This window comes from Dipodomys spectabilis, unplaced genomic scaffold, assembly GCF_019054845.1.
Source record: "Dipodomys spectabilis isolate Male_0828 unplaced genomic scaffold, ASM1905484v1 ptg000307l, whole genome shotgun sequence".
In the NCBI taxonomy this organism is placed as follows: Eukaryota; Metazoa; Chordata; class Mammalia; order Rodentia; family Heteromyidae; genus Dipodomys; species Dipodomys spectabilis.
This window is the reverse complement of record NW_024870984.1, coordinates 4,330,735-4,402,823: the sequence shown is the minus strand read 5'-3', so window position 1 is coordinate 4,402,823 and position 72,089 is coordinate 4,330,735. Positions and strand designations below refer to the sequence as shown.

Genomic DNA, 72,089 nt, shown 5'->3' with positions numbered 1-72,089 from the left:
GGTAATGGAAGAGAATGCCAAAAGAAAATACCAAAAAAAGCAGGAACCTGAGTACGTTTCGTTCATGGCCTGTCTAATATGCAACAGGCTCAAACTTAATTTTGGAAGCCATAAACATCAATTCCTGGTTGCATTTGCAAGAATTCTGTCCCGGCAAACTGAGGATGACATTTTTGTTGAAAGTGACATTCCTTCAGAAGAATAAACAGATGTTATAGACTATTAAGAATGCTAACAGAAACACATGCATGAAAGAAACAAAAACATTAAAATACATATTTGAGGTTTTGTTTTCCTAACATCACATTATCTGACTTTTTCCGCTTGACTCATACCTATACTAGATATTGCAAATAAGGGAAACCATGGGACCTATGTTTCTTTGGGCCTGGCTTACTTCACTTAATATAATTTTTTGCAAGCCTTTCCATTTCCTAACAAATGGGGAAATGTCATTCTTTCTGATGGAGGCATAGAATTCCATTGTGTATATATACCACATCTTCTTGATCCATTCATCTACTGAGGGGCATCTGGGTTGGTTCCATGTCTTAGCTATGGTAAATAATGCTGCAATAAACATAGTTGTGCTGGTAGCTTTAGTGTGGCCTTGTTTGTGATCAGTTGCTTTGTATGTCCCTCCCCCACAGTGTAACCCCCGCTTTCACTATATTTGATGTCAGTATAACATGTGGAGGAGATGGGGACAAACAAGTCGTTTAAGGATTCAGGTGGACCTGTTGCAACAATGAGAAGTACAAAATGTCATGTCAAAACCAGCTTTACAATGTCGGGGGGGGGGTATGATTGGGTGGGAGGGAGGGGGGAGGCTGGGAAGGGAGGTGAAGGGTAAACAAAGGAGGAGGCTGCAATGCTTGGTAAGAAATGTATGCATTATCCTGCCCATGTAATTGTAACCCCTCTGTACAGTATGTTCTCAAGTAAAATAAAATAAAATTTAAAAAAAAAAAAAAAAAAGAAAGCTTTCAAAAAAGGAAGTAAGGAGTTTCTTCCTGCTTGACTTGACTAAAAAAAAAAAAAGGAAGTAAATTTAAATTTTTGCTATTAAAAGAAAAAAAAGAATGCTAACAGATGTTATAGATGTTAAGGATTAAGAAGACAATGATCTCGTTTTCTTATTGTGAAAATACTGTACAGAGGGGTTACAATTACATGGGCAAGATAATGAGTACATTTCTTACTAAGCATTGTAGCCTGCTCCTTTGTTTCCCCTTCCTATCCCTTCACATCCTCCCCCCCTCCGCCACCTCCACCGAATTCACCGCTCCCTATACCCCCATCACCAAAGTTGTAAAGTTAATTTTTCGATAAAATGACTTGTACAGCTCATTGTTGCAATAGGTCAAACTGTATCTCTATTTAAACGATTTGTTTGTTCCCTTCACCTCCACAAATTATACCAACATCAAATACAGTGAAAGCAGGGGTTATAGCATGGGGGAGGGACATACAAAGCAACAAAGAAATCATCTTATAAATATGTTAGAAACAATCACATGAAAGAAAAAATTGAATATATATCTTAGGGTTCATTTCCCTAACATCAACATAACTGAGCTTTTATGCTTCACTCAGACATATACTAGTTTTTGCAAATAAGGGAAACTATGGGAACTATGTTTCTTTGTGCCTGGATTACTTCACTAAATGTAATTTTTTCTAAGTCCTTCCATTTCCTAACAAATGAGGCAATGTCATTCTTTCTGATGGAGGCAGAGAATTCAATTGTGTATATATACGACATTTTCTTGATCCATTCATCTACTGAGGGGCATCTGGGTTGGTTCCATATCTTAGCAATGGTAAATAATGCTGAAATAAACATATTTGTGCTGATAGCTTTAGTGTGGTCTTGTTGGTGATCATTTGAGTAAATGCCCAAAAGTGGGACTGCTGGGTCATAGGGGAGCTCTATGTGGAGTCTTTTGAGGAACCTCCATACTGCTTTCCAAAGTGGTTGAACAAGTTTACACTCCAACCAACAATGCAGTAAGGTTCCCATCTGTCCACATCCCCTCCAGCATCTGTTGTTATTAGAGTTCTTGGTTATAGCCATTCTAACTGGGGTGAGGTGATATCTCAATGTTGTTTTGATTTGCATTTCTTTTATGGCTAGAGAGGTTGAGCTTTTCTTCCTGTGTCTATTGGAAATCCTTCTTTCCTCTTCAGAGCAGTTTCTCTTTAAGTCTTTAGGCCACTTTTTTATTGGGCAGTTGTTTCTTTGAAGATTTGTTGTTGGGGGATTTAATTTTTTGATTTCCAACTATATGTTAGATATGAGACCCTTGTCCATTGTGTGGCTAGTGAAGGACTTCTCCCAAACCGGGGGTTTCTATTGATCTTGCTAGCTATGTCCTTTGCCATACAGAAGCTCTGCAATTTCATGCAACCCCATTTGTCCAATCTTTCTTTTATTTGTTGAGTTTCTGGATCTCTATTAAGAAAATTTCTGCCTGTGCCAAGGAGACTTAGGGTTTGTCCTCTATTCCATCCAGTAATGTTTTCAGAGTGTCTGCTTTGACTCTGACGTCTTTGATCCATTTGGAATTGATTCTCGGGCCAGGTGATATATAAGTATCTAGCTTTAGTTTTCTACAAGTAGTTAACCATTTTTTTCCCAGCACCATTTACTGAAGAGGCTGTCTTTCTTCCATTCTATTGTTTTAGCTCCCTTATCGATGATTAGATGGCTATAGGTCTGTACGTTCATTTCTGGGTTTTCAATTCTATTCCATTGGTCCTGAGGTTTGTTCTTGTGCTAATACCAAGCTGTTTTTACTACTATGGCTTTGTAGTAGAGTTTGAAAATTGGTATTGATATTCCTCCAGCAGTGTTCTTTCCGTTGAGGAGCGTTTTTGCTATTCGCGGTCTTTTATTGTTCCATATGTATTTTTGGATTGCCTCTTCTATTTCCTTGAAGAGTGAGGTTGGAATTTTGATAGGTATCGCATTGAATTTGTAGATAGCCTTGGGAAGTATTGCAATTTTCACGATGTTGATCTTTCCAATCCAGGAGCATGGGAGTTTTTACCACTTTCTAGCTTCTATTTTGATTTCCTTTTTCAGGTTTTTAAAGTTCTCATCATAGAGGTCCTTCATTTCTTTGGTTAAGTTAATTCCTAGGTAATTTATTTTTTGTGGGGCTATTACTAATGGAGTTGCTTTCCTAATTTCAGCCACACATTTCTCATTTTGGCATACAGAAAAGCCATTGATTTTTGCGGTTAATTTTTTACCCTGCTACTTTGCCAAACTTTTGATTCAGTTTGAGTAATTTGGGAGTGGAATCTGTGTGATTCTTTAAATACAAGATCATGTCATCTGCAAAAAGGGAGAGTTTAACTTATTCTTTCCCTATTTATATCCCATTTATATTTGCATCTTGACTTATTGCTGTATCTAGGCATTCTAATAGTAGTTTGAAGGGAAGTACAGCGAGTGGAATTCCTTGTTTTGCTCCAGAGTTAAGACGAAATGGTTTTCGTTTCTCACCATTAAGTATAATGCTGGCTGTAGGTTTGTCATATATAGCCTTTATTGTATTGAGGAATGTTCCATGGATTCCTAATTTTTCCAGAACCTTCATCATAAAGGGGTGTTGGCTCTTGTCAAATGGTTTTTCTGCATCTGTTGAGATAACGTTGTGGTTGTTATGCTTTCTCTTGTTTATGTGATGAATTATATTAATTGATTTGCCTATTTTGAACCAGCTTTGCATCCCTGAAATGAATCCTGTTTCATCGTATGATTTTTTGGATGAATTGTTGAAGTCGATTGGCCAAAATATTGTTGATAAGTTTTGCATCAATGTTCATCAAAGAAAAGTGCCTATAGTTTTCTTTTTTTAATGAGTCCCTGCCTGGTATGGGGATGAGGGTATGATGGCATCATAGAATGAGTTCGGTAGTGAACTTTCTTTTTCAATTTCATTGAAGAGTTGGGGGAGTATTGGTGTGAACTCTGCTTTGAAGTCCTTTTAGAATTCTGGTCCTGGGCTTTTCTTAGATGGGAAGTTTCTTATTGCTGTTTCTATTACAATGCTTGATATGGGCCTGTTAAGATGGTTTAACTCATCTTGGTTTACTTTTGGCATGTCAATATTCGCTAGAAAAAGGTCCATTTCTGCCAAGTTGTCACACTTATTAGCATAAAGTTTTGAGAAGTATTACCTTATAATATTCTGAATCTTGGTTGTTTCTGTGGTGATGTTTCTGGGTGTGTTCTCTTCTTTTTCTGATAATATTTGATAAGGATATGTCAATTTTGTTAATTTTTTCGAAGAACCACCTCTTTGTTATGTTGATCCTGTATATGTTTTTTTCTAATTCTAGTTCATTTAATTCTGATTTAATTTTAATTATTTCTTTCCATCTACTGGATTGGGGTTTATCTTGCTGCTAATTTTCAAGGAGGTCCAGATGTGCCATTAAACTGTTAGTTTCAGATCTCTCCAATTTGTTGATGTAGGAACTCAGAGCTATAAACTGGCCTCTGAGTACTGCCTTTGCTGTGTCCCATAGGTGCTGTTAATTTTTGTGTTCATGTTTGTTGAATATCTTGAACATTTGAATTTCCTTTCAAATCTCTTCCATGACCCACTCGTGATTCAGCAGTGTGTTGTTCTGCCTCCATGTGTTACAGGACTTTGGTGGTTTTTGGTGTTGAGTTCTAATTTTATTCCCTTGTGGTCTGAGAGAATCCAAGGTATAACTTCAATGTTTCTGAATTTGGACAAGTTTTCTTTCTGACCCAAAAAGTGGTCTATTTTAGAAAATATTCCATGTGCTGCTGAGAGAAACGTGTATTTGGATGCTGCCTGAATGAAATATAAGGTAGATGTCTGTTAAATCTAGTTGATCTATGCAGTTGTTTAGATTTGTGGTTTCTCTGTTGAGTTTTTGCCGAGTTAATCTATCTAGTGGGGAGAGTGGTGTGTTAAAATCCCCAATTAATGTCTTTGGATCTATGTGAGATTTGAGGCAAAGTACTTGCTAAATATTGGTGCTCTGTTGTTTGGCGAATAGAGATTTAGAATTGTAATATCCTCCTGAAGGAGTCATCCCTTAATTTGTATGTAGTGACATATTTTATCCCTTGTCAATAATTTTAATTTGAAGTCTATTTTATCTGATATTAGGATTACAACTCCCGCCTGTTTATGGGGGCCGTTTCCTTGGTAGATTTTGTTCCAGCCTTTCACCTTGAAAATGTGTTTGTTTTTATGGGCAAGGTGTGACTCCTGAAGGCAGCTGATAGAAGGATCTTGATTTTTAATCCAACTAGACAATGTAGGTCGCTTAATTGGAGAGTTAAGTCCTTTAACGTTGAGAGATAGGAATAAGAGGTATTTGGGAGTTCCTGCCATGTTATCCACCTTCTTGTGTGCTGCAGCAACTGGGTTCTTCCTATGGTTCTTGGATTCTCAGTTAAGGGGCAATTTCTTGGCCTTTATTGTGGAGTTGCTGGTTTTCTATGTGTAGGACATCTTTAAGAATTTTTGTAGGACTGGTTTGGTGGAGATATATTGTTTCAATTTTTTTTTTTGCTATGGAAGGTTTTTATTTGACCTTTGGTTATGAAGGATAGTTTAGCTGGATACAGAATTCTTGGTTGATAGTTGTTTGTCTTTAGGCCATGGCATACATCATTCCAGGCTCTTTTTGCTTTAATTGTGTCTGCTGAGAAATCTCAGGTGATTCTGACTGATTTCCCTTTATATATGATTAATGTTTTCTCCTTGGCAGCTTTAAGGATCTTTTCCTTGGTCTGAATTGATCCTGTGTGGATTATACTGTGACGGTGGGATGTCCTATTCTCGTCTTGTCTATTTGGAGTTCTAAAAGCTTCTTGTACCTGAATAGGCCTATTTTTTGCATTTTTGGGAAGTTCTCTGCTAAGATCCTGTTAAAAAATTTCCTAGACCATTAACTTCTGTCTCTAAGTGCTCCTCTACACCCATTATTCTCAGATTAGGCCTTCTGATGGTGTCTTCCAAGTGTTGGATAGATCTATATATTTCATAGATTTGTCTTGTACGGTTGTATGTTCTTTCTCTATAATATCTAAGCTGTTTTCAATCCCCGAGATTCGATCTTCTGCATGGTCTAGCCTACTATCAAGACTTTCAACTTTGTTTTTATATTTCTTTTCCTTCTTGTTGGTCGGCTTTGATGGCTTCAAATTCTTTGTTGGGGCTTTGTTTTACATCTTATATGAACTTTACTTCCTTAATTTGGTGTTCAGTGTTTATTCTCAAATCACTTAGATGATTGGTTATGGTTTCTTTGACTCCCATTCCTTCTGTTGTTTTCCATTCAGCATTCCCTTTGTGGACTCCCTGACTTCTTTCAGCTATCCATTCGTGGATTCCATGAATGCCTTTAGTGATCTTTGTGTATTCTCATCCTGCTCTCTCTATTCCTTTATTACACTTTGATTAGCTTCCTCAGTTCATGCAATTCCTGTAGTTCTCTTTCAGTGTTCTGAGCATGCTCACAGCATTCCTGACTTTCTCTTTGTCTGTCCTCAGCCAGCTGATGCAATTCCTGTCTCTTTGACTGATCTCAGCCTGCTCACGCCATTCCTTTATTTCTCTTTGAGTGTTCTCAAGCTGCTCATTCAATTCCTGTATCAATCTTTGAGTAGCTTCCTCAAGCTCATGATATTCCAGTATTTACCTTTGGTTTGCCTCCTCTCTCCTTATCATGCTCACACTGAGTCTTTTGCAGGTTTTAATCTTTTCATTTACCATGTTTACCAGTAGTGTATGTAGAGCTTTATGGGAGCTCTCCTCTGGATTATTCTTTGTCTGTTCTGTCCCCTGATTTTCATGAGTGGGAATTGAGATACCCGGACTTGCCATTTTTCTTTTGTTTTTTTCCGGCTTGTTCTGCCCATTTGGGATGAAAGTAACACCAGTTTTGTGCTAGAATACTATCTTAATGCAAGCATCAACCAAAGTCTGTAGTTGAACAGTCAAAACTCTGCAGATACAATCTAGTTCAACAGATATATTTATTCAACATCAAACAACTGTGTATTAATGGACTACGAACAGCAAAGAAGAATTTGGCAAACCAGAAATTATTAGGTTTAGGGTAAGATGTGGGTAAAAATAGGAATAGTGGGCTGTGGAAAGATAAAGAGAGTGTTGAATTAACTAAGTCCTACTCTCAAAGAGGGAAATAGATTGGGTAGAATAATAGTAGAGAGAGAGAAAAAAGAAGAAAAAGAAAAAAGAGAGAAGAAAAAATAGAAAAACAAGAATTATAATTAAAAAGTGAAACACTTTAAAATTATGCAAAATTTGAAATGTAATATACTGAGAAGAACGGGGATAGGATGAGAAAGGGGGAGGGATAGGAAGAAGACCTGAAAACCTAAAAAATACTTAAAATATTATATAGGTATAAAGAGGTAGTACTGCTATTAAGGAATTTAAGTCTAATCGACCAACGGTATATTTGGGGGTGAGCAGAACAGCAATTAAGTCACGCAAAAAAGAACAAAAGAGAAGAGAATGTGAAAAGAATGAGAAAGAAAGAAAATAAAGGATCAAAACGTCAGTAAACCTTTATGAACAAAAACACACACACACATATACCCCTAAAATAAAAATTATGATGAAGAAAAAAAAAGTTTAATAGAAAACAATTTTTTTAAGTTAAAAATTAATAAAAGTTAAAAAAAAAGGTTTTTTAAAAAAAGGTACAAAAAAAGAGTTCTTTGATATTTTTGTGGGGCATGGGAAGATCCTGTATGTCCCTTTTGTCCATAAACAGTCTCTTGTTGGAGTCTCTGGTCTGATTATGGTGTTTGATTTTCCTGTGGGTTGATTGGTTTCTTATGTCAGTTTGTTTGGGCAAGCAGAAAATTGCTCTGCTTTATCCAGGATTTTGTGATCCTCCTCCTAGGGTAGTTCTCTGGGAGGAGATCTGCTTTGAGTATCACAAAAGAGGGAGATGGCTGTTTCCTCAATTTTGGAGATGCTTTGATGAGGCTAGGTTCTGGGTAGAGTTGAGGCCTTTCAGCAAACAGTAGCTTTTCCCTGAGGGGCTAGCTTCTGAGACACTCACAGAACCCAGCCTGGAGCCATTCTCATGCTTTATGTTTACTGAATTTCCATTGATTGTCAAGGCTGCTATAGGAAGGGGTTGCCTCTGGTTCTGTTTACCCAGTGAACAAAACCACTCCTGTATGGGTGGAGCTTTTTCTGCCTGGGCTGGGTGACTTTTCCCTGGGTGTTGCTGAGCCTGCCAAGTCAGGTTAGGTTCCTGTGACCTGCTAAATCAATCTTTTGTTTTCTTCCAAGTCCTGAGTTGGAGCTAGCTGCTCAGCCAGCCCTTTGTCAGTGTCAAAGATGGAGATCTCTGGTAGTGGGGATGGGGAGGCGTGGCCTTCTCTCCTCTGCTCCCTGAGAAGGAGTGAGGACATCATGCTTCTTCTCACGCAAGAGTCTTGGTTCCAGGGTTGTCTCTCTTCTGCGATCTGCAGGATGAAGATGTCTGCTCCTTGTCAGTTCTTGCTGGTGTTGAGTAAATCTGCATGCCCACTGCGTCTGGCACCTGTGTCCCACACTCGCTGTGTTGCAAGTATGGTGGCTATGGACGCTGCCACCTCTGCCGTCACTGCAGCTGCGGCTTCTGGCATTTGCTCAGATCTGTTTCCTTCCTTGGATTTTCCCTCTCTGGCCAAAGTCTCTGTACTGTAGTGGCACACTTGGTGTGATTCCCTGGCATAAGACTGTTCACTGGAACACTAAACCTGCTTTATATGTGAGAGCTTGTTTAGCCTCCAGCTTCTCCTCTGCCATCTACCCGGAACCACTGAAGACAATGATCTCTGTTGACATATTATTGGGAAAAATAAATGTAATCTTCAAATTCAATTTCTAGAATACCTGAAATGTCAAATGCACAGAACTTCAGACTGCAGTTATATAACAGAATTCTTTCAAAAAAAAAAAGTGACTAGCTATGAAAAAATAATTTTTAAATTAAAATTAATTAATTAAAATATGCATATTTAGTCCTGTAATCATTGTCTTTATTGTCTCAGGAGATACATTGCCCATTAGCATATCTCAGTGACGTCTGTCTTAAGTAGTGTCCTGATCAGATTTATTTACCAAGAGGTATGTATTGCAAATACAATTATTTCATTACGAAAATGATTATGTGAATGAACAGTACACAAACACACAACCTCCTCTATTTTAAACAGCAAATAACCAAATCAACTTATATCAGTCATGACAAATGTGAAGTGTCATGATTCCTTTTCAATATGCAAATGAAAGATACTAGAATTCTAAAAAGTTCATAAAATCCTGAACAAAGAAAGCATCTTAAAATAAACATAGTGTGTTTCAATTTTCATAGGATGGATTTTTTTCTCCTTTAGTAAAAAAAATAACAAGAAGCTTTAAATTTCTGATTACTAATTTTGACAGGATTTTTAAATGCCAAGTATGTGCTAAATAATTCAAAAATTCACTAAGGTCCCTTTGTGCATCTTATGAAAATCTTATGAATCTTTTGAAAGTTTGGAAACAAATATTTTTCTGAGCATCTAACCATTGATTACAGATTTGAGTATTTCTTTCTTTCTTTATTTAATTTTTTAATTTTTATTTTTGTCGGTCGGGGCTTGAATTCTGGGCTTGGGATGCTGTCCCTCAGCTCTTCAGCTCAAGGAGAGTGCTCTACCACTTGAGCCACAGCGCCACTTCCAGTTTTCTAGTGGTTAATTGGAGATGAGTCTCATAGACTTTCCTGCCTGGGCTGGCTTTGAACCGTGATCCTCAGATCTCAGCCAGCTCATTTGCTATGATTACAGGAGTGAGCCACTGGCGCCCAGCATATTTGAGTATTTCTATACAACATTGCAATTATAATTTAACATAACTGATTCTTTTAATACATCAAATCTTTGCACAGCAAAGGTCCCACAGATTCAATGACTTACAAAATGTGTTACTAAGTATACAGTTAAATTTATTAAAAAATATCGGCACCATGTGTTAACATTTTATGATTTTACACCAGACTAAGACCAGAGCTACTACTATAAGACTTACTCTCTTCATCATGTTTGGACTTATTTTGTCATCTTCCAAGGTTTGTGATAGTCTCACCACATCAGTCAAGGATACCAGTTTGTGGCAGATTGTTAATTGTTTAAACCAAATGACTTAATTTCTTCCTTAAACTTGGATTCAACTCTAAACTTTAGCAATCCATATTTTAAAATGTTTTTCTTCTATGTAACGTGATGGAGCAACTTACCAAAAAGTGAAACTTTTAAGAAATATTATAACATTTTCCAGACAAAAGTATAGCGAAGTATAACATTTCTAACACCCATTCACTACCTCAAAACTCCATCAACATTTTTCCAAAATTATTTTATTTCTTCCTACTCTCTTTCTCCTTGAATATTTTAAAGCAATAGCAAAATCATGTTATTCCATGTTTTAACATTTCAAGATGTCTCTGACAATTAAAGGAGTATTATCACAGCTACCCAAATTAGTGAGTCTTTGTTATATTTCAATTAGGAGCCCATTTCCAAATTATCATTACCATTGTTTTATTTCATTTTGTTTTGGGAAATAAGCATAAAAATCAATCTGCTGATATTTATTGGTCTTACTTTTTTGTTTGTTTGCTTATACTGGGATTTGAGTCCAGGGTTTTATAGTTGCTCGGCAGGTGATCTCCTACTTGAGACATGTCCCAAGCCCTTCTTTTGCCTTCGTTATTTTTTGGAGAGAGTCACCCATTTCCATTTTCTCTCGGGGCCTGCCTTGGACCATCATTTTCCTATCTATGTTTCTTGTATATCTGAGTTTATCTTGTATTGCTTCTTATCTTGTATTGCTCCTATTTGTTGGTCTATTAAGTTGTTTAAAATCTCATGCTCTTTCACTCTCTCCCTTTATGTTTTTAGCTTATTATAGAAATTAGTCAATTATTTTCTTGAATATCTGCAAATGTACGTGGTTATTTCTTCCTATGGCAATTGACTTGTACTAAAGTATTTCCCATTGATTGGAAATGAGCACTAAATACTGAAGTGAATCAGATTCATTATTTGAAGGAGAAAGTGCTCTTAAGGATAAATAATAGGAGGTGCTATTGCTTTAGTAATATATTATGCCAGAAGTTACTGGTGCTGAGACCATCAGTGAATTCAAGGATTTGCTAACTTGATTCCTTTCATTGTAAAGCTCTACATCAAGATTTTAGCTAAAAGTTCTGGCATATATTGATCATCATTACTTAGTGTTTAAATATGACATTTTTTCCCCTTCACAATTAACTAACTGGAATCTTTCTGTATTCCTTTATAATTTATTTCTTTATAGTTATCCGAAATAACATTTGTAAGTAAATATAGGATAATTGCTTAACTTTTTTTAAAGTTACTAATAGTTAAAATAATGAGTTGATGTTTTAACAATGACATACATATTTCAATGAGTTTGGTATGTGATTTTCATTTTTGTTCCTCTACCTCCTTTTAAGTACCAACAGAAGCAACTTATGTTACATTGCAATTTTATTCTTGTTAGTTTTACTTTATTTTCCATTTGTGCACTTTTATTATTATTATAAAGTGATATATGGAGATGTTACAGTTACATAAGTCAGCTAAACATGTTTTGAACAATATCATTAACTTCTGGTTTTCTGGTGGTTGGCCAGAGATCAGAGTCCTGCCCTGGCAGACTTCAAACCTGAGATCTCAACCTCCTGAATAGCTAGGATTATAGGCATGAGCCACTGGCACCTAGATTTTTGCATCCTATTTTTGACATAACCCCATTAGTTTTTGTTTCTTGCTTTCTGATACAAAAATACATCAGATGTTCATACTGAAAGAATACTTCCTGTCCTACACAAAGAACCAACCATTTTCCCAAGGAGCTCTGGGTCCATTTAGGAGCACATTTTTATATGACAATTTGGAATTCTTCATGTTCATTGCATCTGATTTGTCATACTCCCATGCCTTAAAAACACCTGCATTTTTCCTTAGAGGGGAAAATAGCAATCATGAATTCTGCCTAATATTTCTAACTTAAGTTTAAAGACACAAGGTTTTTACTTCAACATCTTTGAATTTCTCTCCTCAGCTTTCTCCTCTTCTTTCATCTCTGACTCTGAAAATATTTATTACTAATAATATTAAACCATTCATTTGCCTTTTATGTATCCAGGATAACATCACAAATATTACAAACATGACTACAAAAGTGACCACAATTCAAAATATCTTCGTGGTTCAGGGTCTACAACTAAAATGATGCATTCTACAGTCAGTTACACTAATCATTTTATCTGCATTGTTATGTTGTAAGTTGTACTTTTAAATTATGACAAGGTTAACCATAATCCATTGTGCATCTTAAGATATCGACCTGTATTGTTAATATTGTTACACTTCTATGTGTTTATTATTATTTTTTAATATTATTAAGATCTTCTAGAGTTGTCTCCAAGGTGGTAGAGAAAAACTAAGTTATCATCATTAATCCCTTCTTGGGTCATTTGACTCCTTTTTCATCCTGAACACAACCTGGCGTCCTTCGTTATGATGTGCAATTGCTGATGCTCAATTCTCCTGAACTGTTGTGACCACCTGGTGTAAACACTAGGCTTTGGTGTAATTTTGGTTTAAGTGCTATTTTTACTGAGACCATCTTAGTATTTTCATATCTTTGGATAAAAATAAGTACCCATATATACTTCCTAAATGGGCAGCATTATACTGAAATCTATTAATATTCTACAATAATTTTTTCCTTCTTTCTACTCTATCTTATTCTTCTATCCCCCTCCTTGGACATGAACTCCTTCTCAGTCCTAGTTCTGAAAGAGCAGAGATAAAGGATAGAAGATAGAGGATAGAAGATAAAGGATAGAGGTCAAAACAAGCAGAAATCCAGTTGCTACTATAGTGACAGAGATGAAAATATAATGTTTTTCACTGATTAATACTGATTTCATTTCCCAGGTTAAAATTTTTCATGGCAAGCCTTGCCTTTGTTATAAACCATTGTTACTTTGACAAGATTTTCTCCTACATTGACAAAAGTTGTTAATGAATACCTTATGGTGACAAGGTAACAATACTGACAGAGGCTATATCTTTGATCAAAAGGACTGAATTTTTCTAAGAATACCTTTCCTCTCATCTAACAATTATTAGACACTTACATGTCAAGCACTGGGCTTAGAGCTAAGAGTATGAAAGTAAGAAAGCTGACGGTAAATAATTTAGATATTTTCCTGTCAGAAATTTGGACAATTGAAAAGGGCATGTTCTGATATTTATAATTCTATAAAGGTCATATTTTCATAAAAGAAGGGATCTTGGGTATTGAAAATTGATTCTTATTCAGGACAGGGAAATGAATGTATCTTTGCAATGGTTAGGAACATTCTTACTTTTCCTCATCTTTTTATAAACCTTATTAACTCTAGAAGAAATATAATGCTACCTGACAAACTAAATTCCCAATCAAAAAAGCAATATATGACTCCAATTAGCATTTTAAATATAAAATTCTTTCAAAAGTTTTCTCTCTACTTGAGAATTTTGTGAGTGGTTTTCAGAAATTGATGAGAAATATGTTTGAGAGTGTGTGATTTGCAGGACCACTGTACGCTCAACAATTGGACGTTTTAGAATATATTTGTGTGGATTAATTTCACTTATTTCTCCTCACTTGTTTGTAATCAGTATGGAAATTTCCAGGAACTTAGAACTTCAAAAGCCATAAACATTCACTTTCCCACTCTAGATTTCTACTAGACATTGCTGATTTAATGTCTAGTAGAAATGATTACCACTGCCACCTGCTAAATGCAGACAAAGTTTTTGGGCTTTTAGTTCATATTGGCTTACCAATAGCATGATCCTTTGGAGATAATATAAACAGATTACAGAATAATTTGCTCCATTTTCCCTCCTGGTAATAGACATATCCAACCCAAAATTTCTTCATATTCCCTTGTTTTTCTTTTGTAGCAAAAACTCTTACTATGAAATATAAACATCTTAAATTTTGGCATATGCAATATTGAATTGTTAACTACAAGCACCATATTGTAAACCAATCTCCAGAACATACTTATCCAACATAAAGCTTTTTTCTTACTGGGCACCAGTGGCTCATGCCTGTAATATTTGCTACTCAGGAGGCTGAGATCTACAGATCCTGGTACGAAGTGAGCCCTGGCAAGAAAGCCCATAAAACTCATCTCTAATTAAGTACTAAGAAATTTGTAATTGGAGATGTGACTCAAATGGTAGAGCATTAGTCTTGAGCAAAATAGCATCCAGGCCTTGAGTTAAAGTCCCAGGATAGTCACAAGAAAAAAAAATCCCAATCATTATTCTCATCAAGCAACTTTCCACTTTCCCCTTCCCCTCAGTTGTTGGAAACCACCACTATGTTCCCTGTCTCTGTAGGTTTGATCATTATAGCTACCTCATAGAAGCCAAATCTGGTAGGCATTCTTCTGTGACTGGCCTATTTCACTTAACATAAAGTCCTCCAGTTCACACCTTTTGGGGAATGTAGCAGAACTTATTTTTTTTATTGTAAAGATACTCTACAGAGGGGCTATGGTTACATGAATAAGGTAATGAATACATTCCCTATCGAGCATTGTTACTTATTCCTTTGTTTTTCCCCTACTATTCCTTCCTTCCCCATCTCCCGAACTCCTCCCTCTCCCCGACACCGAAGTTGTACAGAGTTGTAAAGTTCATTTTCCACAAAGTGTCTTGTACATCTCATTGTTACAATGGGTGAAACTGTATCCTTGTTTCAGCACTTTGTTATTTCCCTTCCGCTCCTCACATTAGAAGATGCAGAGCACTGAAATCAAATAGAGTGACAACAGGGGTTATACCATGATGGAAAGAACATACAAAAAAATTCACCTAGTAAATTAAAAACAACAGCAAGAAAGGAAAAAACTCTTTTGTCCCCATCTTGGGGTTAATTTCGCTTAGGGTCATCTTCTATAACCACATGTGCACAGCTTTGACCTTTTCTGTAGCAGAATTTTTTAAGGCTCACTTATATCCCTTTGTATGTACATGCTGTATTTTCTGCATTCATCTATTGGGGAATGCTTGGTTTGGTCCATTATATTGGCTATTGTGAATAATTTTGCAAAGAACATGAAATATTGATGGGTATTTGGGATCCTGATTTTGTTTTATTTATTTTTTATTTTTATTGTGAAAATACTGTACAGAGGGTTACAATTACATGGGAAAGATAATGAGTACATTTCTTTTCTTTTCTTTTTTTTGGGGGGAGTCCGGTCATGGAGGGCCTGGACACTGTCCCTCAGCTCTTCAGCTCAAGGCTAGCACCCTACCACTTGAACCACAGCGCCACTTCCGGTTTTTTCTTTTTGCTTATGTGGTGTTGAGGAATCGAACCCAGAGCCTCATGCTTGGAAGGTAAGCGCTCTACCACTGAGCCACCTTCCCAGCCCATGAGTACATTTCTTATCAAACATTGTAGCCTCTTGTAGCCTACTCCTTTGTTTCCCCTTCTCATCCCTTCCCATCCTATCCCCTCCCTCCCACCCAACCTCCCCCTCACTCCCCCCCCCCCCCCGCACCAAGTTTGTAAAGTTTGTTTTAGACATAACGATTTGTACATCTCATTGCTGCAATGGGTCCACCTGTATCCCTATTTAAACAATTTGTTTTCCCCTTCCCCTAGACAAATTATACCGATGTCAAGTACAGTGAAAGCAGGGGTTATACTGTAGCGGAGGGACATACATAGCAACAAAGAAATAATCTTATAAATGTGTTAGAAACAATCTCATGAAAGAAAAAAAAAACATTTGAATACAAACTTAGGGTTCATTTCCCTAACATCACCTTATCTGAACTTTTCTGCTTGACTCAGACATATACTAGATATTGCAAATAAGGGAAACCATGGGAACTATGTTTCTTTGGGCCTGCCTTAATTCTCTTAATATAATTTGTTCCAATCTTTCCATTTCCTAACAAATGGGGCAATGTCATTCTTTCTGATAGAGGCAGAGAATTCCATTGTGTATATATACCACATTTTCTTGAACCATTCATCTACTGAGGGGCATCTGGGTTGGTTCCATATCTTAGCTATAGTAAATAATGCTGCAATAAACATAGTCGTGCTGGTAGCTTTAGTGTGGTGTTGTTCATAAACATTTGGGTAAATGCCCAAAAGTGGGATTGCTGGGTCATAGGGGAGTTCTATGTGGAGTCTTTTGAGGAATCTCCATACTGCTTTCCAAAGTGGTTGAACAAATTTACACTCCCACCAACAATGAATTAAGGTTCCCTTGTGTCTACATCCCCTCCAGCATCTGTTATTATTAGACTTCTTGATTTTAGCCATTCTAACTCTAGTGTGGTGGTATCTCAATGTTGTTTCGATTTGCATTTCTTTTTTGGGGTGGTGGTCTGGTCGTGGGGCCTGAACTCTGGGCCTGGGCACTGTCCCTCAGCTCTTCAGCTCAAGGCTTGCGTTCTACCACTTGAGCCACAGCACCACCTCCGGCATTTTTTTCTTTTTGCTTATGTGGTGATGAGGAATCGAACTCAGGGCTTCATACATGCAAGGCAAGCGCTCTACCACTGAGCAACCTTCCCAGCTCCTGCATTTCTTTATGGCTAGGGAGGTTAAGCATTTCTTCATGTGTCTATTGGCCATCCTTCTTTCCTCTTCAGAGAAGTTTCTCTTTAAGTCTTTAGCCCACTTGTTTCTTTGAAGATTTGTTGTTGGGGGATATAATTTTTTTGAGTTCAAGGTATGTTTTAAATATGAGACCCTTGTCCGATGTATGGCTAGTGAAGATTTCTCCCAATCTGTCGGTATTCTATTGATCTTGCTAGCTATGTCCTTTGCCATGGAGAAGCTCTGCAATTTCATGCAATCCCATTTGTCCAACCTTTCTTTGATTTGTTGTGTTTCTGGGTCTCTATTAAAAAAATTTCGGCCTGTGCCACTGAGACCTAGGGTTTATTTCTACTCCATCCTGTAATGTTTTCAGAGTGTCTGCTTTGACTCCAAGGTCTTTGATGGGATCTTGATTTTAATCTATTAGATATATATCCAAATGTAGAATTACTAATCATATAGAAGTTTTATTTTTAGTTTTATGAGGCATCTTCATACTGGTTTCCATAGTTATTGCACCATTTTGAATTACCATCCAGAGAGCACAAAGGTTCTGAAATCTAGGTTCTGAATTCTCTATCTGATTGACAATAGTTGTTTTTACTCCTCTTATCTCTTTTCTTATCTTTTTTATAATAGCCATCTTAACAGCAATAATATCTTAAGATAATTTTACTTGCCTTTCCCTGATAATGATGGCGAACATACTCTCAAAGACTAATGATGATGATTTGTATGACTTCTTTGGATAAACATCTGTTTAAACTGACATTAAAAACAGTTCACACATATAGATTGCTTCTTTTTATTTCTCATACAGGGAATATTTAAAGCAGAATAATTTGAGACTCAGGAGAGTCATAAAAGTTTACATTGCCTTCCTGGACTCTGAAATTGGGGAAATACTACCAATTTTGCATAAAAATCCCTTGAGTTTTTCTTTGTCCCCAAAATAGTAAGTGAAAAGAATTTCAACAGCATGTTGGTAAGAGCTATGAGTCAATTATGAATGGTATACATAATGGATAATAGCTTTTCCTGAAAACCCATGTAATGGTCATGGACAATATTAGAGCAAAGCAAGTGAAAACCTTTGGATACTGTAAATCATTCGGAGCAAAGCCTGAGTGATGTTCTCATTTATTTATTTTATTTTTCTTAGGTTTCTATGGGAAACTTTACCAAAAGAGAATATTTTGTTTTATTTTAAAATAGAATGTTAACCATTTGTTTATCTATGCAAACCAAAAATGTTTGATAGATTTCTGAACCCTGAATAAAATATAATTTTATCATTATTCATCTCCTTAAAAAGTCAAAATCACTAGAGACAACATTCCAAAAGCTTTTGCAAATGTGCATTTGAGAAGAAAATTATTTCTCATCTCTCAAACAAAAAGGCTTAAATTATTTATTTTAGAAGTGAAATCCCAGGCAATACCCATCTTAAGGCATTTAATATTTCAGAATGTCTGGCTAAAATTTTAATTCAACTAAGTTTTATTTTAATATGTTTCATGGTTTTTCTTAAAACAGAATATTTAAAAACATACAAAACACAAAAACATGCATAGACTTATCAGGTAGCCACTGACTCATGTCTCATGCCTGTAATTGTAACTATTCAAGAGGCTGAGATCTGAGGATCACAATTTGAAGACAGCCAGGACAGAGAAGACTTTATCCCCAGCTAACTAGGAGAAGTTATATTTGGAACTTCTAGAGCACCAGCCTTGAGCAATAAGCTTATGGGGTAGAACCCTGGGCTTGAGTTCAAGTCCCAGTGCCCAGTGACAACAGCGCGTGCACACACACACACACACTCACAGAGATCATCTGTGAATCAGCCACCTATAAAAAAATTAATTTTCCAGAAAACAGCTTTTATTTCTATTTCATTTATGCAAATCTTTGTTGCTCATTCCTATTCCTATGATAATTTGTTTTCCATATATCCCATATTCCTCTTCAGAGAACTACAATGAACTACAGTTACTCTTTATGGCTATATACACTTGTTTATTTCAACTTATTAAATATATATGCAACAATAGTGGCTGCCTTTAGTTAAGTATTTTATCCTCACTGTTAACCCTACCATCTTGCTCCATGAGGCCCATCTGTCTTTCTTTCATCATTTTCTTTGATAGGAAATGGCTTTATGGAAACAGCCACTTTTTCACTCATTTGTTTTTATCATATCATGTCATTTTAGTTTGCTTTCTTGGCAGGCGCGTCTTGTCTGGACCAATTCTGTAGTCAGACTTCCAGCTACCATGGCAGTGCTTCATGAGCTGTACCTCTGAATAATGTAAATTGTCACCATCTTTTGTAACCTCACAGCATATAATAACAAAGAATCAAAATACAATATAACCTCCTCCTCTATGTTCTGCAATATATAGCCTCGAAATTGTTTCTAATTCTTTCTTTTCATAAAATTTAAAGACAACATGTCATCAGGCAGAGCTAACTATTGTTCCCATAGCTAAAAATATGTTCTTCAAATTAGATTGAAAATTGAGAAAATGGATTTCATTTTTCACTTGGATAGTTGACTTTTCTAATACATAACTAGTTCTAAAAGTTGTAGGCTTAAAACCTAAAATGGGAGATTCAAATTCTTTATACAATCATTTTATTATGAGCACCCAACAGCCCAATAGCTTACCTTGGAGTATATGAAAAAGCTGAACCTTCAAAATAAATTATTGTTTTGTAATACCACGCTTTCATCATTTGAAATTCTTTACTTCAAAAAGGTTCTAGAAAACCAGTTGCCTGTAAATTTAAGATATTCCTGTATACACATCCGCCACTCTAACAAGGATGATAAAGGATGACAAATTTTAAGCTTATTTTATTTGGAAGCATTGTTAATAGAAGGCACTGAGAAACAATGACAATTACCAAGCAACAAATTAGCATAACTCTTTTAGATCTAGACGTTATTTTATAAAGCGAAGGTCAGACATTTGTTCAAAAGCTGAAAAGAACCAATCATTTTTTTCTCTTTTCTTCCTTTTCCTTTGCTTGAGACATTTAAAACTACAGGGCTATCAAATGAAAATCTAGCTTCTGGCTTCTCCTCAGGAAAACAAAACCAAACGAAACAAAAGAACAAAACGCAGAAGATCTAGCAGGTCATATTTCCACGGGCAACAAGCAGCTTGGGATTGAGTAGCTGAGTCTTTCGGGTAAATTATGATTTGTGCCGTACTGCACAACAACCCAAACAAATCCAATCCCTGAAATTACTTTATCATTGGGTTTAGGGTCTGCTCTAAATTCACATGTTGTCTCACTAAGATCCTTTATTGACTACATTTCCAAGAGCTTATGTTTAAATGAGATCATACTCCCAGGTACACAAAGATAATAGAAGGGTCAGACTTTGTACCTATTTTTGAAGGTCACAATTTAAACCATTAAATATTTATTTATCTTTTTTACGGATGTAAGTAAATCTGTGTCTTATTTTTGTTTTAACTATTTAAGCTTATTTTCTAATTTAAAAGCAAGTACTGAATAAACTCGGGCTGTAACTGTGAAGTTTTACTTTGATTCTGAATCTAGGATCAGTGCTTGATTATCAACAGTTGAAGCCAATAAGCCACCTGTTAACCATAGAGTAAACTGCACTGAAGGAAGTCTTACCATCTAAGCCACATATTTTAGTTCTGAAATGACAGAGTAACTGTTATTTTTCTATCTTGGCCAATGTTTTTGAAGAGGAGTTTCATAGTATAATAGTCAGCTGGAAGGCTAATGCATCTTTGACTTTACAAAAATCCGTGACAAAGTACTTAGAAATTTAAAATGGCTTAACTTTTGAATAGCTTAAAATAGCCCATTATGGGAGTACTTACAGCACAAAATTTGGCAAATGCTGCAAATCAAGGTCCTTCCTCCCCAGAGTCACTACTAACTTCAGGTTATCAAATAATCTGTTGGTAGTTTGGAAATTTCAGAGAAAAGATAATTAAAAACTTAATTTTTCTCAGGTACATTTCATTAATGTAAAATGCAAGAGCACTTATTTTAGTCCCCAAACTAGTACTTCCTATTATTATTCCTTAAGTGATGCTTAAGATCACTGAAGATAGGTACAAACTTAAAAAGATGAATTGATCTCAGAGCATAAATTTTTAAATCATTTGCCGGAGACTGGACTTGTTATCACACTGTTATTGACTACAGAAATAATGACCCAATTTCAGAAATTATTCATACTTTTCTGATGAACATGGCAATAGAAATATCACTATTCATCAGACATATAAACAATATTCCAGTGTAAATTTTGAAATTCAATGTGCATAGGTTTATTTGCAAGCAAAAATAAAACAAACAGAATTAGATTTCCAATGCCTGTAATTCTAGCTACTCAGGAGGATGAGATCTGAGGATCATGGTTTGAAGCCAGCCTGAACAAGAAAGTTGGTGTGATTGTTATTTCCAATTAGTCACCAAAACCCTGGAGTGGAGCTATCAAGTGATATAGCAGTAGCCTTGAGCACAAAAGTTCAGGGATAGTTCAGTCCCTGTGTTCAAGCCCAGAACCAATACACACACACACACACACACACACACACACACACACAAACACACACACACACACACAACCCATAGTCTGGGAATGTGGCTTAGTGGTAGAGTGCTTGCATGAAGTTCTTGGTTCAATTCCTCATTGAAAGCCAGAAGTGTTGCTGTGGCTCAAGTGGTAGAGTGCTATCCTTGAGCAATAGAAGCTCAGGGACATTGCACAGGACTTGAGTTCAAGAGTTAGGACTTGCAAAAAATAATCCACAATTAGAAATATTTACAAAATAGATTGTTGAGCAAGAAATATAGAAAAATCTATCCCTGAGAGTTCAGGGAAGATGGCGGAGGAGAAGCTGGAATTTGAACAAGCTCTCTCATAGAAAGCAGTTTTAGAGTTCCAGTGAACAGTCCTAAGCCAGAGAATCACACCAAGTGTGCCATCACAGGACAGAGAGTTAGGCAAGAAAGGGGAAGCCAAGGCAAGGAGACATATCTGAGCGCTTGCCAGCAGCAGGGTTGCAGCGGCGACCCCAGGGCACCCATACCTGAGCCACAGAGAGTCCGGGACGAAGGAGCCAGACCCAGCGGGCGAGCGGATTCTACTCAACACCAGCAAGAACCGACAAGGAGTGAACATCTTCATCCTGCAGTATGCAGACCAGAGACGACCCAGGAACCAAAACTTGGCGTGAGTAGAAGCCTGACGTCCTCACTCCTTCTCAGGGAGCAGAGGAAGGAAGGCCACCCCTCCCCCCCAGCACCGGTGATCTCCATCTTGGATACCGACAAAGCTCGGAGTTGCTGCTAGCTCCAGCTCAGGCCTTGGAATAAAACGAGTCATTTAGCAGATCACAAGAACTTAACAGCGAAGTGACCTGCCAGACTCAGCTCCATCCAGGGAAGTCACCAGCTCAGGCGCCAGCCATAGGAGAGGCTTTCCTCACTGGGTAACCAGAGCCAGAGGCTGCTCCTCCCTCTAGCAGCCTCCACAATCAATTGAAAAACAGAAACCCTGAGAATGGCTCCAGGCTGGGCTCTGTGAGTTTTTCACAAAATAGCCCCAGGGAAAAGCTACTGTTTGTTGAAAGGCCTCAACTCTACCCAGAACCTAGCCTCATCACTGCATCCCCCTCTTTTGTGATTCTCAAAGCAGATCACCGTCCCATTAAACTAACCTGGGAGGAGGAATCTCAAAATCTTGGGTAAAGCAGAGCATTTTTCTGCCTGTTCGAACAATCTGACTTAAGAAACCAATCAAGCCACAGGACCTCAAGCAGACCAGAGACTCCAACAAGAGGTTGGTTACAGACACAAGGGAGATACAGGATTCTTCCCACCCCTCCCAAAAAAAAAAAAAAAAAATCAAAGAACTTTTTTTTTTCTTTTTCCTCTATTTTTTTTTTTTGGTATCTTATATACATAATTTATTTTCTTTTCTAAAACATTTTTCAATTTTTAATTTTCGCCTTTTTAAAAAAAAAATTGTTTTCCAGTAACTTTTTTTTCCTCTTATAATTTCCACTTCTTTCCCACCTAGTATTAGAATGCCTAGCTACAGCAATAAGACAAGATGCAGACATAAAGGGGATCCAAATAGGGAAATGAGAAATAAAACTCTCCCTCTTTGCAGATGACATGATCTTGTATTTAAAGAATCCCATAGACTCCACTCGCAAATTACTCAAGCTGATTCAAAACTTTGGCAAAGTAGCAGGTTATAAAATTAACCCCCAAAAATCAATGGCTTTTCTGTATGCCAACAATGAGAAAAGTGTGGCTGAAATTAGCAAAGCAATTCCATTTTTAATAGCCCCACAGAAAATAAAATACGTAGGAATTAACTTAAGCAAAGAAGTGAAGGACCTCTATGATGAAAACTTTAAAATCTTGAAAAAGGAAATCAACACAGAACTTAAAAAATGACAAAACCTCCCATGCTCCTGGATTGGAAAGATTAACATCGTGAAAATGGCAATACTTCCCAAGGCTATCTACAAATTCAACGCAATTCCTATCAAAATTCCACCCTCATTCTTCAAGGAAATAGAAGAGGTAATCCAAAAATTCATATGGAACAATAAAAGACCCCGAATAGAAAAACGCTCCTCAACGGAAAGAACACTGCTGGAGGAATATCAATACCAAATTTCAAACTCTACTATAAAACCATAATAATCAAAACAGCTTGGTATTGGCATAAGAACAGACCTCAGGACCAATGGAATTGAATTGAAAACCCAAAAATGAACCTCCAGACCTATAGCCATCTAATCTTCGATAAGGGAGCTAAAACAGTAGAATGGAAGAAAGACAGCCTCTTCAGTAAATGGTGCTGGCAAAATTGGTTAACTACTTTTAGAAAACAAAAACTATATCCTTATATATCACCCTGCACCAGAATCAACTCCAAATTGATCAAAGACCTTGAAGTCAAAGCAGACACTCTGAAAACATTACAGGATGGAATTTGAGAAACCCTAGGTCTCCTTGGCTCAGGCCGAAATTTTCTGAATAGAGACCCGGAAACACAACAAATCAAAGAAAGGTTGGACAAATGGGATTGCTTGAAGTTGCAGAGCTTCTGCATGGCAAATGACATAGCTAGCAAGATCAATAGAAAGCCCACGGATTGGGAGAAGATCTTTACTAGCCATACAATGGACAAGGGTCTCATATCTAAAATATACTTGGAACTCAAACAATTAAACCCCCCAGCAACAAATCCTCAAAGAAACTACTGCTCAATAAATAAGTGGGCGAAAGACTTAAAGAGAAACTTCTCTGAAGAAGAAAGAAGGATGGCCAATAGGCACATGAAAAAATGTTCAACATCCCTAGCCATAAAAGAAATGCAAATCAAAACAACATTGAGATATCACCTCACTCCAGTTAGAACGGCAAAAATTGAGAACTCTAACAACAGATGCTGGAGGGGATGTGGATAGAAAGGAACCTTACTTCATTGTTGGTGGGAATGTAAACTTGTTCAACCACTTTGGAAAGCAGTATGGAAGTTCCTCAAAAGACTTCACATAGAACTCCCCTATGACCCAGCAATCCCACTTTTGGGCATTTACCCAAATGTTTACGAACAACACCACACTAAAGCTACCAGCACGACTATGTTTATTGCAGCATTATTTACCATAGCTAAGATATGGAACCAACCCAGATGCCCCTCAGTAGAGGAATGGATCAAGAAAATGTGGTATATATACACAATGGAATTCTATGCCTCCATCACAAAGAATGACATTGCCCCATTTGTTAGGAAATGGAAAGACTGGAAAAAAATATGTTAAGTGAAGTAATCCAGGCCCAAAGAAACATAGGTCCCATGGTTTCCCTTATTTGCAATATCTAGTATATATATGAGTCAAGCGGAAAAGGCCAGATAATGTGATGTCAGGAAAATGAACCCTTAGATATGTATTTTAATGCTTTTTTCTTTCATGCACGTGTTACTAATGCATTTATAAGATTATCCCTTTGTTGCTTTGTATGTCCCTCCCCCACAGTATAACCCTTGCTTTCACTATATTGGATGTCAGTATAACTTGTGGAGGAGATGGGGAAAAACCAGTTGTTTAAGGATACAGGTGGACCTGTTGTAACAATGAGAAGTACAAGTTGTCATGTCCAAAATGAGCTTTACAATGTCGGTGCGGGGGGAGAGGGGAAGGGGTGGGGAAAGGAGAAGGATTGGGATTGCGGGGGGGGGGGGGGGAGGAGGTAGGCTGGAAGGGATGTGAAGGGTAAACAAAGGAGGAGGCTGCAATGCTTGGTAAGAAATGTACGCATTATTCTGCCCATGTAATTTTAACCCCTCTGTACAGTATGTTCACAAATAAAATAAAATTAAATTAAAAAAAAGAAAAAGAAAAATCTATCCCTTTGTGTGGATTTGTTCCTGAGAGGACCTAGCACCACAAAGCTCTTCCATTTTCAAAAAATACATAGCCACATTTCTGGCAAACCAACTACAGTTTAGCAGAATAAGTTCAAAATAATGATTCCATCATAAAATTGATTAAGTCAATCAATATAAGGATACAGGCCTGCCTGGTATCATTCCCTATTGCACCTTTCACAGGAAAAAATTGTAGAGGTTTGGTTGTCACTGAGATGCTTGTTAAATTTGCTACAAAGTTAACAAGTACCATGCTCACAGGTAAACACAAAAATATCAATTATGTAATGACACTATTAAATGGACTTTATATTACAATCCCATGACAGAGCAATGGCTGTGGCATGCTCACAATGTGTGCTGGGATCAGGGTTGATGTGTGTGTGTATAGAAAGGTGTATCATTAGACATGTAGAGAAATCACACCCAAAGGCCTTCTCTGTGGAAGTGCTGTAAATTATCATCCTGATTTTTTATCTTAACTCAGTATTGAAGGAAATGATTGAAATAGAAAAGATGGTTTATATTTTATTATATCTGCCAGGTACTGGATTTAGGGAAGTAGGGATAGGTGACTGATGAAGCAGATAAAATGTCTTGTTCTAATGTTGGACCATGTGGAAGTAAACATAGAAACCAAACAAGAGCTTCTACCCTAAGGGAATCACAATTTCCTATAGTTAAGCTTGTTATTTTAGAAGACAGTAAGTAGTGTGGAAAAAATGAAGACAGTGTGAGCAGAGAGACAGAAATTGGGGTTATAGAAGGGTCTAGGGACAAGGTAGTAGGAGGTAAGGGAAGATTTCTCTGGGACGATTGCTTAGGTGCTGTGGAGGAAAATTGGTATATAACAGAGTACTGCTACCTGTTCCAAGGGCAGGTGATCACAGAGGTTTTGAAAAGTTAAAAATATTTGTTATAGGAGGGTGCCAGCGGCTCAGGCCTGTATTCTAAGCTGCTCAGGAAGCTGCGATCTGAGGATCACAGTTCAAAATGAGCCTAGGTAGGCAAATCCAAGAGACTCTTATCTCCAATTAACCCACTAGAAGTCAGAAGTGGAGCTGTGGTTCAAGTGGGAGATCACCAGCCTTGAGAGAAGAATCCAAGCAAGAGTGCAAGGCTCTGAGTTCAAGTCTCAAAGCTAGCAAAAAAAGTTGTCATAATTTCAAAATGCCAAAATAGATGGCTTATGAATATAAGCATCAAAGATACGTCCATTAACTTTGATAGATGAAACCCATTGTTACAGGGTCCAGGAATATACTCCTGGTTCCATAGGTCCAGTCTGAGCACATATTTTCTTCTTTTTTATGTTTTTTATTGTAAAAATAGAATACAGCGGGACAGTTACATGAGTAAGGTAATGAATACATTTCCTTTCGAACATTGTTTCCTCCTCCTTTGTTTTTCCTCTACCATACCTTCCCTCCCCACCTCCCCAGCTCCTTCCTTCCCCCTCCCAAGTTGAGTACACATTTTCTTTAGCTTTATAGAGGAGGAAAAGGCAGTGGCAGGAGAGAAATGCATATTTTTTGTTTTTGTTGTTTTGTTTTTTGTTCTACTCTTAGGGCTTGAACTCAGGGCCTGGATGCTCTCCTTTAGCTTTTTTAGTCAAGCTAGGACTCTACCACTTGTGTCACAGCTCCACTTTGGGCTTTTCAGAGGTACCTAATTGGAGATAAATATCACTGACTTTCCTGCCTTGGCTGGCTTTGAATCAGGATCTTCAGATCTCAGCCTGCTGAGTAGCTAGGATTACAGGTGTGAGACACCAGCATCCAATAACAAATGTATAATTTTAAAGTCCCAGTCACACACGTGTTCATGTGGTGAGAGGTGGAAGGCAGTACTCATAGAGAGCCAGGCAGTTCATCATCTCAGGTTTTCTCAGCTGGAACCTGGATACAGTAAGTCATTGGTCTGGTAGGTGGATATAAAGTGGAATCTGAGATGCCAAGCTTTTATACTGCTTTTGGTTAATCTCTGAGCCCAAATGATAGTGCCCCTCAGACAAAGGGCCTTCGGACCTGTTACATTATTATGCTCAAAATGGCACAAAATATTAAGATTGGGAACTCCAGGTTTCTTTTTGGTAGACGAAGAAGTGAGACAAGTATTTGACTTGCTAAGGTTTTGGATAATAAACAATGGTTATTAGAGAATCTCAGAAATTGGACTTTATTTTAAGCAAAATGCAAATCCTACAAACAGAATATGGGTTATGCTTTCAAAATTGATTATTACATAAAAATAGATTGGAAACTAATTGGACATATCTCCCAATTGAAGCTTTCAGAGTTTGCAGTGTGTGCTAAATTATCTAGACCAGTGGAAAATTGCTTCATAATGCTAGGTCCATATATAGTCTAAAAGTCTGAAACAATAGGACAGAGTAAAAAAATAATCACTGCCCTTTCTAAGACCTAAAATTACAGCAGAGGAAATAAAAACAAAGTTATGGAACCCATAGCAAATGCTATAGAATTCAAAGTGAAATAGAAATCCAGGTAGGGAATTATAAATGCATCCTATCTCACAGAAGTGGCACAGAGAGGAGTACACTGCATTAAGGCACAAGCACCAAATTCTGGTTTGAACCCCCGGTCTGCCATTTAACCCGCCTCATAGAATTGAACAATTTACTTTGCATCCATTTCTTTCTGGAAAATTTGTAGTTATACCGACCCCAAAGCCTAATGTAACTATCACACAGGATAATAATACATGGAAAAATAACTAGAATAGCACCTAGTATAAAAAGGGATAAATAAGTAATAAGATTTCACAGTCTTTGTGATAACTTGATAGACTTGAAGTCATTAAAAATACATTAAGATGGACAGGTTCTGGTTCTCACACCTGTAATCCTAGCTATTCACTTTTTTTCAATTGATTCAGACTTATCCTGCTTGATTTTCTTCTTGTGTAAGTTTTGACAGATATTTTGGAAGAAATTGGTCTATTACATTTAGATTATCAAATTTGTGGCATAGGATTGTTCACAATATTCCTATATTCCTTTGTTATCTTTATTATCCTTTAACATCATTGAAATCATCAGAGATCTCTTTTATTTCTCATATTGTTAATATATCTTATCCTCGTCTTAAGTAGTATCTTACTGATTTTCTTGATATTTTCAAAGAATTACTTTTGAATTTATCGTTGCAGGTTTCAGTGTATGGATTTTCTACAAGTTTCATTTTTTTTTTCTGGGTGGTGGTAGTGGTATTAGAGATTGAACTCAGGAATTTTTCTAGTTAACTAAAATAGAAACTTGGTTTAATAACTTGAGATCTACCTCCTACTGTATGCATTCAGTGCTAGAAGTTTCTTTCAAAGCACTACTTCTGATGCATTTCATAGTTTGAGATATATTTGTTCGTTTCTTTGTTTAGGTGACACTGGAGTTTGACTCAGGCCCTCACACTTGCTAGTCAGGTGTCATACTGCTGATCCATATCTCCAGTCTTTTTAGCATTGGTTATATATATACTTCTGAGATGTGTCTCACCCCCTTCCCATATGGATTTTCATCATAGCTGAGATGACTGGTGTATACCATCTTCATTCCATTAAATGAAGTTTTGAAGACTTTTGTTTTCCACCCCGGCTGGCCTGGAACATCAATCTGCCTAGTCTCAGCCTTTCACATAGCTAAGACAACAGATATGTACCCTGGACACCTAGCTGTGTTTAATCTTTAAGTATCTTTCTATTATTAATTTATATTATGGATTTCAAGTTTAATTCTATTTGGTCCAAGAACAGGTATTATATTATTTCTATTGTTTTCATTTATCTTCTGGCCTGGAATTTTCTCTGTCTCAATGAAAGCTCATGTGTGACCTTTTTTTTTTCATGTGTGAACTTGAATACAATCCCTTCTAATGTAGATGTCAATTATATTTATCTGATTGATGAAGAATAATTTCATGGGTTCAGAATTCCAGGTTAGTGATTTTTGTTTTTAGTAGAGTTTAAGTATTTCACTTCATATTCTTACTTGTTTGGCTTCTAAAAATGAAATTCTTGTCTTTGTTCGTCCATAGAAAAATATATTATAACCCCTCTGTACAGTATTTTCACAATAAATAAAGTAAAAAAAGGGAAAAACATATTAGATAATCTATATCATGATTGGACTCTCTTACATGTATAAATTGATTATATATTTTAAATTATAGCTGCACATATTATATACGTATATAATATAAAAGTATAAATCTTGAGCCCCTTCTAATAATCAAAAACTTTCCTTTAGCAGTATTCTTTTTAATTTTTTATATTTTTATGCTCCCCTTCCCCCCATAGCAGTATTCTTTCAGTTTGTTTTTCTGTGTGCCGGAATTGAGACTTGAACTCGGGGCCTTGGATTCTCTCTCTATTTATTTGAGATTTGAGGCTAGTATGCTACCACTTGAGACATACCTCTGGCTATTTGCTGGTTAATTGGAGATAAGATTTTCTGGTATTTTTCTGCCCAGTCTGACTTCTTTGACCTGCCATCCTAGGATCTCAGCCTCTTGAGTAGCTATAATTACAGGTATGAACCACTAGCAGTGTTACAATGTAGAAAATAGAAGCAGGTCCAGGGCATGTATATGGTCAGTAGTCAGCTGACTAACTTTGAGAATTAAATTTTCAGAGTTTAGGAATGCTTCCCATTTTCTTATTCTTATATTGAGTTATCAGTTCTTTCTTTCATAAATGCACTTTAAGCAGATTTTGCAAGATTAAGCTTCATTTTTAAGATTCATATAGCTTATAAGTAGTGTAATGACTTTGTCATCAGGGAAAATAAGGTATTTCAGACTCATTGTCATAGGAACCTCGTAATCCTCTAGAAAGTTCTGCTCTCATAGGGTCAAGGAAGGGTTCCCTCTGATTGTCATAGACATCAGGAAAGTGTCCAGGGACTTGTCATCACCTGTCATTGTACTACAGTTCTGCAAGATGCTTAGACCTTTTGGCTATTTTTAATTTATAACCATGAACTATTACAGCATACCACATATAACTGTTTGTGTGAGGATTTTTTCTTCTTTTGGGGGCCTTTATTGTTGTTTGTAGAATTCATTCTGGTAACTTGCTGTTTCCAGAGTTTCTCCTGAAAGTGTAGCTCATACCTGACATTAATTTGGGGAAATTCTGTCATTATTATTTCAAATACTTTTTCTATTTCTTTTCCTTTACTCCTTATGATATTCCCATCATCCATATGTAGCGTCTTTTGCAGTTATCCCATATTCCTTTGGTGTCTTTTTTTCATTCTTTGAAATGAAAAGGTATTTTACTATTTTAGGTTATACTATAAATCCTTTGTAAAATGATAATTTTTATTAATATATTTTATAAAAAATAATTCGTACTTTCATACAATATAATTGACTATATTTTCATTCTTCCATATATTCAGTTTTGAATTGTGTTTGTGAAATCCTCTCTCAGAAGTTTTTTCTAGGTGAGTTCTATATTCTCAGATCCTTTTATTTTTTTCCTGTCCAGAGACTAACCTTAAATCATTTTCAACTTACTTAGACACTCATTAACCTGTGTGTCTAACAATTATGTTGCTTTCATCAATTTTAAGTGTATATATATAAATCAGCAAGAGAACCAAAATATTCTGGCAATCTATGTGATGAATTCCTCTTCATTAACAAATGATTAAACAATTAAACAGCTTTACTCAATGTTTCTACTAAAAATGTGCCATGAAAATTATTGCTACAGTACAATTACTATCAGTAAATAAATTATTCAATATGTGATTATAAGAGACTTCTGTAAAATCAAACTAAATGAATTCCAACTCACATTCTCCTTAGTTAATCTCAAAATAGTCCTAGCCACTCTAGAAAGTATGACAGACCTGAAGTGGAACAGACTAGAAGGCGAAGAAATGAATACAAGAACCCACAGCTATCTGATAAAATGTATGGTGGGAAAACACAGCCTCTTCAACAAATGGTGCTGGGAAAACCAAATGTCCATATATATGACCTCTCTCACACCTTAAATTAATATCAATTCAGAGTGGATCAAAAACCTCAATATAAGAATTGAAACTTTACTACAGGAAAGAGTAAACATTAGAATGTATTGACATAGGCAGAAACTCCCTAAATATAACTCCAGGAACTTAGAAAATAGAAAAGAGACTTGGCAAATAGGATTGTATCAAGCTAAAAAGCTTCTGCACAGCAAAGGACATGGTTACTAACCTAAAAATACAACCTGTAGAAGACCTCTAGCCAAAAAAGAAATGCAAATCAAAACAGAATCAAGATTCCATCTCATTCTAGATATAATGGCCATCATCAAGAATACAAACAGCAGCAAATGCTGGCAAGAATGGAGTAGGAGGGGAGAAGGAACCTTAATTGTTGGTGGGAATATAAATTAGTACAACTTTGAACAATAGTTTAACAAAAAGAATACTAAGGAGCTGAAACATGAGTGAGAGGGATGGGAAATAAGGAGAAGTGAGTAAACAAATAGAGGGATGAATGGTGGGCAAATATAGTCATAATAGTCAATGTGCAGATGTGGAAATGGAACTCAGACATATTAGAAAATAGGCAAGGAAATGGATAGGTGGAGGAGAGAACGATGGAAGCAGTAACTGATCAAAATGCACTGTACATGTAAAGGGACACATTTAGTTGAAACTCCTTTGTACAACTATCTAAAAATAATTAAAAAGGGAAGAAAGCATGCCAAATGACACAGGAGATATTGGGTTAAAAAAATATACTAGTTCTATCCATTTGAATTTATATGTCTCAAAATGTATCAAAATTTTTGACTGGGTGACCACAGCTTTTTCCTCTTCCAGGATCTTGAAGGGCTCCCAAGAGGATAAGCTTAACCTTCATTAGATTCGTACAAACCTATCTCTGCAGATTTAAGTCACTTGACCCTCAAAATTATCTCTTAGCCTAGTGTTTTCAGAAGCCTGGGCAGCTCTGGAAAAATGTTTAGTGAGTTAATGAAAGTGGTCAAATTTTAATCAATACAATGAGCGGGAAGTCCATCAGAGGTGTGGTAAAAACAATGTACAGAAGGGGATTTTTAATACACTAAATCAAGCAGTATTATAGTGTAAATGGTGTGTTAAGTCCTGTGGGTTCTAAAACAGAATTCCTGGCTTCCTCTTCTAAAATATCATCTGACCTTTCCCATGACTCAGTTTCCTCATCTGGAAAATAAAATAGTATATATAATTCTAGTGACTTTTCGTGTGTTACTATAGGTATTAGTTAACACAATCATTTTTGTGAGAAGTAAAATTATTAATACCTGTAAAGCTTAAAATTTCATGCCAAGTGTTTTATTGTGTGTGTGTGTGTGTGTGTGTGTGTGTGTGTGCTGTAAAATGGGGCTTGATCACATGCTTGCTTGGTTTTTACTCAAGGATGGTGCTCTGCCACTTGAGCCATATCTTGGCTTCCAAGAGCTTCAATATAGAGTAAATATTTTAAAGGGTAACTATCTTTATTTTTCAAACAGAACATTCCTTCCTTTTCACAAATATTTTAAGGAAAACAAAAATAAACTATAATTCCTAAAATTAAAATGAAATTGATACTTGGAGTGAATTAAGTGATTCATAAACTAAAGATAAAAAACTTGATAAGAGCTGGTGTATGGATGAAGTGGTAGAATGCCACCCTGAGTTCAAACCTCAGTCAAACAAAAAAATGAGTTAATTTTACATTGAACACGGTGGCATATTTATAATCCTAGCTATTCTGGAGGTGGAGATAGGGAAGATTGCATTTTTTAATTGTGAAAGTACCGTATAGAGAGGTTACAATTACATGAGCAAGGTAATGAGTACATTTCTTATCAAGCATTGTTGCCTCCTTCTTTGTTCCCATTCCTTCCCCCACATGCGCCCTCCGTCCCACACTAAAGTTGTAAAGTTCGTTTTTCGACATAACGTCTTGTACATCTCATTGTTGTAATGGATCCACATGTATACCTATTTAAACAATTTGTTTAATCCCTTCCCCTCCACAAATTATACCAACATCAAATACAGTGAAAACAGTGGTTATACTGTGGGGGAGGGACATACAAAGCAAGAAAGAAATCATCTTATAAATATGTTAGAAAAAATCACAAGAAAGGGGCTGGGAAAGTGGCTCAGTGGTAGATCACTTGCTTGCATGCATGAGGCCCTGGGTTCTATTCCCCAGCACCACATAAGCAAAAAGAAAAAAGCCAGAAACGGTGCTGTGGCTCAAGTGATAGAGCACTAACCCTGAGCTGAAGAGCTGAGGGACAGTGCCCAGGCCCAGAGTTCAGGGCCCACAACCGGACCCCCCCACCCAAAAAAAAAGAAAGAATCACAAGAAAGAAAAAAAAACATTTGAGTCCTTATCTTAGGGTTCATTTTGCCTAACATCAATTTATCTGACCGTTTTTGCTTGTCTCAGACATATACTGGTTATTGCAAATAAGGGAAACCATGGGACCTATGTTTCTTTGGGCCTGACTTACTTCACTTAATATAATTTGTACCAACCTTTCCATTTCTTAACAAATGGGGCAAGGCCATTCTTTCTGATGGAAGCAGAGAATTTTATTGTGTATATATAGCACATTTTCTTGATCCATTCATCTATGAAGGGGCAGCTGAGTTGGTTCCATATCTTAGCTATGGTAAATAATGCTGCAATAAACGTAGTCGTGATGGTAGCTTTAGTGTGGCCTTGTTTGTGATCATTTAGGTAAATGCCCAAAAGTGGTATTGCTGGGTCATAGGGGAGCTCTATATGGAGTCTTCTGAGGAACCTCCATACTACTTTCCAAAGTAGCTGATATGGAATAATAAAATACCCCGAATAGCAAACACGATCCTTAACAGAAAGAATAGTGCTGGAGGAATATCAATACCAAATTTCAAACTTTACTACCAAGCCATAGTAATGATACCAGCTTGGTACTGGCACAAGAACAGACTTCAGGACTAATGGGATAGAATTGAGAACCCAGAAATGACCTATAGCCCTCTAATCTTCGATAAGGGAGCTAAAAAAATAGAATGGAGGAAAGACAGCCTCTTCAGTAAATGGTGCTGGCAAAATTCGTTAATCACTTATAGAAAACTAAAGCTAGATCCTTATATATCACCCTGTACCAGAATCAACTCCAAATGGATCAAAGACCTGGTGTCAAAGCAGACACCCTGAAAACATTACAAGATAAAAAAGGAGAAAGCCTAGGCCTCCTTGGCACTGGCAGAAATTTTTGTAAAAGAGATCCAGAAACACAACAAATCAAAGAAAGGTTGGACAAATGGGAGTGCATGAAATTGCAGAGTTTCTGCAAGACAAAGGTAATAGCTGGCAAGATCAATAGGAAGTCCACTGATTGGGAGAACATCTTCACTAGCCATACAACGGACAAGTGTCTCATATCTACAATATACCTGGAACTCAATTAAATCCCCCAACAACAAATCCTCAAAGAAACAACTGCCCAATAAATAAGTGGGCTAAAGAATTAAAGAGAAATTTCTCGGAAGAGGAAAGAAGGATGGCCAATGAAGAAATAAATGCTCAACCTCCCTAGCCATAAAAGAAATGCAAATCAAAACAACATTGAGATTCCACCTCACCCCAGTTAGATTGGCTATAATTAAGAACTCTATTAACAACAGATGCTGAATGGGATGTGGACAGAAGGGAACCTTGCTGCATTGTTGGTGGAAGTATAAACTTGTTCAACCACTTTGGAAAGTAGTATAGAATATTGCATTTTGAAGCCAGCTTGGGTAAAATGTGAGTTTCCAGATCAACCAACAAGCAGGGATAATGGTACACATTATAATTTGAGCTATGAAGGATGAGTATGTAGAGGATTGTGATCCGAGGCTGACCCCTGGCAACAACAGAAATGGATACCTAAACCTAACATGCTCAACGTTATCTTTTGCAAAATGTGGAAGAGAAGCCCTTTAAGGCATGTGTGTGTGTGTGGTCTATCTGAATGTCAAGGGTTGAAGTGTTGAAGTAGCATGGAAAATAAAAACATGGACCTCTTCTTGTAGAACTGAGCAGCATAACGTAACTTCTTCTATGAACTCAGGAATGCAGCTCAGCTGAATCCAAGCTTGAGATATTGTAATAACAGACTTTCATCAATTTGTCCTTCTACTGGAAAAAAGATACTAAAAGAAATATTAGTGCTTAAGCCTCAAACACCTCTCTTTCTCATCCACTTCAGACTTTACATGATGGAGAATGATCAAGTTTTCCTAGGGGGAAAATGCTCACCAATAGGGGGCAGGATTTATCAGGCAAGTGCTGACTAATATCTGAGAAAGCAAGATTGGAATATAGGGGATATTTGGGGGTTTTCTCTTGGGTGGTATTTTTTGTTTGGTTTCGTTGGGTTTTTGCTAATCCTGGGGAATGAACTCAGGGCTAGGGTCCTGTACTTGAACATTTCTGCTCAAGGCTAGTACTTTACCACATAAGCCACAGCCCTATTTCTGGCTTTCTTTGGTGGTTAATTGGAGATAAATTTCTCAGGAAGTTTTCTTCCTGGCCTTTCAACTGCAATCCTCAGATCTCATCCTCAGCTAAGATAACATGTGTGAGCCACCAGCAACCAGCTAGAATACTTGGATTATCTTGCTCTTTTTTATCCTGTGGGCCAAGCCAGACAAAATGTAACATTTTCTTTTACCAAATAAGAAAGAGAAACTTTTAAATCCAACTGTATGTGATCTGTTAGAATGAAGAGTTTTAAATTTTATAAAAACTTCATATTTTCATTGTGCTAATGCACAGAATCTTCAAAATCCAGAAAATATTGGATCTGATTATTATTATTATTTTATGGTCTCCTAAATGGTCATGTTATTCTTTCCCATACTCTCTTTTAAAAGGTCTTTGATGTGCCTCTAAATGTTACTGGTTTCTGCAAGATAAAAGAAATTCCCTATTACCACTTGAAATGTAATGCTCTCCGTTAGAGTTTATGAGAAATTTCTAACTTCCACATAAATTATCACTTCAGTTAACTCTATTAATGTAAATTGTGTCTCTCTTAGGAGCCACAGATTTGCTAAACATTAGTCAAAGAAATAATAGAAGCCATTCTTATAGGAAATGATCAGTTAAAACAATACTTTTGTTTATGAGTATGTGTGCTGTGATTTGGAGTTTTTTCATAGAAGTAGTGGGGATGGAGCACAGGGTCTTGTGCACACTTCACAAGAACACTACAACTGAGCTGCATTCCTAGCCCCTCGTGTGCGGTTTTGAAATCATGATGTCACAAGCCTGTAATAGAAATCAGTATAGCAATTCTGGGATTTGCCATGCATTTATGGAAACGCTGAGGAAAGATGAATTTTTAAATGTTCCTGGATGTGGTTTTCATATCCTAACATTAGGGAAACATTGATAAAGAACAAAAAATTAGTAGGTTTCTTGAGTGCTGAGAACAATCATTATCATTTGGGTTTTTTTTTTGTTCTTTTGTGCTAGTACTGGGGCTTGAGCTCAAGTCCCTTAGCCCTTTTCACACAAGGCTGGCTCTCTACCATGTGAGTCACAGCTACAATTCTAGTTGTTGTTTTTTTGTATATAATTGGAGATAAAAGTCCTGACTGGATTAGCTGCAAATTGTAATCCTCAGGTCACAGGCTCCTGAGTAGCAAGGATTACAAGCATGAGCCACTCATGTTGAGCTGTCATTTTGGTTTTTATCAGCCCATGAAACACATCTTTAATACTAATTTTCATGTTTTGACATTTTAAATTGTGGTGAATTATAAATAACCAAATTTCCAATATATAAGTGTTTAAGTTACGTTGCTCATATTCATAGTGTTGTGCAACCATAACCAGTATTTAAATTTTTTATTGCTTCAAACAGAAACTGTAGAGCACATGGGCAGCAAAGATGGCGCTGGGAGATAGTAGAGTGGGCAGAGCCCAATTGACCTTCCGATCAGTGCCTAACCAGTCCGTGAAGGCCGAGGTGCATGATAGGGTATGACCTTGACAGTGATTGGTTCTTCTTCCTCCCTTGCCATGCCACCCGCCCTTTTTGTCTTTAAAAAGGGCTGCTCTCTGTTAATAAATGAGTTTTCTACCTGCTGGATTTGGCTCCGCCCTGTGTCTGATTGTCTCCAGGGTTGAGGGAGGCTGGGGAACGGGTGAGCGCCGCACTTACCTTTCCTCAGACCCCGTCCGTCTTTCGTGGGACGGACGAAGACCCAACAGAAACTGTATCATCATTAATCAATAAATTGTCACTCATCTCTTCCTCCCTCTAACTATGGACAATCTTTAATCTGCTATCAGTTTCTGTTGTATATTCTAGATATTTCTTATAAGTACAATCCTACATGAGCTATGCTTTTGTGTCTGGTTTGAAATACTTAGTTTTATAATGTTTTTCAAGGTTGGTGCAGTCCATGTTACAGCATGTACAGAGTGTCATTTATTTCTTGTGGCACATTAATTTCCACACTATGAGATGCCATATTTTGTTTATTCATTCATCTATAAATGAACATTAGGAAGGTTTCTATCCAGTATTTATAAATAAGGCTATAATGAAAACTGGCATCCATGTAAGTTCTATTGTCCATTGTTTGTTTGTATCTTTACAAATAGAATTGTTGAGTCATATTGTAATTCTATGTTAGACTCTTGGAAGATTCACCAACCTGTTTTCTATGTGGTTGTAACATTCTACATTCTCATTAGCTTAGCTGTGCCAAAAGAGTTCAACTCCTCCTCTTTTCTCCTAGTCCTCGGGCTTGAACTCAGGGTCTGGACACTCTTCCTGAGCTTCTTTTGCTCTACCACTTTAGCAACAGCATCAATTCCAGCTCTTTCAGTTTATGTGGTACTGAGGAATTGAACTCAGGGCTTCATGCATGCTAGGCAAGCACTCTACAACTAAACCACATTCCTAGCCCATTTTCTGTATTTTTTTAAAAGTCACAATCATTGTAGAAGGCATGAAGCAGTATCTTCCTGTGATTTTGATGGCATTTTCCTAGCAACATTGGGGTTGCTTAGTGGTGATTTATCTCTCTGCTTTGAAGAAATGTTTGTTCAAGTTCCACAACTATTTTAAAGTGAATTTCCTTTTGTGTTACTTGATTAAGGAGTTCTTCATATATTCTCTGAGGTTAAAATCTATAATATATAGTTATTTTCTCACATTATTTAGGTTTTCTTTTAGCTTTCTTGGTAATGAAACTTGGTCTGTTTAAGAATAGTATCTAATTTTTTTCTTTGGATAAAAAGGGATACAAAAGTTCTTAAAATAATAATAACAGCCATAATTAAAAATGCCATGGTTTTTTCTCTCAGAGGATCATTGTTCTTAGTGTATAATAGATTAATTAACCTCTTTTCTCGTGTGTGTAAATGAAAGCTGCTTTTAGTTAGGATCTCTAGAGTTCTTCAGACTTTAAAAAATGATAAAATTTGAGAAAACTAAGTATTTATTTCACTTATAGAACAACTTTCTCTCCTCAACCTGAGTAATTATTTATACTATACTATTGGAGTTAGCTAATATTAATTAGAGGAAGGACTTTTGTATCAAAGGAAGGGATTGCATAAGTTGTGGGAATACAAGATGTATTGAGGAATACTTACAGGCTTCTGATATATTTTAGAAAAAAAATTAAATTTAAGAGTATCTTCATCAGGCTGGGAAGTTGGCTCAGGGGTAGAGTGCTTGCCTGGCATGCCTGAGGCCCTGTGTTCAATTCCTCAGCATCACATAAGCAAAAAGAAAAAAGCCGGAATTGGCTCTGTGGCTCAAGTGGTAGAATGCTAGCCTTGAGCTGAAGAGCTGAGGTACAGTGCCCAGGCCGAGCTCAGGCCCCACAACCAGACCCCCCCCCCAAAAAAAGGAGTATCTTCATCATAGGATCTACAGAAGTTAAATGAGTCGTCAACAAAGTTGAAATTTGTCCAAACGCACAGAGTACAGAGATGAGACCAAAGTGGGTAAGTACTATCTGGATCTCCTCCCTGTGAAATATCCTCCACATATTAATGGGATAAATGGAACTTTTCCCAAGCACACACAATTCATACACTCAGGATAGAAGCGATTCCATTCAAGTATAGGCTTTGGAGGAATTTAACATTCAAAAATAATTTCAAGAGATTCTTGATTATAGTTGACAAAAAGGATTATATTGACCTTTCAGTCGCAAAGCTTTATCCCTATTAGAAAATCTTCAAAAAATGATTTTGTGACTTTGGAGAAAATAATTAACTATAAAGCTTCATAAATTATATTAGGAAAATAAGTTCATAAAATGAAGAGTTGATGCGGAGTTATGAAAGACTTCATACTATTATTCAAAGTCTCTTGGAATCAAAATCTCTTCTCTGTAAGTTTTGAGAAATTAGAAATGTATCTAGTATTAGAATCATGGATACCTAAAACATTGAGTCATCCCAAAATTCATTGTATCCCTGAAAAGTACATAGAGTTCTAGTATCTTAATGGCACTCTCATGTGGAACCCAACTATTTGTCTTGGCATTTAAAACTGGGCAAGTGTTTTCCAGGGAATGAACCTTTAAAATATTCTTTTCTAAATAAAACAAAGGAAAAAATCCTTCTTAAATAATTCTTTAAAAGGATTCATCAGCTGCAGAGATCTAACCTTATGGGTATCCGGGATGTGCAGGTACAGCAATGCCCTTGTGGAAAGGCTCTGGGAAAGTGGGGCCACACTGAGCTCCTGGCTAGAATATGCTGCCAACTACAGGCAGAGCCCTGTGCAGTCAGGTGACCTATTGAAGTCCTCATTTATTTATTTGTCATTGAAGGCAACTTTGAGATAGTGGTGCAGGCCCTGAAATCAGCAGGTATGGCTGCTCTGCAGATGCACTGCCCCTCATTCAGGGAAGACAGCTTGAGCCCTGGGTAGCTCCTGCAGGTGTTAAGCCTAGCCAGGACAGGTTAGCTGTGCAAGCTGGAAGTGGCCCACAATGTGCGGCTACATGCTGGCATGTGCAGCAGTTGTTAGCCCAGGTGGGATTCCCTCATGTGACTTCACTCATCCTCCCCATCAAGGCCTTTGACACACCCTTCACTTCTGTCCCAACTTCTAAGCATGAAGACTGCCTCCTTGGCTCCATCTCCTGAGAGCTCAGTCACATGACTTACCTGATAGAGCTGAGTGTGGCCCTCTCCATGCTGACAGGGAAAATCCAGATTCTCAGAGTCTCAGAGACTGAAAGGAAGAGGGATGGGTCAAGCACTCTGGTCCTTGGCTTCACAGGCTGTAGGGGCACTGAGTGATAGGTAGAAGAACAGCTTATTCACAAAGCCCCAAGCTCAATGCTCTCTGGAGCTGCACATAAGAGAGCACAAAAGAGAAATAAAGAAGTTAGAGGACCAGGAGTGATCCAGAATAGTGAGGGACCTCAGGGGAATGCTTCTAGTTAGAAAGAGACAATGTGTAAGGTAGACATCAAAACCAGGCTTGCAATCCCAACACTCAGAAGCCTGAGGAAGAAGGAAAGTGAGTTCAAGTCCAGCCTGGATAACATAGGGAGACTGCCTCAAAAAACAAGGTCTGGGGGTTGAAGGTGTAGCTCAAATATTAGAGTACCAGCCAGTGAGCAAAAGCATCAGATACTGAGTTTGAATGGTGTTTGGTCTTCAAAATAAGTAAAGAAAGAGAGAAAGAGACAGACAAAGAGAGAGAGAGAGACAGAGAGACAGAGGAAGAAAGAAAGAAAGAAAGAAAGAAAGAAAGAAAGAAAGAAAGAAAGAAAGAAAGAAAGAAAGAAAGAAAGAAAGAAAGAAAGAAAGAAAGAAAGAAAGAAAGAAAGAAAGAAAGAAAGAAAGAAAGAAAGAAAGATAAGGGCTAAAATGGGCCTTGATGCTACGTGTTTGACTAGCACATGAAAAACCCTGGCTGTAATTCCTAGCATAGATAGGAGGAAGAGTGGGGGAAAGCAAGAAGAGCAGGACAGAGAGGGAAAGCGGGAGGGGGAAGGGAGAGGGAGAGGTCTCTGTGAAAAGAACATGCTAACTAATGGGTCTAGAATGTTGCTTTATAAGGCATAGCTAACTATAGTGACTCCTGTAGTTGTCTATTGTGGTGCAAAAAAAGTTCCCAACACTGTGTGACTGGCATTATCTCAGGTCAGGTATAGAAATCTGGCTCAGCTGGGTGACATGAGGTTGTTGTCAGCTGACTGTGGGACTGCAGTATCACCCTGGCCTTCCTGAGCAGATATTAACCCAAGATCATTCATGGGAATTGGGGGAATGCCTGGCCTCCAACACAAGCAGGATTCTCATAAGGCCTTAGCTAATAGTTTCACCCATTTGCAGCTATGATATCAAGAGGGGCATGCACAAACAGACAGTGAGGGACTCAGTCAGAGACAGGGTCCAGCTGCCCCTTTGCTGGTGCTTGCTGCCAACACTATCTAAATCAGAATTATTGGATTGTGGATATGGTGCCTCAGTTGGGGATGTCTGGCTTTCCCTTCCTGGCTCTACAGTAATGGATTCTTCTATTGTTAGAATAATGGCTCTTTTTTCTTACTAATGCCTCATTTCCCCTGTAGCAAGCTCTCAGAGTGGATGTTTTCTCCAAGATCATGTACATAACTCCTTTCATATGAAAATGGTTGTTGATAAAATCTGCCATTTAGGTGAGATGAAGACAAAGGTTTCATTGGTTCAGGTTAATTCTGAACCACACAGCAAGCCCAGCAGCTGTAGACTGTGTGAAAGCAAGGGAGCCAGGCTGCATCCCAGTGAACCATATTTATGGACACAGACATTTGCATTTCATGTAGCACCATGTGTAAAAACTATTTTCACAGACTCCATGCAGTCAGGTAAGAACAAGACTTGCCCTGCAAGTCTTTGTTCTCTGTGACAGACAAGCAGATGGATTGCTCACATCCATTGTTGCTCACATGGAACTCCTCTGATTTGTGCTGATTACTCCATGTTCTACAGCCCCTTCAGAACATGATTGAGAATGCTGGACCTGGCCAATTGTGCTCTGAACCATGTGGACATGAACTTCTTGGCAGACTGTATCCATGCTGTCCAGCTGGATGTGTTGCACCTCAGTAGACACAATCTGCTTCATTTATATCCCTCTACTTTCCTCAAGTTGCGGTAACAGGTTGTCCAGATAGTGAGGGTGTGGACCCCAGTGGAGTGTGCTATTACCCATAGCTATGTGGTCATGATGATCCTGGGCCTGTGTTCCTGCCACTATCTCTAGGAGCTCAAGTTCCTTGCTAACCTGCTGTCAGCCTGCACCCTCAACTGCCTCTTCTCTGCACTGTGTAAACTCCCTGAACTTCATTACATGGAGTTCCTGGTGCCTAAGGAATGTTACCTGGAGAGTACCAGGATGAGCTGGCATGTGCACATATGATCAGTAGAAATATGCTTGATTGCAGAAGAGCTGCATGCCGTGCTACTATGGGCCAAGCAGGAAGACATCCCCACCTCCCACCACTCTTCAGGAGTTTTCACCCAATAGTTAATGAGACCAGCAATGAGCTTTGTGCTTTCTTTCTTCAAGCTTTCAAAACTGCTTTAGAAAACTTTCCCAGAACACTAAAACAAGTAGAGTAGGCCCTTGAATTGTGCTAAGGAAATGTCTTGCATTTCAACCAGCCCTGTTGCCCAGAGATCAATCCCTATATCAGATCCTAAGCCTGAGATGTAAGCAACTGTAGTTTCAATGAAAAACCTTTGTTAGAGAAAGCTGTAGATACACATGACAGACAATGTAGGAAGAAAACATGCCTTCTAAATGTGACATCGGAGGCCCTGGGGTTCAAGTCTTTTTCCTTTTTTGTGCCAGTCCTGGGGCTTGAACTCAGGGCCTTTGCACTGCCCTTGAACTTATTTTACTCAAGGGTAGTACTGTACCACTTGAGCCACAGCACCACTTCTGGTGTTTTCTGCTTATGTGTTGCTGAGGAATCGAACCCATGAATTCATGCATGCTAGGGAAGCATTCTATCACTGAGACATATTCCCAGCCTCCTGGGATTCAATTATAGGACTAGGTGAAGCTGTTTTAGCAGAGGTCCAGGCATTGTGGTAGAGTGTTCAATTGGACCTAGGGCAGCATGTATTGGAAGCAGTAACAGGGAAAAATCAGATCACTTGTCACAGAATACAAATAAAAGGTAATGGGTACATTTCTTATCAAGCATTGTTGCCTCCCACTTTGTTTCCTCTTACCATCCCTAATAAGAAATGTACTCATTACCTTGCTCATGTACTCATGTAATTGTAACTTCTCTGTAAGGTATTTTCACAAATGTGTGTGTGTGTGTGTGTGTGTGTGTGTGTGTGTGTGTGTGTGTGTATGAATACAAATAAAAGAGATCTCATAGAAAAACAAACAAGAGAAAAAGACTGAAAATGAAAAGTAAAATGGAAAGGGAACCCGACTTTTGGGCCTAGCAGAAACTCAGCAGATCTGGTAGGAATTGTTCTGCATGGTGTGGCAATATTTCCTGGAGAATGTTTGCAGGGAATAGAAGCAGGGCTGGTTTTTGGTTGTTACCAGTGGCTTTGTGCTTGTTTTGCTCTGCATCCAGCTCAGTGAAAGCCTGAATTGAGGGTGAGTGAAAGATTGACTCCTGCCTAATTCCCCCAGCTCAAGTAAGACACCAGGTATAAGAAAACAGGCGTGGCCACATGCCTGTCAGCAGGCAGGTTCCAATCAGTGCCTGGCCAAGGATATAACACTTGGTCCCCAGGGGACAATAGCCCTTCATCCAGAGTAGAACATTCAACTTGTGGGCCTGGTCAAGGACGTCTCCTTGTGGCCTAAGAGAGCATAAGCCACTTTTCATTTTCTGCTTCCTTGTGAAAACAAGCCCTATATAAGTCCAGCCAAAATATAGTCCCTCGAACAACCTCCAAACCTGAAAGGTCTGTGCACCTTGCTGGCAATAAACAGTCCTCACCTGTTGATCATCGAGTCTGGCCTATTCCTTTTCTGTTTTCCTCCATTTTCCTAACAGTGAGAATGCTGAAATAGGTATGTGGGTTCAGGAGACAATCATTCCCAGGTTGCCAATGGATGTTCATGGCTACTTCTAGATTTTAGGTCTGCTCCTACTCTATTCTTACTTTGAGGTTACCTGAGATATCCTTAAAACAAATTCCCCTCATTAGTGTCTAAGACAACTTAATCACTGTTATTTCAATTCTTACAGGGTCTGAGAATGAGTCCATCAAAGCGGGCTTAGAGATTAAAGAATTTTGTTAGGTGCTACAGAAGTTGTCCTGCCAGGGACACAGTGTAGACTTGGGAGCTAACACTATGACCCTAAACATGGACACAGCCTAGGCTAATGAAGGCAAAAAACACAAGCTGGTACAAGCTGCAAAGTTCTATTAATATGATAACATCAACTTTTTTTTTTCAAACAAGGGACATTTACAATAGCAGTTTCCTGTTATTTCATTCCTCAGTTTCAAGCAAGAGATTATTGCATTCCTCAGTTCCCCATAAGAGGTTAATATCCTGACTCAGTGTCCTTGCTTGGTCTTGGGGTCTTTTATCCTAAGGGATCCTTACATTCCCCCTTCTTTTTGTAACTGAGTCAAATTCTTGACTCTTCTTCCTGACTCAGGAGGCTTTACTGGGCCTGAAGGGCCATCAGCTTGACAGTCCCAATTATTTTTTCTATAAGTGATATCAAAGAGTTAACCACACAGGAACCAGTAATAACAAGTAGAAGAAATAGTATAATTGCTGGTGGCTAGGGATACTAGCCACCAGGCCAAAAGGCTTTGAACTCATACTAGATCTAGTTTAGCAGATGGGTGCTGGTGGAGTCCTTCACACAGTTTATCTAGAACCTTTATGTTTTCTTCTCCAGCCGTGATTCATTTACACAGTATCAGCACTCTTCCCTTAGAAAAAGATAGGTTGCCTCTTTGGAAGCTGTGAGAAGGTCTAGTGCCCTATAATTCTGCAAGGCCACCCCCGCTAGAGAGTTCAGTTGTCTTTGTATGCATGCCAGAGACACTGAAGAGGCATGAGTATCCTCATCGACCCTCTCCTCAAATTCCTGAGCTAGTTTTAAACTATGTCTTACAGCACCTCCAGAAAAAGCTGCTCCTCCAACAGAGGTAACCAGACTCACCCTTAACAGTATAGGAATAAAATCTGTCCTGTTGGTTAAGAGGTGGGATAACAATCTCTGAAAATTTTCACTTTTGGTACAAAGATTTAATTGGGGAACTGCTGTTATCAAAATCCAAGTGTCCAAGGTTGGATTAATGTATGACCATAGGCTTCCATTGCACCAGAACATAGTAGGAGAAGGGGTGTGACATCAAGATGCCTGAAGCATTTTGTCATATTCCACAAGTTGAGTTGGTTGGTAAAATTAAATTGCTACAATCAGGGACATTACAATAGCAGAAGTAAGAAAACTGTCCCCTTGTCTCTTTGATTCTAAACTGCCAGTGGTAGTTAACAGCATTTAGAGCACAGAAGCATAAATCAAAAATTATGATGAGATAAGTCTTAGCTTGAGAGGCTTCTCAGTGTCCTTATACACCGTCCATTTGTCTCTTCTGGTAGCCGGGCCACCTTAAGTGGTGAAGCGTGGATCCAGGACCAGATTTTATTCACCTTGACAGTGGTTGGAGCTGTTAGTATAGCAGTATAAGGTCCTTTCCACTGAGGAGAGATAGTTTGTTTTTGATGTCATATGACCCACACAGTGTCTCATGGTCAGTAATTATGGCCAACTACAGGGGCTGCCTGCAGGAGTGCCTGAAATTGGGAATGGAGTTCCTGTTGAACAGTCTGCAGTGCCTGTAAAGACTGGAGCAGTCATCTATGTCAACATTGCAGTTTTTAAGCGAGGACACAAGAAGGATGATGGTCTGCCAAACATCATTTCACAGGGCATAAACCCTTTGGAATAGAGAATGCAATGGGAGCGCAAAAGGGCAAAGGGAAGGAGTCATTCAGTCCTGGTAAATTTAAGAGAATCCCCTCTCACAATGAGTCTACCTGGCTGCTCTAATTAGCTAAACCAGCATCTAGATTGAAGTGAGCATATCCTTCCTCCCTACCATACAGATAAACATAAAAAATAGTTCCACATCAGTTCACCCATCCTGACTCTATGTATATGAGAGCTAGCTTAATTTCATACCAACTTACTCATAAGCTTCATTTTTAAGACATACTCCTACCATTTATTACATACTTAAACTTTCTGGGGTTTGTCTTCTTCCCCTTTTCACTGTGACAAACATTTTAAGACAATCCTTATTTTTATATCCTTTTTTTTTTTAATCCAGAGGAGATTTTTTTTTTTCAATTCCTTTCTAAGGCTTTATTTACTACACTCTTTCTTTCCCTGAGTTTCTTTGTGGCTTTTGGGCCCATTTTGTTTCTTTGGCTTGAGGAACCAGATTACCAGAACTGCCTCAAGGCATCCCTTGGGTGGAGAATTTTGTTAGATTTTTATTTCCAATAGCTGGGGTGAGTTTCATTCCTCTTACTACCTCCATTGATAAAGATCTCTCCTTTATAGCCATTGTTGGAAGCGGCCTTTTACCACACCCGAACCAAGCAAGGCTTTGATTGTAGAGTGGATTTCTAGTTTCCTAATCCTTGAAGTGCCTGAGGCAAGCCAGTGATATCATCCTTGCCCTCAATATCTACTGTGGGAATAGAGAAGAGTTAGTGGATATCACTGAAATAATATGCCACAGACTCAGTTTCAGCAGATCCAAAGCAGCTTTCCACTGGGAAGCAGTCAGAGGTGATGGAGTCAGGCAGGAGTCCAGTCCACTGTCACTATGGTCAACATGGTCAGGATGACAACATAGATTTCCATCCATATGACTATCAGGCCGTCCTTGAACTTTATCCAGAAGGGTGTGTAGAAGCAGCAGCAGGGTCCCTCACCGGCTCAAAAGGATTATCACACATTTTTCTGGGCTGCAAATTTCTACTAAGACTGGTTAAAGATATGTGGCATAGGTTGATAGACGTGTGTCCAGCTGGTTTTTAAGGCAACATTTGAGGCAGTGGCCCAGGACAATTGACCAGGGTGACAACTTTTATTAATTAGATAGTTCTTTTAATAAGGCTTGTAACCATTTCCAAAATGTGCAGTCTCCACGCTTATACAATGTTAGCACTATGTCCCATGCCTCTTCCTTTTCAGGTAAGGAAAAAATTATTTCCAACCCCTTTTTGTGGCTATCAGTACTTTAATACAAGAACACATACACAAAGACATTAGAGAGGGATATGATACAATTCAAATAACATCTGGAGCTTGATAATATTGTGCAAATGTGAATGTCTTAGAATCAGTAAATGAGAGTGGTTATATAAGATGTTAATAGTATGTTCATAGTAAAAAAGCAGTAAAGAAGTATGTGGGAACTCTCACTACTCTTTGCAACTCTTCTTTGAGTTTAAAATAATTTCAAAACAAGAAGGCTTTCAAGACAAGATATAGCTTAAGTATATCCATCCCATTTTTTTGGTTTTGTTTTTGAGAAAAGTGTTAAATCTTTGAAGAAGAAGCATTCACCCAAAGTGAGACAAAACATTCAAATCCAACTATGACTCCCTAACCTGTGGCATATATCTCTGAATTTTTTATTTCCCTATAACTTCTCAAAGTTCAAGATAGTTCTCAATTTGACACTTCGAGATTTGACTCATGGAGGTAGTTGGCACCAAAGGTGAGCATGTAAGAAGCAACATTAGCCAGGCACCAGTGGTTCACACCTGTAAACCTAGCTACTGAGGAGGCTGATCTGAGGATCACAATTCAAAACCAGCATGGGCAGGAAACTCCCTGTGATTCTTTTTTATTTTGGGGTGGGGGTCGTGTCGTGGGGCCTGAATTCTGGGCCTGGGTGCTGTCCCTCAGATCTTCAGCTCAAGGCTAGCACTCTACCACTTGAGCCACAGCGCCACTTCTGGATTTTTTTCTGCTTATGTGGTGCTGAAGAATCAAACCCAGGGCCTCAAGCATGCAAGGACAGCTCTCTACCACTGAGCCACCTTCCCAGCCCTCCCTTCGATTCTTATCTCCAAATAATCACCAGAAAACCAATTAGAGTTCTCGCCCTCAGCTGAAGAGCACAGGGACAGCACCAATCCCAAAGTTCAAGCCTTACTACCACCAAAAAAAGAGAGAAACAACATTAAAGCTGTTTGTTTTTTGGGCTTTGTGTATAAGCTACACATTCCTCAATTGTGAAATCAAACAGTTTTGCATAATCTCCACTTATTTATGATGCATTCAGCTTTGCAGCAATAAATAAGCCCCATGATGAAAGTACCTCATTCTGTTCACAGCTTTGTACCCAGTATTCAGGACAACACTTGATATTCTCTGAAAAGAAAAGAGGCTATTATAATAAGAGATAATGCCTCGATAAAAGACATAAGGTCTGGGGATATCAACTTTCCACCACCCCCCTACCTCGAGAGCCCTCAAACAAGCCCAGATGAGCTGGTTTCTAAGATGATGTCCAGGTCCAATAGGCACTTTGGGCAGGTGACCTCTCTCCTGGGGACAAAGCAGCCAAAGTTTTGCGAAACTATTGCTGGAAACTTATTTTGGAACTCTTGGGGCAAAAGAACACTGAGAATTGCTTTGATGTGCTGATGTTTTCATCATTTTCTTGGTACTTCAAAGACATAATAGTCGAGAAGCCAGCAGCAACAGCTAGCTCTGCTCAAAGCTTCAGGGTAATCCGTTTGTATGACACTTCTAGCTCCACTAGGATTAAGGTGCACTCCCATCCATAGATGGTGAATTTGCCAACACAATGCTACAAATGACCAGACTTCGTTTCTTTAGACAGCCTAAGAAGTTTGTGTGTAAGTAATAGGTAGCTACTTCTTACTGTCCCCTCCAATGTCCCTGTAAACATCAGCTTTTGATGTCACATTGGCAATATAGGAATTGTCTACATGACCAAGGGTGGAGCCACAAAGAGGGCACTCCAGCCCAGGAATGCTAGCTAGTGAATTGAGAGGCCTCATGGAGGGAAGACCATATTCCAAGCAATTTCCAATCTATGACTCTTTCTCTAAGCTCTTTAGGGAGGTCTTCCATTTCACTGTTGTCTTTTTCATTCATTCCATATTAGCTGCAGCTCTGAGTGCCCAGTCAAAATCCTGGCAGATGGGATTGGGCAGAAACCTGAGTTATTGCCCAAAGAGGTATTATGTCTCATTCTCCCTGGAGACAGAATGCATCTTCCAAGAAAGCTTGCTCAGCCTCTTGGAGAGGAGCACACATGAGCTGAATCCTGACAACAGGAGGAAGAAAACTTCAGAGGAGGTTTCAGGAGCCAGGGGGCAGAAAAGTCTTTTTTGTTTGTTTGTTTTATTATTAATAAGTTTTATTGTTAAAATATTGTACAGAGGGGTTACAATTACATGAGCAAGGTAATGAGTACATTTCTTATTAAGCATTGGTGCCTCCTTTTTTTCCCCTTACCATCCCTACCAGCCCAACCCCCCCCCCCCCCCCGCTGAAAAGTCTTTACGTTACAAGGGACAGTCACTTCCATAGGAAGTGTCTAAAGACTAGAAGTACCCGTGGACAGTGTCAGCTGGCAAAGGCAGACTCAACCATCAGTTGATTTCATTCAGGCATAACATCCCAGTACTTGTAATATTCAGTTGTTGAAACTCAGGGGTTTGAGGACAACACAGGACTTACATCCAAGTTCACTGTAGAAAAAGCAACTGAAATGTGCTCTTTCCTAAGGTTGTAAACAAGTAGCCTTATTCAAACACCAAACAATAAAACCAGATTACATTAAGTCAGGAAGCAGGTGCAGGTAGTTCTCTTTTTTTATTTCTTTTCTTTTAAAATTTATGTGTTGTCATGCATATTTGTGTACATGCACAACAGACCTGGGCCTGTACATGGTCCCTGTCTTTATTACTTAATGCTAGCGTGTTCTGTCACTTGAACCACTGCTCAACTCCTAGTAGTTAATTGAAGGTAAGGTTCTCGTGGGCTTCACTCTTACTAAGCTGACTTTGACCCACGATCCTCAGATCTCAGACTCCTTAGTTGCTAGGAATACAGGCTTGAGCTATTGGAATCCAGAGGTTCTTTAACTGCCAGGAATGGGATTGATAGATGACTAGTTCCAAGGTAATGATGAGATTATGCATGTCTGGGTAGAAGGTGAGAAAAGGGAGAAAGGATGTAAAAAGATTGGAGCTAGAACATGGCAGGGAGATACCTCATGTGGTGAAGGCTTCGGTAGGGTCTAGTGGGATGAAATCACAGGCTTTGAGACTGTCAGTTTTGGCTGCCTCCATCTTGAAACCATGGACAGAATGGGTAAGCTTTCTATGGCTAGAAACCCTTTGGGTGATGACACAAACCATAGGAGATGTATGAAGATAAGAAGTCACCCAGGGGTGGCTCACACTTGTAATCCTAGCTACTTGGAAGGATGAGATCTGAGGATTGTGTTTCAAAGCCACCCTGGGCAGGAAAGTTCATTGCCTCTTATATTTAATTAACCAGCAAAAAATTGGAAGCAGAAGTGTGGCTAAAATGGGAGGCTGACAACCTTGAACAAAAACAGCTAAGGAAGAGCATGAGGCTTTCAGTTCAAACTCCAGTACTGGTACACAAAATAGAGCATAGATAGACAGACAGAGAGATTAGATAGATAGATAGATAGATTAGATAGATAGATAGATAGATAGATAGATAGATAGATAGATAGATAGATAGATAGATAGATAGATAGATAGATAGATAGATAGTTGGATAGATGGATGGATGGATGAATGGATGGATGGATGGATGGATGGATGGATGGATGGATGGATGGATAGATGGATGGATAGATAGATAGATAGATAGATAGATAGATAGATAGATAGATAGATAGATAGATAGATAGATAGATAGATAGATAGATAGATAGATAGATAGATAGATAGATAGATAGATAGATAATGGACTAATGGACTTCAGGTACTGTAAGGAATATCCTATCTCAAGTTGGGAGACATGGACTGGAGATTGGGGTGGTTAGTTTTCAGTGTGCAACCATAAAGCTTCCCTATCTGATAGAAACCTGGTGGGAAGACAAAGCCATGCCAGTGTGTCAGGGTGATGTCAGGACCAGCTCTAAAGCAAGAAGGCTATCAGAATCTGTGTTCTGCCTACGAAGAAGAGAACTCATTGTTCTAGAAAGTGAGGGAATTGATACCTAAATTACCCATCTTGAATACAAATGGAAGTGGAGTTGTTTTTACGATAACTTAATATTCTGTCTAAGAGCTATTTCTGTACATACTACCTCCTAAATAAAAGCAGGTTTATTGACAAAAATACCAGTTATGTATGATTATACATTTCAATAAAACAATTGTAGTACTTAATACTTTAGGGAATATATGTTCTGAATATAATGTTCTGAAAATGTTGTTATTCCCTATTTTTACCTGATACATAGTGTACTATGTGCTACCACATGATGTTCAGATGCATGTATAACATGGCATATTTTTTAAATCAGAGTAATTCTAGTGTGAGTTAGTGCAAAGTAGTCAATCAGAACATGTAGTCTATAGAACTGGCAGATGGCATGATCAGCTGCAAAAAGTTAGCTGACATGGATATGGGGGAAGAGGGCTACAGAAGAATAAAGAGTATGCTCAAAATGTTGAGTACATAAGGATGGGGCAATAAATCTTTGAAGTCATAACATTACAAGAAACAGAAAGGATAGCCACCAATTGGAAAGCCATCTTCAAGGACTACAATTCTCCCTATTTAACCCAAGACCAATCTCTGTAATGAGGAAGATGGCCAAGATGGGTGACCTGGGCCGAATTGCCCTTTTCTCTGTGGTGTGTCTATAATATGTTCTCTTTGTCATTTTTCTCGTCTACTAAACCCTTCGATCATCTTTACATATGTTTTCTTCTTACCTAATTCTCCTTATGCTGGATGCAAGGACCCAGGTTGGATAGCTGTCTTATAATTTGTGGTAACATATAATGGATTCCATTAAGTATGTTTTATTCTGATTTAGGCTCAATGAATGGACACAATTCTATCTGTCTGTCTGATCTGTTCAAATACATCATTTATAGTGAACACAATAAAAATTCTGTCTTCAAGCCTTAAATATTTGTCATTACCTATCTGTCACCCTTTTATGTGAAGGTACACCTGAACCTCTTCTTCCTAAGTGCACTTTATACAAACATTTGGGACTACATAATTTCTTGAGCATGGTTCTGGTTGGATGAAGACAGCTATTTGTGTTTAGAAAGTATTTCAATATGTTGCTTAGGTGAGTCCTGAACTTGAACTCTAACTCAAGCTCACTTGAATTTCTGGCTTTAGGTTCCAGAATAGCTAGAACTATAGACATATGAGACAAGCAGAAATGGTCAGATAAGTTGATGCTAGGCGAAATGAACCCCAAGATAACTCTATTATTTTTAACACTTTGTTTTTGTTTTGCTTCCTGTGTCAAGAATACCTTTTCCTTTCAATATGCATGCAGTATTTTAAGAATTGTTTTCCAGTTAGTTGAATACATTCAGTAATAATTTTACCACCTAGGTTATTTTTCCAGACCTTGCCTAGGAAGGATATATGGTGCTGAGGCATGCTTGCCCAGAATATATTCCTCTCTCTGTGACTTTCTTTGAGGAATATTCAGATGGGTCAAAGATGAGGCATATTTCATTACTTAATGTATTTTGTCAAGCTGTCCACAAAACACTTAATTAATTTGCTCTCCCAACAATAGATTCTAATTTCTTGCTTTCTCTGCAAATCTCACAGTATTAAAAAAAAACAAAAAAGAAAAAATTTCTGCCAGGTGCTGGTGGCCCACGACTGTAATACTTGTTACTCAGGAGGCTGAAATCTGAGAATTGTGGTTCAAATCCAGCCCAGGCAGGAAAGTCTGTGAGACTCTTATCTCCAATTAACCACCAGAAAACTGGAAGTGGAAATTTGGCTCAATGTGGTAGAGCTCTAGTCTTGAGCAAAAAAGCCCAGGGACAGTACCTGGACCCTAAGTTCAAACTCTATGATCAATAACAACAACAATTCTAATAGACACAGAGAACTCTTCTGATATTTGCTAAAAGCATATTTCTTTGTCCCCTTGCTTATACCTCAGAAAGTGAGACAACTGAGAATTAAGGAATTTAAAATTAAAAGAGAACTCAACCTCATAGGATTTCTATCTTGCCACATTAGCAACACTGCTCCACCAGAGCCTTGCGTTACAAGAGAGATAGTATATACAAAGAAACTTGTGTGAAATAAGGAAGGCAGAAGGAGGCTGTCCTCTGCTGCCCTACCAGCATCCCAGGACTTGACTCCTGGTAAGCAGAGACACATCAGTGTGGAAGACAGATGACTTCGAGTATTTTTATTCTCTAGATAGAACTGGAGTATAGGGAAGTGGGCACTGAGCATGTAGCTAGTTAGCTGGCAGGCAGGAAAAGAGAATTTTCTTATTTCAAGGTCAGAAAAGACAAATGAAGTGTAGGTTCACAGCTGGAGTCATAGATCCAAGTGCCAGCATTGCTGCTTACCAAGGAACTCAGGCTCATATCTCTGAGCCTCAGTTTATTTATAGAGTGTTGAGTACAGTGTACTGTATCATCCTTGGCATTTGGGTGAACTGTAAAGGGAAACATGCAGGTAGGCAGAATCCAGGAGGCACATCAACTCAGTGAATGATTTTATTTCACAAATCAAGTGAGGCTTAAATTGAGGGCTTCCACATGTGTGCACCTCCTCTTCTAAGATCCCTAACAAGGGGCTAGGACATCTCTGTGTCTCTGTCGCACTTTCGATCCCCTCTGTTTTTCCTTTCAGTGTCTTTTCCAAGACAAGCTCTAGTGCATTAAGCAGCCTTTAATGTAGGCAAAAGAAACACTGAGAAGAAGTTCTGAAATCCCACAAACCAGCTATTCCCAATGCTTAGACAAGAATCTCTCACTGGCATTACTGATGATCTTGTCTAATGTAAAATCTCACCTATCCCCTAGGGTCATTAAGGCCAGCGATGGACACAGCTAACACCATCACTTTGTTGCCTGTATTTTCCATGTCACATATTAGTGAGATACCCCTTCAATTGATCAGCTATCTTGGGGAGGGCAGAGATACCTATGCCAGCAACAAAGAAAGGTACTTTCTGCTTTATTAAGCTGGCACAGGGAAGAGCTTCTCTGTGGAACAAGTGGCCAAGGATGCCGCTTGCTTCTAATGCAACCCAACCTGCAGCCAGCATTCAGGGTTAGCTCTGTCCACCACATTTAACAGAACTGAAAAATGTGGCAGAATTTCTGTTATTTCTGAAAGACCAGGTTACGCTTTAATCACTGGTTGTAATAGCTAATCTGAGAGGGTGATCTATCCCACTGCCCAGGGGCCTTGAAAAATTAGCTCAACTTCAAGGGTTACCCACAATGATTTCCATGGTGTCAAGTGAGTACAAAATCAGCAGAGTGGGAAACAAATAAAAATAGATGCATTTGGGGCTATTCCAGTTTCCCATCCAGGAAACACGAATTCAATCAATCTTGAAAATACATTCTTAAAATATGGCTGCAGAATTTTAGCTCAAAAACATGAAGGAGAGATGGGAATTCCATTGCTTATTTGTCAAGACTTTTGCTTGGGGCTGGCAAAAGGTGAGCTGTTTTGTAAGACATTGGTTAGGGTGAAGCCCTGTCTCTGAGCAGGTTAGGAGAAGGGCTTTAATGCCCAGGATAGCAGAGGTTGGCAAAAAAATTTTCAGGGGGCTGTAGTAAGGGCAGGGATGGTCTACATCCCAGTTCAGCTGCAGATATGTCTGAAATCTGGCCTGCGGCTTCCATTTTTAGTGTCTCAAAGCCATACTTGACATTCTTCCTCGATAAATTGCCATTGTCTCTGAAGCTCTACTATTCATTCTAATTGCCTATTATTCCCACCAGAATATAAATAAGATAAATAAGCCATGTTTGCTGCTATTGCAATTTTTTGAAATTCTTATCTCTTTCTAAAAATTCCTGTATAGATTTGATGGCTAAATGGTTATCTAGAAATATCTGCCCAGTATCAACTTTGATAATTCAGGAATTTTTCTCTTCCTTTTCCCTTTTGTTTCCCCTGAAGATTGAACCAAAGTCTGTGTATGCTACGTAGGTGCTATAGTATTTGAGTTATGTCCACAACCCCTTTTGTTTATATTTGGGGGTTATATAGTTTTGCTAATCTACTAGGGCTGTACTTGAACAAGAAATCTTCCTACTTTGGCCTCCAAAGAAGACAGTATTATAGGTATATACCAGAACACATAGCAATTTTTTATTATTGTTTTTTATTGTGAAAATACCACACAGAGAGGTTATAATTACATGGGCAAGGAAATGAGTACATTTCTTATCAAGCATTGTTGCTCTTCCTTTGTTTCCCCTTCCCATACCTTCCCATTTCCTCCTCCCTTTCCCCCTCCCCACTAAAGTGGCAAAGTTTTTTTTTTGCCCCATGACCGACAAAAATAAAAAATAATGAAACACATAGAAAATTTTTCTAGCTAAAATCTCCACAGGATCTATTTGTATGTGAAAGAATTTTCCACAATTATTTGAAACTCATTAAAAAAAAGAGAATGTACCAAAAAAACTAAAAAATCACATAGTACATTAAAACTGCAACAACAGGATGGGAAGGTGGATGAGTAGTAGAGTACTTGCCTCTATTAATTGCAACCATGAGGCCCTGGGTTCAATTCTTCAGCAACATCTAAACAGAAAAAGCCAGATGTGATGTTATGATTCAAGAAGAAGAACATTAGCCTTGAGCTGAAGAGCTGAGGGACAGGCCCCAGCCCAGAGTTCAGGCCTCATGACCACCTGCCCCCTGCCAAAAAAAAATAAAAACAAGTAAATTTTTTTGTATTTTCTTCCCACTATGATATATCCCCTGTTGTCACTGTATTTGATTTTGGTACTCTGGTATTTTATATACATTTATCTGAATAAGGAAAAGGAAGGGGAACAACAGAAAGGTGAGAAAAGATGACAGAGCAGCAATATACACAGAATAATATGTCGGAAATGATTGTACAACTTGGGGGGAAGGTGTAAGTGGGGAGGGAAAGTATGAGAAAAATGAGGGAAGTGGTAACATGTTTGACAAGAAATGCACATTCTACCTTACTTAGGTAAATGTAACACCTCTGTACATCACCTTGAAAATAAAAAAAAAATGAGTAAACATATGAATGATTAAGTGTTTGCAGCTGCACTAGTTCAAAATACAGTTACCTTGATGGAATGCCGTATACATTAAATAATTGATGGTGATGTAATTAACAAAGCAGATGTGTAGAAGGTGCATTTCTCCAATGTTTCAATTATAGAAGATGGAAAAGGTTTCAAAGTAGATCACAGGACAACATCATTACTGTACTAAATTGCATGGAAATGCACATTTTAAAATATCTAAGTTGTTAATAGTAGATCTACTATGTGATCTTGTCCATATTTATTGCAATCATTAAGAAAGCTGTAGGTCCACCAATGATGAATGGGTAAAAGAATAACACAATCCCTATATATGTGTGTGTGTGTGTTTGTGTACACATTTTTGGTTATGGGGCTTGAAGAACTGGGCCTAGGCGCTGTCCCTTAGCTCTTCAGCTCAAGGCTAGCACTGTACTTGAATCACAGTGCCAGTTCTGGTTTATCTTGTGGTTTATTGGAGATAAGAGACTCATGGACATGGAGTTCCGGGAAGATGGCAGAGGAGAAGCTGGAGTCTAAACAAGCTCTCGCATAGAAAGCAGTTTCAGAGTTCCAGTGAACAGTCCTAAGCCAGAGAATCACACCAAGTGTGCCATCACAGAAAAGAGAGTCAGATCAGAGAGAGAAAATCCAGGCTAGGAGACAGATCTGAGCTCTTACTAGCAGCTGCGGCGGCGGCGGCAGCGGGGGCGGCGACGACTGCAGTGGCCATACCTGAACCACAGAGAGTCTGGGATGAAGGAGCCAGATGCAGCGGGCAAATGGATTCTACTCAACACCAGCAAGAACCGACAAGGAGCGGACATCTTCATCCTGCAGTTCAGAGAACCAGAGACGACCCAGGAACCAAGACTCGGCGGGAGTAGAAGCCTGACATCCTCACTCCTTCCCAGGGAGCAGAGGAGGGAAGGTCACCCCTCCCACCCCCCCCCATGTACTGGAGATCTCCATCTTGGATACCAACAAAGCTTGGCGGAGCTGCTAGCTCCAACTCAAGCCTTGGAATAAAACGAGTCATTTATCAGGTCAAAAGAACTTAACAGCAGCGTCACCTGCCAGACTCAGCTCCACCCAGGGAAAAGTCACGCAGCTCAGGTGCCAGCCCTAGGAGTGGCTTTCTTCACTGAGTAATCAGAGCCAGAGGCTGCCCCTCCCTTTAGCAGTCTCGACATCAGTAAACAGAAACCCTGAGAGTGGCTCCAGGCTGGGCTCTGTGAGTTCCTCACAAAGTAGCCCGCGGAAAAGCTACTGTTTGTTGAAAGGCCTCAAACTCTACCCAGAACCTAGCCTCATCACTGCAACTCCCTCTTTTGTGATACTCAAAGCAGATCTGCCTCCCATTGAACTAACCTGGGAGGAGGATCGCCAAATCCTGGGTAAAGCAGAGCATGTTTCTGCCTGTTTGAACAAACTGACTTAAGAAACCATCCAAGCCACAGGATCACAAGCAGACCAGAGACTCCAACAAGAGGCTGGTTACAGACACAAGGGAGATACAGGATTTTTCCCACCCGTCCCAAAAAAATCAAAGAACTTTTTGTTTTTTCTTCTTCTTCACCTTCTTCTTTTTTTTTTTGGTACCTTATATAAAAAAATTTTCTTTTCTAAAACTCTTTTTAATCTTTAATTTTTGCCTTTTTTGAAAAAAAAATGTTTTCCACTAACTTTTTTTTCCTCTTATAATTTTTATTTTAGGGATACGTGAATGTGCGTTTTTCTGTCTTTTTTGGTTTTCTTTCTCTTTTTTTCTTTTTGATTACCTTTTTGTTTTTTGTTTAGCTCTACTGGACTTCTGATCTTTTTTTCTTCCTTTCTTATCCTTTTCACCTTTTCCTCTCTTTCGTTCTTCTTTATGTGACTTAATTGTTGTCCTGCACATCCTCAGATAAACCCATAGTTGACTATTAGACCCTATCCCCCTTTGTGTACACACTTAATCCACAAATTTATTACTCAATTCAAAACTTCTGAGACTAAAATTCCTTAATAGCAGTACTACCTCTTTATACCTATATAATATTTTAAGCATTTTTATTTTTAAGTTTTTCACATCTCCTTTACATCCCTCCCCTTCTCTCAATATATTCACGTTCTTCTCTAAATAGATTGTCTTCGTTCTGCATAATATTACTAATTTTTACTTTTATATTTTTTCTGGTCTCTTTTCTTTTCCCTTTCCATTTCTCTCTCTCTACTTTCATCCTACACAACCTATTTCCTGCTTTGAGATTAGGACTTAGTTAACTCTCCCTGTGCCTTCCACATCAATCTATTATTTTTTTAATCACATCTCTGCCTAACCCTAATAATTTCTGGTTGTCCAAATTCTTCTTCACGGTTCGTAGCCCATTAACATATAGTTGTTTGATGTTGAATAGATGTATCTGCTGAACTAGATTGTATCTGTAGACTATTGTCTGTGCAAATTCAGACTTTGGTTGATGCTTGCCGTAAGATAGTGTACTAGCACAACACTGGTGCACTTTTCATCTCAAATGGGCAGAATAAGTCGGAAAAACACAAGAAAAATGGCAAGTCTGGGTATCTCAATTCCCACTCTTGATAATCAGGGGACAGAACAGATAATGAATAATCCAGAGGAGAGTGCCCAAATAGCTCTATAAACACTGCTGGCAAACATGATAAACGAAAAGATTGAAAACTTAAAAGGAATCAGTATGAGCGTGATAGGGAGAGAGAGGAGGCAATCCAAAAGTTTTAACAGGAATATCATAAGCATGAGGAAGCTACTCAAAAATTGATACAGAGTTTGTGTGAGCAGCTTGAGAATACTCCAAGAGAAAGGCAGGAATGGCATGAGCAGGCTCAGATTACTCAAAGAGAACTGCAGGAATCCCACGAAAGGGAGGAAGCTAACAAAGAGTAATACAGGAAATGAGAGAGCAGGATGAGAATACACAAAGATCACTAAAGGAATTCATGGAATCCATTAACAAAGAGCTGAAGGAAGTCAGGGAGACCGCAAAGGCAATGCTGAATGGAACCCAACAGAAGGAATGGGAGTCCAAGGAAAATATAACAAATCAACTAAGTGATTTGAGAATAAACACTGAACACCAAATTAAGGAAGTAAAGAAGTTCATACAAGATCTAAAAGAAAGCTTCAACAAAGAATTTGAACCCATCAAAGCTGACCAATTAGAAGGAAAAGAGATAAAAAACAAAGTAGAAAGTCTTGACAGCAGGTTAGACCATCTCAGGGATTGAAGACAGCCTAGATATTACAGAGAAAGAACATACAACCATCAAAGACAAGTCCAAGACATATGATAGATCTATCCAACACTTGGAAGACACCATCAGAAGACCTAATCTAAGGATAATGGGTGTAGAGGAGCACCTAGAAACAGAAGTTAATGGTCTAGGAAATTTGTTTAACAGGATCCTAACAGACAACTTCCCAAACATGCAAAAAGATAGGCCTATTCAAATACAAGAAGCCTTTAGAACCCCATATAGACCAGACCAGAATAGGACATCCCACCGTCACATTATAATCCACACAGGATCAACTCAGATCAAGGAAAAGATCCTTAAAGCTGTCAAGGAGAAAAGATTAATCACTTATAAAGGGAAACCAATTGAAATAACCTCAGATTTCACAGCAGAGACAATCAAAGCAAGAAGATCCTGGAATGATGTATGCCATGCCCTAAAAACAAACAACTATCAACCAAGAATACTGTACCCAGCTAAACTCTCCTTCATAACTGAAGGCCAAATAAAAAACTTCCATCACAAAGAAAAATTGAAACAATATATCTCCACCAAACCAGCCCTACAAAAGATTCTTAAAGATGTCCTACACATAGAAAACCAACAAGACCACAATAAAGGCCAAGAAACTGCACCCAAACTGAGAATCCAAGAACCATAGGAAGAACCCAGTTTTCGCAGCCCCCAAGAAGGTGGATAACATGGCAAATACCTCTCAGTCCTTTCTATCAATATTAACGGACTTAACTTTCCAATTAAGCGACATAGACTGTCTAGTTGGATTAAAAAACAAGATCCTTCGATTTGCTGCCTTCAGGAGTCACATCTTGCCCATAAAAACGAACACATTTTCAATGTTAAAGGCTGGTACAAAATCTACCAAGAAAACAGACCCCATAAACAGGCGGGAGTTGCACTCCTAATATGAGATAAAATAGACTTCAAATTAAAATTCATAAGAAAAGTTAAAGAAGGTCGCTACATACTAATTAAGGGATCTCTCCTTCAGGAAGATATTACAATTCTAAATATCTGTTCAACAAAAAATTGAGCACCCAAATGTATCTAAGAAACACTACTCTCCCTCAAAACCCACATATATCCAAAGGCATTAATTGTTGGGGATTTTAAGGCATCACTCTCCCCACTAGATAGACCAACTCGGCAAAAACTCAACAGATAAACCGCCGATCTAAACAGCTGCATAGAACAACTAGATTTAACAAACATCTACGTAACATTTCACCCAGCAGAATCAGAATACACGTTTTTCTCAGCAGCCCATGGAACATTTTCTAAAATAGACCACATTTTAGGCCACAGACAAACTCAGAAACATTGAAGTTATACCATGCATTGTCTCTGACCACAAGGGAATAAAATTAAAACTCAACACCAAAAGCCACCAAAGAAAGTCTGGTAACACATGAGGCTGAACAACACACTGAAGAATCACGAGTGGGTCATGGAAGACATTACAAAGGAAATTCAAATGTTCATGCTATTCAACAAAAATGAACACAAAAATTTACAGCTCCTCTGGGATACAGCAAAGGCAGTACTCAGAGGCAAGTTTATAGCTCTGAGCTCCTACATCAACAAATTGGAGAGATCTGAAACCAACAATTTAATGACACATCTAGATCTCCTTGAAAAAGAGCAGCAAGATAAACCCCAATCCAGTAGAGGGAAAGAAATAATTAAAATTAAATCAGAATTAAATGAATTAGAGTCGAAAAGAACTATAGAAAGAATCAACAAAACAAAGAGTTGGTTCTTCAAAAAAATTAACAAAATTAACAGACCCTTAGCAAATCTTATCAGAAAAAGAAGAGAACACACCCAAATTAATAAACTCAGAGATGAGAATGGAGGCATCACCATGGAAACAACCAAGATACAGAACATTATAAGGGAAGACTTCTCAAACCTTATGCTAATAAGTTTGAGAACTTGACAGAAATGGACCTTTTCCTAGCAAATATTGACATACCAAAACTAAACCAAGATGAGTTAAACTATCTTAACAGTCTCATATAAAGCATTGAAATAGAAACAGCAATAAGAGACTTCCTGCTAAGAAAAGTCCAGGACCAGATGGTTTTACAGCGGAATTTTACAAGGCCTTTAAAACACACCTCACACCAATACTCCTCCAACTCTTCAATGAATTTGAAAGGGAAAGTTCACTACCGAACACATTCTATGAAGCCATCATAACCCTCATCCCAAAACCAGGCAGGGACTTATCAAAGTAAGAGAACTATAGACCTATTACTTTGATGAACATTGATGCAAAACTGTTCAACAGCCGGGCGCTGGTGGTTAACGCCGGTAATCCTAGCTATTCAGGAGGCTGAGATCTGAGGATCACAGTTCAAAGCCAGCCCGGGCAAGAGAGATTGTGAGAATCCTATCTCCAATAAACCACCAGAAAACTGGCAGTGGAGCTGTAGCTCAAGTGGTAGAGCGCTCGCCTTGAGCTGAAGAGCTGAGGGAAAGCACCCAGGCCCAGATTTCAAGCCCCACAACTGACAAAAAAAAAACAAAAAACTATTCAACAAAATTTTGTACAATCGACCTCAACAATTCATCCAAAAATCATACACCACGATCAAACAGGATTCATTTCAGGGATGCAAAGCTGGTTCAATATATGCAAATCAATTAATATTATTCATCTCATCAACAGGAGCAAGAATAAGAACCACATGGTTATCTCAATAGATGTAGAAAAAGCATTCGACAAGATCCATCACCCCCATATGATGAAGATTTTGGAAAAATTAGGAATCAATGGAACATTCCTCAATACAATAAAGGCTGAATATGACAAACTTACAGCCAGCATTATATTTAATGGTGAAAAACTAAAGCCATTTCCTCTTAACTCAGGAACAAGACAAGGACGTCCACTCTCTCCACTTCTCTTGAATCTAGTATTAGAATGCCTAGCTACAGCAATAAGACAAGAGGCAGACATAAAGGGGATCTAAATAGGGAAATGAGAAATAAAATTCTCCCTCTTTGCAGATGACATGATCTTGTATTTAAAGATCCCATAGACTCCACTCCCAATTACTCAAACTGATTCAAAACTTTGGCAAGGTAGCAGGGTATAAAATTAACCCCCCAAAATAAATGCCAACAATGAGAAAAGTGTGGCTGAAATTAGGAAAGCAACTCCATATGTAATAGCCCTACAAAAAAAAAAATTCCTAGGAATTAACCAAAGAAGTGAAGGACCTCTATGATGAAAACTTTAAAAACTTGAAAAAGGAAATCAAAACAGAACTGCGAAAATGGCAAAACCTCCCATGCTCCTGGATTGGAAAGATTAACATCGTGAAAATGGCAATACTTCCCAAGGCTATCTACAAATTCAAAGCGATACCTATCAAAATTTCAACGTCATTCTTCAAGGAAATAGAAGACGCAATCTAAAAATTCACATGGAACAATAAAAGACCCCAAATAGAAAAACGCTCCTCAATGGAAAGAACACCGCTGGAGGAATATCAATACCAAGTTTCAAACTCTACTATAAAGCCATAGTAATCAAAACAGGTTGGTATTGGCATAAGAACAGACCTCAGGAACAAGGGAATAGAATTGAAAACCCAGAAATGAACCTACAGACCTATAGCCATCTAATCTTCGATAAGGGAGCTAAAACAATAGAATGGAACAAAGACAGCCTCTTCAGTAAATGGTGCTGGAAAAATTGTTTAACTACATGTAGAAAACTAAAGCTAGATCATTGTCTATCACCCTGCACCGGAATCCACTCCAAATTGATCAAAGACCTCGAAGTCAAAGTAGACACTCTGAAAACATTACAGGATCGAATAGGAGAAACCCTAGGTCTTCTTGGCTCAGGCCGAGATTCTCTTAATAGAGACCCGGAAACAGAACAAATCAAAGAAATGTTGGACAAATGGGATTGCATGAAGTTGCAGAGCTTCCGCATGGAAAAGGACATAGCTAGCAAGATCAATAGAAAGCCCACGGGTTGGGTGAAGATCTTCACTAGCCATACAACAGACAAGGGACTCATATCTAAAATATACTTGGAACTCTAAAAATTAAATCCCCCAACAACAAATCCTCAAAGAAATAATTGCCCAATAAATAACTGGGCTAAAGACTTGAAGAGAAAATTCTCTGAAGAAGAAAGAAGGATGGCCAATAGACACATGAGGAAATGCTCAACCTCCCTAGCCATAAAAGAAATGCAAATCAATACAACATTGTGATACCTCCTCACTCCAGTTAGAATGGTAAAAATCAAGAACTCTAACAACAACAGATGCTGGAGGGGCTGTGGACAGAAGGGAACCTTACTTCATTGTTGGTGGGAATGTAAACTTGTTCAACCACTTTGGAAAGTAGTATGGAGGTTCCTCAAAAGACTTCACATTGAGCTCCCTGATGACCTAGCAATCCCACTTTTGAGTATTTACCCAAATGTTTACAAACAAGACCATACTAAAGCTACCAGCACAACTATGTTTATTGCAGCATTATTTACCATAGCTAAGATATGGCACCCACCCAGATGCCCCTCAGTAGATGAATGGATCAAGAAAATATGGTATATGTACACAATGGAATTCTATGCCTCCATCAGAGAGAATGACATTGCCCCTTTAGTTATGAAATGGAAAGACTTGGAAAAAATTTTATTAAGTGAAGTAAGCCAGGCCCAAAGAAACATAGGTCCCATGGTTTCCCTTATTTGCAATATCTAGTATATGTATGAGTCAACCGGAAAAGTTCAGATAATGTGATGTTAGGAAAATGAACCCTTAGATATATATTTTAATGATTTTTTCTTTCATGTATTTGTTTCTAATGCATTTATAAGATTATTTGTTTGTTGCTTTGTATGTCCTTCCCCCAGAGTATAACCCCTGCTTCCACTATATTTGATGTCGGTATAACTTGTGGAGGAGATGGGGAAAAACAAGTCGTTTAAGCAAACAGGTGGACCTGTTGCAACCATGAGAAGTACAAGTTGTCATGTAGAAAACGAGCTTTACATCGTTGGTGCAGAGGGGGGGGAGAGGGGGAGGATTGGGTAGGGAGGTGGGGGGAGGGCTGGGAAGAGATGTGAAGGATAAACAAAGGAGGAGGCTGCAATGCTTGATAAGAAATGTAGGCATTATCCTGCAATGTAATTGTTACCCCTCTGTACAGTATGTTCACCAAAAAAATGAAAAAAATAAAATGAAAAAAAAAGATTAAAAAAAAAAGAGTCTCATGGACTTTCCTGCCTTGCCTGGCTTTGATCCTCAGATATCAGCCTCCTTAGTAGCTAGAATTACAGGCATGAGCCACCAATGCCTAGCATACAAAAATATGTTTGTTAATATCTAAAAATTATAGTTCAAATATTTTATCATAAGTATGAACTTAACCAGGGTTATTTTTTGATAATGAGGTTCCATTTAGTATTGTCACTACATGTGCAAAATGGACTGATCAGGCAGAGAAGTCTGTGATATTCTTATGTCCAATTAAGCACAGACAAGTTGAAGTGGAACAGTGGTTCAAGGAGCAGAGTACTAGCCTTGTGCAATAAAAAGCTCAGGGACAGCACCCAGGCCCTGTCTAAGCCACAGAATTAGCACACACAGCAAACTCTCTCCCAATTTTTGTTTCAGCTGAGTTGAATAACTCGTGTTGTAATAGCCAGAATTCATCTTTGCCGTTTACATTTTGTCAGATGAACTTTTCTATTGACACTAATAAACTGAGTCATCTAAGGAGACCCACAAACACTCACTTGTTGCCTGCTAATTCATTTAAGTACCACTATTGTGAGTAATCAAATCTCTACAACTTTATACAACTTTGTATTAAAACTTAAAAACACAAACCTTCAGTGTTTCTCAGGCCTTTTGCCTCTGTGCATCTCCATTGTCTCCTTTTATGTCTGCTAATCCTGAGGCTTGAATTCTGAGTCCCTAAACTGTTTGATAAAAGCCTAATGCCCTATAATTTGAGCCACAGCCCCACTTCTGCCATTTTTGGGCTGTTAATTGCAGATAAAAGTCTCATAGACTGTCCTGATAGGGCTGGTTTTATCTATGATCCTCAGATTTCACTTTTCTGAGTATCAAGGATTACAGGTGCGAACCACCAGTACCAAGCTTATATGTCACTTTGATATACAAAATTTAATCAATTAAATCCCCGAAGTTGTAGGGGGTTTTAATGACAGCAACAAAATTAATGCACATACTATAATTAGAATATGCAACCAAAACTTTTAAGGAGAATAATGATTTGTTCTATTTCTGCATATAAATGAACGTGTTAAGATCTCTATAATAAAAGCTTTCAGGATACTGATGATATATTCATAAATCCCAGCTACTCAGGAGACTAAGATCTGAGGATCATATGTATAGCCAGTCTGGGTAGGAAAGTCTGTAATACTCTTAACTCAAATGAACCATCAACAAACCAGAGGTGGAGCCATATCTGAAGCAGTAGGGCACAAATCTTGAGCAAAAATGTATGAGGACATTGTCTAGGCCCTGAATTCAAGCCCAGGAAAGGCACAAAAATTAAAGTTAATTAATTAAAACTTGAACCCAGATATTTTGTAGACTTTTTTATTGTGAAAATACTATACAGAGGGGTTACAATTAGATGGGCAAGATAATGAGTACATTTCTTATCAAGCATTGTAGCCTCCCCCTTTGTTTCCCATTCCCATCCTCTCCACACCCCGCCACCTAATCCTCCTCCCCCATCACAGTTGTAAAGTTTTCGACATAACGACTTGTACATCTCATTGTTGCAATGAGCCCAATTGTATCCTTATTTAAATGATTTAAGACACATAAATGCTTGAAATATATGGGCCTACATTGCTGACTGTCTTTCTAATAAAGACTGAAATAATAGTTTATTATTCTACTATTATTCAATTATGCATGTTAACTTAATAATGGATATCTGCTGCCTGCTGGCTGTGTGTGGACAGGATGTTAGCTATGTTTGGCAATATGGACATAGTTTTGCCAGCTTTGGATGTCACATTTTGTGAAGGGACAGATAACAAGTTAAAGTGTGATAAACATGTTTTTCCGTCACTCACACCTCTTCAAAAATCAGCCTTTATCATCCTTAGAATATTTTTTTAAAATTTCTACTAAAGCATTCCTCTACACATTTCCTGCAAATCCAATCTACATTTAATCTACATTTCCCCAAAATCACTTGAAGAGGCTCACCCTTACCCTTCTTCTCTAATTAGCTTATCTGGGGCAATGGAAAAGGACAGCCAACAATTTGGGTTTGCATTAGCCAATAATCTCAGCTACTTAGGAAGCAAGGCAAACTCAGAAAAAATATTATCAAGATCCTATCTCAGGATCAAACCCACCTGTAAATCCAACAATTCAGAAAGATAGATAATACGATAATGGTTTGAGGCTTGCCTTGGGGTTGTAAACATGGAACCTTATAGGAAAAATAACTAAAGTTTAAAAGGCATGGCTCAAATTGCTAGAGTGACTAACTACAAGGTGTAAAACCCTTCATTCAAACCTCAGAACTACCAAAAAATAATAAAAGACAAAAAACCGGACAGTTCTGACAATTCTTCAGTGCTGATGATGTAGGTTTGAGCCATACTCTGAGAATCACTGTTCTAATTAAAAGCAATTAACTTCCAAAAATGACAGATTTACCTATTTTTATCGTTGTGGTAAACACAGTCAAGGGCAGCTTTGTCCTTTGATGAATCTGGAAAGATTCCAGAGAGTCTGCCACATTGTGGTGGAAGCATGTGTTAAGAAAAAACTACTCAGCTCATGGACCAAATAGGAAGCAAACAGAGCACGAGGATAAATGAGAGGAACAGACCAGGAAAGGGTATCACTTTTAAAACCCCAGGTCTTTCAACTAGGTCTCTTAACCTTCAAAGATTGCATCGCTTTAAAAGTCTACCAAATTAGGAACTTAACAATGGGTTGACTTACTGATGAGGACAGAGCACTCAAATGCAATTACTTCACTGAAGCTGCATCTCTGAACATTAATCGCTACAATGGATGACTATCCTTTTTGGAGACATTCCAGGTCCGAACCATAATGAATATGATTTTAATGAGTAGCATTAAAAATTGGAAAAATTATGTAAGTATATCCTAATTTCTATTTAAACAATATTAACTAATACACCTTAGAATCCTAACGACAGCCTCTCTACTCCTATCCTCACCAAGTTTTTAATCTCCTGTTACCTGGGGAAAAAATTTCAAGCCCCAACTTTTTCCATGTATGTCTATCAAACGATGAGATTTGTCCCACCATCAGAGATCTGGTTACTGATATCACTGAATGCCAAAGGAAATCAGTCAGAAGACCACAGAGACTGCCATTGAAAAGAAGAGGGGGGACCATGAATGCACAAAAAATAGAAATTTAAGGCTTAAAAATAGTTTAGAGGTCATGCACTCATTCTCACACCTGTAACCCTAGGTACTAAGTCTGAGATCTAAAGATAAGAGATTGAAAGCCAGTCTTAGGAAGAAAGTTTATGAGACTCTTATTTCCAAGTAAGCACTGAAAAGGTGAATAAGCTACATCACAGTAAAAGGTCCTGAGTTCAAGACCACATAACAGCAAACACAAAATAAAGTGATTTAATTGGAGGACAGAGGGCTGTGCATATGTGGGACTTGCCAGGGGAAGAGAGGATCTTCTCAGCGAGCCTGTCCTTTGCTCAGGGTTGGGAGAGATCTCCCGGAAAGTAGTTCCTAGCATACCTACAAGTTAGTCTCTGGCTTACCTGTGTGTGTGTGTGTGTGTGTGTGTGTGTGTGTGTGTGTGTGTGTCCCACTATTAGGTCTTGAAAAATGGATCTCTCATTCTTACTGGGGTTCTTTGTTTAATTTTGTTTTGGCTTGTGGCTGGTGCTATGCCATATAGTTATGCCTCTAGTATCATTATTTTTGCTAGTTAATTGGAGATAACAGTCTTGAAAACTTGTCAGCCTAGGCTGACTTTGAACGTTGGTCCTCAGATGTCAGCTTCCTGAGTAGCTAGAATTGTATCCATGAGACAATAGTGCCTCGCATAAAATATATGTTTAATTATGTGCTCATTTTCTTCTGAGGCTGAGTAATATAAAAATGAATATGACATCATCTTTGCCTGCACTAACCTAAGAAACTATTCTTGTTTGACAGTGCTTTCGTAAACGTGACTTTTCACTCCCAGTCTGCTATGCAGAAATTTTCCTTTTATTTATACATTTTTATTTATTTATTTTTATTGTCAAGATGATGTACAGACAGTTTAATGTTACATAAGATAATAAGTACATTTCTTGACAAACTTTTTACCCCATCCCTCAATTTTCTCCTGCTTTCTCTACCCCCATCACCCAGCCCCAAGTTGTACAGATCATTTCCAACATATTGTTTTGTTTATATTGTTGTTGTATTGGTTCCCCCCTTGACCTTTGTCTCTTCATTGTGTTACCAAACGTTTCTTTTAAAAATGCTATTTAGAGAAAAAGGTCACTAAGCATGGAATTTTCATGTGATTGTTCATTACTCATTCTTGTTGGCAGCGAGGGCTGGTGGTGAGGGTGCCTGGGTACACAGGATCAGAGAAGCTTCAGAAATTCCTGCCTGGATTTGACCAGAGCTAGCACCACCGGTAGCCACTGTCAAAAGGCAGAAGCCACATTCTCAAGCAGAACTCATGAGGGAAGGAGATCATTAAAAACACTGGCATAGCTGGGTGCCAGTGGCTCATGGCTGCAATCTTAGCTACAAAAGAGGCTGAATCTGAGGATCACGGTTCAAAACCAGCCTAGGCAGAAAAGTCCATGAGACTCTTTTTTGTTGTTGTTGTTCCGTCGTGGGGCTTGAACTCTGGGCCTGGGCGCTATCCCTCAGCTCTTCAGCTCAAGGTGAGCACTCTACCGCTTAAGCCACAGCACCACTTCTGGTTTTCTAGTGGTTTATTGGAGATAAGAGTCTCACGGACTTTCCTGCCTGGGCTGGCTTTGAACCACGTTCTACAGATCTCAGCATCCTGAGTAGCTAGGATTACAGGCATGAGCCACCGGTGCCCGGTCCGTGAGACTCTTTTTTTTTTTTAAATTTAATTTAATTTTATTTTATTTGTGAACATACTATACAGAGGGGTTACAATTACATGGGCAGGTTAATGCATACATTTCTTACCAAGCATTGCAGCCTCATCCTTTGTTTACCCTTCACATCCCTTCCCAGCCTTCCCCCTCCCCCCCACTCAATCCTCCCCCCCCCCACCGACATTGTAAAGCTCGTTTTTGACATGACAACTTGTATTTCTCATTGTTGCAACAGGTCCACCTGAATCCTTAAATGACTTGTTTTTCCCAATCTCCTCCACAAGATATACTGACATCAAATATAGTGAAATCGGGGTTATACTGTGGAGGAGGGACATACAAAGCAACAAAAAATAATCTTATAAATGCGTTAGAAACACATGCATGAAAGAAAAAAAAAACATTAAAATACACATCTAAGGGTTCATTTTCCTAACATCAAATTATCTGACCTTTTCTGCTTGACTCATACATATACTAGATATTGCAAATAAGGGAAACCATGGGATTACAGGCATGAGCCACCGGTGCCCGATCCGTGAGACTCTTATCTCCAATAAACCACCAGAAAACCAGAAGTGGCGCTATGACTCAAGTGGTAGAGCATTTGCCTTGAGCTGAAGACCTGAGGGACAGTGCCTAGGGTCAGACTTCAAGCCCCATGACCAACAAAAGGGTTTTTGTTAGTTAACTGGAGACAAAAGTGTCAAAGAGTTTTTGGCTATGGCTGGCTTCAAACCACAAACCTCAGATCTTGTCCTCCTGAGTAGCTCAGATTTCAGACGAGCCACCCTTGCCAATATCTTTTTATTTTATTTTATTTTATTTTTTTTACTTTTTTTTTATTATGAGAATTCCATACAGAGGAGTTACAATTACATGGGCAAGATAACGAGTACATTTCTTATCAAGCATTGTTGACTCCTCGTTGTTTCCCCTTCCCATCCCTTCCCATACTACTCCCCTCTCCCCAACCGATCCTCCCCCAAGTTGTTAAGTTCGTTTTTCGACATAACAACTTGTACATCTTATTGGTGCAATGGGTCCACCTGTATCCCTAGTTAAACGATTTGTTTTTTCCCTTCTCCTCCACAAATTATCCCAACATCAAAAACAGCGAAAGTATGGGTTATACTGTGGGGGAGGGACATACAAAGCAACATAGAAATAATCTTATAAATATGATAGAAACAATTGCATGAAAGGAAAAAAAAACCAAAACAAAACCTCTGAATACGTACCTTTGGGTTCATTCCCCTAACATCAACTTATCTCACCTTTTCTGGTTGACTCAGACATATACTAGTTATTGCAAATAAGGGAAACCATGGGACCTATGATTCTTTGGGCCTGGCTTACTTCACTTAATATAATTTTTTCTAAGTCTTTCCAATTCCTAACAAATGGGGCAATGCCATTCTTTCTGATGGAGACATAGTATTCTATTGCGTATATATACCACATTTTCTTGAACCATTCATCTACCAAGGGGCATCTGGGTTGGTTCCATATCTTAGCAATGGTAAATAATGCTGCAGTAAACATAGTTGTGCTGGGAGCTTTAGTGTGTTGTTGATTGTGAACATTTGGGTAAATGCCCAAAAGTGGGATTGCCGGGTCATAGGGGAGCTCTATGTGGAGTATTTTGAGCAACCTCCATACTGCTTTCCAAAGTGTTTGAACAAGTTTACACTCCCACCAACAATGCAGTAAGGTTCCCTTCTGTCCACATCCCCTCCAGCATCTGTTGTAATTGGACTTCTTGATTATAGACATTCTAACTGGTGTGAGGTGGTATATCAATATTGTTTTGATTTGCATTACTTTTATGGCTAGAGAGGTCGAGCATGTGTCTATTGGCCATTCTTCTTTCCTATTCAGAGAAGTTTCTCTTTACTTCTTTAGCCCACTTATTTATTGGGCAGTTGTTTCTTTGAAGATTTGTTGTTGGGAGATTTAATTTTTTGAGTTCCAGGTATATTTTAGATATAAGACCCTTGTCTGTTGTAAGGATAGTGAACATCTTCTCCCAATCCGTGGGCTTTCTATTAATCTTGTGAGTTATGTCCTTTGCCATACAGAAGCTATGCACTTTCATGTAATCCCATTTGTCCAACTTTTCTTTGATTTCTTGTGTTTCTGGGTCTCTATTAAGAAAATTTTGGCCTGTGCCAAGGAGAACTAGGGTTTCTCCTACTCCATCCTG

The 72,089-nt window shown here is 38.3% G+C and overlaps 1 pseudogene; it reads left to right on the top strand.

The window, feature by feature from the left end:
• The first annotated feature begins 39,176 nt into the window (after nt 1–39,176).
• LOC122127668 lies at nt 39,177–42,818 on the top strand (annotated as a pseudogene).
• Nucleotides 42,819–72,089: the final 29,271 nt, after the last annotated feature.